Raw genomic sequence first — 72,089 nt, 5'->3', positions numbered from 1 at the left:
ACCTAATACTCTGCCACCATTATTTATAGTCCGTATTTGAGTGGAATAGGGCAGCTAGCACCCTAGTTGTAGTGGATTAGGGTTCCCAATACCTAAGTTCCTCCAAACATGACCCAAATTCAAATGTGTGCAAGTGTCAATTTCTAACATTTGTGATTTGATCCTAATATTTTTATTTGATCATTGGAAGTCGACCTAAATTAGTAAATACCTTGAGAACCCTATTTAAGAAATAATTTATAATTCATTAAAAAAAGAATTCAAGAAGCTATGCTCGCAACTCAAGGGTCCTAATTCCTTCATTCAAGAGCATATCGAGTGCAAGGAGCAACATGCTACAACAACCTATCTTCAAGTATGATTTTATGATGGATTATGTTATTTCTTGTTGTATTATTGCATCAACACTTGGAGGAGTTGTCTAAAAAGTATTGCATCACCACCATTATCAATCCTAAGGTATAATATTGCCAATTCAACATTTCAATTAAATAATCATTACTTGGATTAGTAGCCTTTTTCCTATTCCCTTCTCATATTTGTCTTATATTCTTGTCCTTTTTCTATCCACCCGTACCCCATAGTAGATTAAAAACTTAGCTTATGGGTTAGATTATAAAATTTTCTCACGTTGTATCATTATATCTTGCTAATTAGAGCATGAGTCTATAATCAAGATTCAAGAAATTTCTATATGAGTGTTGACACCTATTGAAAGGGAAATAAATGGTCTTATGATCAATATAGGAAATATCAATCACATTCATTATAGGCCTCTTGTTAAACAAATAGAAATAAAAACTCTGAGGATATCCTTGTATGGCTAAGATATGGCAATCCTAATAATTGGGGAAGACATTTCACTTGGGTCTCCTTTCAAGAAAGAAATTGCTTTTCGATCTCTTAAAATTGGTGACCTCTTTATATTGCAAACATGCTAATGATAAAAGACATCTATTTTCTAACCATGTCATTTGCCACCAACAAAAAATTAACTTAAATCTTTAAAGATGTTTTAAACCAATCCTCAAATCTTCTAAACTCCTTATAAATTAATCTTTACTAATTTTCTATTAATTTGATTGAGTCCTTACTAAAGGCCTTCTTATTTACCCTAATACCCTATCATGCTTTAACTTAGTTCACACATCAGTTTCTCTTACGACAAATTAGGCTTATTCCTCATTAAATACGTTTTTAGTTTGCAATCTAAGAATGTCCTTTTTAACTTATCTGTGGGTGTGCCCATGGAACAAAATTGCGATCGTCTCATTTCCACATCATCATCCTTATTGGAATGCCATATATAATTATTTTTGGTTTTTGGTTTTTGAAGTGAATCTACAAAGAATTTCCATTTCCATTCCTTTAAAAGTCAATGTGCCATTCGTTGAATCTTTTGGCATCATAGACAGCGACGCGTTTAGCAAAATAGAATAAATTTGCAATAAATAAGGTTGGTGGCTTCTTGGAAAGAAGAAACAATGCACATCACACAATGGACTCCGTCAAAACTCTCTACTTATAAAGTCGTTACATAAAGCCAATCAAGAGACAGGGTTGTTCATTCAGTTTTACTTATAAAGTCGAATAGCTCTTAAATCTCAAACACGCCTGTCTTGGTATAAGAATTGTGAAGGAGAGATTGAAACTATTGCAGTGGAGGTATACCAGCATTTATTGGGATTCAGTTGAAAGCTTGTAAGGATTATACAATATAATCAACATTCGAGTTAAGTGTAGAAGGATGAAGAATTGGTGTATCATGTTGGCAACAATATTAGTAATTATATTATCTCTTACATTCCAAACATCCAAAGCAGCAAGGCCTCTAGAGAGGCAAGGTGAAAGTGTAATGGTATTACAATCAATGCCCAGAGGTCCAGTGACAGGATCATGTCCAAGTGGGTGCAGAAATTATAGATCTTCCAAAGGCAGCACGGGATGTTCATGCCCAAATGGTTCAATTAATGCAGCAGGAGTTTCGATGCATGGGCACATTGCACATCCCAACTTTTACACTGTGTCATTTGATGTCGCATCCACCTTCCCAAATAGCAATGAAGCTAGCCAGGAAAAGCAAGAATATCTTGGCCTCAGAAGTAAGAAAGATTGAACATTTTAACTACATTCATTTCAATAGAAGATTCATCAAGGCCATGTTGACTTTAGTTTACCAGAATTGAAGCCCTGTCTGGCAAAATCGCAAAAATCTTGAGTCAATTCAGAACTTTACAATATTCAGACAACTTGAACATGTGGATGCGATGGATAGGTCTTATTGGACTCCTTATACAATTGCAAGAAAATCTATTGCAATTATAGATTGCAGACGTTGAACTCTCTGATATTTATCCATGGATTGATGGAAAACATCTTGTTCATTTCCTATCAAGATTGTAGCTAAATTTAATTCGTGATTCAATGTTATGTTATGACGATTTGAAATCTTTGTTTACATTTATAAATGTAAGATCACGTTTTCATGCATATCAAATGGCGAACCCTTTGAATTGCAAATAAGATGGTGATAAAATAAATCTTTTTCCTAACCATGCCATTTCCTACCACTGAAAAGTTTGTAAATCTCTTGATGATGTTCTACAACCCTCAAATCTTCTCAACTACTTTATGAATTGATTTATAATATTTTTCAATTCACAAATTGAATTCTTATTAAAGGCCTCCATATTGACCCTAATAATCTACCATGCTTTAACTTAATTCACACATTAATTACTCTTATGATAAATTAGGCTCATTCTTCATTAAATACATTCATAGTTTCATATATGCTAATTCTTTCTATTAATGCCTGCTTGCATACATGAGAATCCTACAAAATATTAAATATTTTATTCAAGATAAATTAGAATCCTAAAAAATATTAAATATTTTATTCAAAGTAAACATCTTGATTTAAAAAATTAAGAATTTTAGTCATAAATCCTACCATCAAACATAAAGGAAATCTGAATGTTTTGTAACATCTCGTATCATGGAATTATATGTAAATATAGAATTATTGCCCCTTTTATAGTGACAATGATCTAGGTTGGAGTTGGGTTTATGAACTTGAAAATTTGATTTCTCTTATATAAGTAAATTGCTGGAGGATTTGTTTGTCTAGTTTATCCAAGAATAACCATTGTATCTCAACTAATTTATTCTTTGAAAAAAATATTTATGAACTTTGATATATGTATATCAATGTAGTTTTTGGTCATAACTTATGCATGTAATTTGGAGGTTGTTCCGAGTTCTTTTTTTTTAAGATAATATAATTTTTCATCTTATTTCCTCTAATTCTTGCTTCATGGTGAGCTAAGATTGATATGAGTGAATTATTTCTCTTGTGTGTGTAGATAAGTCATATCAATCTAATAGTTGTCTCTTTAATTAATAGCCTCATTTTCCTATTCTGTTGTCATCATTTTGCCATTTTCTTTTCCATCTTCTCTTTACCCCCCTTTTGCTTTCTATGGATAGATTAGGTGTAGCCTACAATTAGATTAGATTTTTTTCTCATGTTTCATCATCATATCTTGGTAAAGAGGATGTGTCTATAATCAAGATTCAAATTTTTTTATGAGTGTGGATATATCTTGAAAGAGAAAGAAATGGTATTATGTGAAACCAATCTATGAAACAACAATTAAGCACATTCATTATATGCCCTTTGTTAAATAAATACAAATTAAAACTTAGAGGATACTCTTATATAGCCAAGATATGATCCTCATAATTGGGATGGATATTTTTGTTGGATATCCTTTCGAAAAAGAATTGATCTTCTATCTCTTAAAATTGATGAACAAATAAAATGATAATGAAAGACATCTTTCTCCTAGCCATACCATTTGCCACCAATGCAAATATTGAATTAAAACCTTTAACAATGTTCTACACCAAGCCTCAAATCTTCTCAACTACTCTATGAATTAATTTTTATTAATTTTAAATTAATTTGATAATAATTTCATTCTCCCAATTGAATCCCTATAAAGACTTCCTTATTGACCCGAATAATCTACCATACTTTAACTTAATTCACACATCAGTTACTCATTATATACGGTTTTGATTTGCAATCAGAAAATGTGTTTTTTTAACTTATCTATGATCGTACCCATGGAACCAAATTGCGACCGGCTAATTTCCACATTATTCATCCATGTGGAATGCCATATATAATTATTTTTGGTTTTTGGTTTTAGAAGTGAATCCACTCGTAAAGAAATACCGTTCCTTTAAAAGTCAATGTGCCTTTCGTTGAATATCTTCATCTTGACATAATAGACAGCGACGCGTTTAGCAAGATAAAATAATGCAATAAACTGATTTGGTCGTTTCTTGGAAAGAAGAAACAATGCTCATCGCACAGTGGAGTCCGTCAAAACTCTCTACTTTCAATGTTGTTATATAAACTGAATCACGAGACAGGGATGCTCATTCAATTTCCCAGGAGCATTTCACACAGATCGTGTTTTCTCTCCTCGAGAGCTTTCGAATAGCTCTCAAATCAGAAACACGCCTGTGTTGGTAAAAGATTGTGAAGGAGAGACTGAGACTATTGCAGTGGAGGCAAATTAGCATTTAGTGTGATTCAGTGGAAAACTTGTAAGCATTATATGATATAGTCAAGATTCAATTTAAGCATCTAGGAGGATGAGGAATTGGTGTATGCTATTGGCAACAGTATCAGTGATTGTATTATCTATTCCATTGCAAACATCCAAGGCAGCAAGGCCTCTGGAAGAACAAGGTGAAGTTCTAATGGTATTTCAGTCGATGCCCAGAGGTCCAGTGACCGGATCATGTCCAAGTGGGTGCAGAAATTATAAATCTTCAAAAGGCAGCACAGGATGTTCATGCCCAAATGGTTCAATTAATGCAGCAGGAGCTTCGATGCATGGGCATATTGCACATCCCAACTTTCACACTGTGTCATTTGGTGTTGCACAATCATTTTCTGTATATCAATCTTCCCAAATAGAAATGCAGCCAGCCAGAAAAAGAATTAACATCTTGGCCTCAGGAACTAAGAAAGATTAAACTTTTTAACTCTATTCATTTCAATAGAAGATTTGTCATGGCCTTCTTGACTTTACTTTACCAGAATTGAAGCTCTGTATGGTAAAACTTGAGTCAATTCAGAACTTCATTAAAATCAGACAACCTGAACAGGTGGATGCGATGGGTAGGCGTTATTGGACTCTGTAATTGGAGCCTTCTTCAATGGATTTCAAATTCTTCGAGAGGAGATAAAGAAACATAGGAAACATATTACTTCCTCTATACTCTCTTTAGCTGCCCAATCAACAGTAGCATTACGGAAATTGAATTGAAGTTCTGTACCCAATCTAAAGTGCTCCATCTATCTACCTCACCTTTGTCTTCATCATGAATGGTCTACTTTGAATTGCAAAAACCCTTCTAGCTATATAACTTCCTCTTGTATCTGATTTGCTCCACTTGTACGTTCTAACAAATTATGGTCGATGATGCCTCTTAAAGAAAACATCTAGCTCATCATCTGAAATAAAATTTATTTAATTCTTTGTTGATTCAATTGATTAAACAAAATGAGAATATCTACTTTTAAGTTCATTATAAAATGATGTGTAAGTGTACTTAAGTTTTAGGTAGCTGGTGAGTTGAATTTTTTACTTTCGTGAAAATAAAATCAACAAAAAGTCAATAATATTTATATACACTAGTGCAGAGGAGTTGATAAACACTGTTCAAAATCAGAGGTCATGAGTTTTTCTTTTCTTGTTTATTTATGTCAGAAGTTTCTTTTGGCTAAGTCCTGATAATTATCTTCGTCATAGTTCTTTTGATTAAGGTGACATAACTATTCTGTCAAAATCATCTGAAAATCTGACTGGCTTTAACTAAATTACCACACATAAAGGGTTCTATTTGGTCAAAGTTACTAAAAGATCAAACCTTCAATTTTTTTTTTAAGTATTCAGATATTATTGATTTTTTAAGTTTATTGAATGTGGAGTGTAACGCTCACGTAATATTGAGGCTTTTGGATTTAATGCATAATAATTTATGAAGCGTTCGCGCAAATGTCGTCATGTTTTGCAGCAAGATAATTCAAATAAGAAATAAGTTTAATTTCAGTCTATGAATTGGCTGCCCAGATTCTATCGACCGCAACCTTTAAGAAAAATTGAAATACCAGCTTTTCGACCGCTGTGAGAAACCATCGTAATTCGGTCAGCTGTACGTTTTCTTTGGTAGAAACGGACGAAACAAAATAGCACGTCGTTAAGTTTATGGCGTACTTATATTTGGTTTGTTATTAGTACTTTATTTAAGAAAATATTTGTTCAATTTTAGTATATCTATATTTAAAAAATATAGGTAAATTATGCTGAGAGATATCTTATAATAGAAGGAAATCTGATGATTTCAATAATATTAGTAGTATATAATAGTTTCAAAACTATGGATAATAATAGAGTTGTTTAAGTATGGCACTCTTCCACTATCATTTGAATGTAATGGTTTCATATAGTTGGAGACAAGTGGCGAGGGTTCAATTTTATTTGGAGTAATTAAATAACACCTCCACAAAAACCAAAGATGGCATATTTCATCTATTTACTTGTCATTTGCATGTCAACTTGTTTTAAAATTGAATTTTTGTTTACAAACATTTAGTTATTGCTAGTACTTGCATTAGAAGAAGGTGCAATGGTTACATCGATATTAAGATATACATTAATTAATATATTGAAGGGTACAAGGTTAAAAGATAGTGATAATAATTTATAGTATGTCATAGTAAAAATAGATCAACACTAAGATCATCCTCATAAGTCACCGTGGATCCTTCACTTTACAATATAATTTTTTAACAAATAATTAACTTATGAAATAGATTATAATGAATAGATTTGATCTGATCATTCATATGTTTTCCTTGTTAGGGTTAGGGCTGGTATTAAGGTTAAGGTTAATGTTAGGTTAAGGGTTAGAATTAGGTTTGAGAAATTGGGGATAAGGTTAGAGTTAGGATCATAGTTAGACTCCTATCAATGATGCTTTATTAGGAGATGAATAGGGCTCATTAGAATTTTGTTGATGGTGTTTTGATGCACTATCGAACACATAATAAAATACCAATGGTACTCTATCCTCTCTTGATAAAAAGACTCTCAAATGCTGAAGATCCGTGGAGGATCACTTGAGATGACTCCAAGGTTCTTTTATGTTAGGTCTTAACGTGTCAGATAGCTTCAATGGTGTATGATGTGATTTTTTGTACCTGCAAGGGGACTTATGTTGAACACTTGAATGCTTGAATGATGCTAGAACATTGAATTTACTTGATTTTATTAAAAAAAAAGAAAAAAGGATAAGGGTTGAAGAGAGATCTAGTCTAACTCTAAGAATGTAAGAGCAATAGATGATCTTTGATGAAACTCTAACAAAGTCTTGCTTCAACATGCATCGAACATCTCCACAAGGCTAGTGTGATCTTCTAAGGATAGCTTTATGATTTCCAAATCACCGCCGCAAGCATAGACACCATCATTTTGATGCATATCAATGAAGAAGTGATAATTGAAGTTAAGTATGGGCTAATATGAATCCAGTTGACCACGCGAGACACTTTACCATCGAAAAAATGTTAGTAGTATGGATATGCAAATTTCACCATTGATGACACAAAAGTTCTTCCATTCATCTAAATAACATGAAATCAAATTGAGAAGTATAGAGACCATGCAAATTGTTGAATTAACATATAGAATTCACCATATCTTCAATGAAGTTTACATGCTTCTTCCAACAATGTCTTGGCAGCAATCTTTGCCTTCTCTTTCTACTCTACTTTAAAATGCTATCTATCTAATGTCTGTTGACTACTATCTATTGACTATTCACTCTATTGACTATTAACTATTAGCCTTACAAATGAAGAAGTGAGGCTTTATATAGTGCTCTCCTTACATTAAGTGGCTCAGAGCAATTTGAGATCAATGACCAAGATTACAAGATAAAAAACCTAATTAGGGTTTGTTGAACCCATTACAAAGCACTTAATGCTTGACCAATGATATATTTATATTTGATAGCACACATGTCCTTCTTAGAAAATTCAACCAATAGATGATGAGGGTAGGTACTTTGATCTTCATACCCATGTGGTGGTTATCTCCTTTGTTAGGTTCATCGAATCTCGATGCCTTCTCGTGAAATAATGTGATTGGATATAATGACAACTGGGCACCACCTTAGCTTGTTTGATCTTCGTAACTCATCGCAAGTGTGCAACTGCATAAGGCACATCTCTTGATGCTCAACATTTGCGAGTGCTTGAAGTGATGACAACTCCACTCATGTCGATCTTCTAACTTTGATTAACTCTTCTGAAACAATCACGTGTCTTGATCACCTGCATTCACAATCACCTGCATTTGCGAGCTTTCACCTGGCTATACTGGCAATGATTCTTGGATTTCTGAAGGAAATTCAAGATTGTGAAAATTCTTCTTGAGTGCATGATGCTGATGCTTATCTTTTGCTTTGATGTTGATGGTTATTTGTCACGTTGATTGCTTGCATTAGACCCTGTCGTCACCTATACATGATCCTTATCGTGCCTTGAAGTGCATCGATCCTTCTTCTCTTTGCGTGATCTTGCAACTTGACGATCACTTTCTTCAACAATCTGTATCTCTTTCATTTGTTGCTCTTCTCATGGAGGATATGTCACATCTTGCTCATCATCGTCTTCAATGTCCACATATGTGTCGCTACCTGCATTGTCATTGACTGTTTGGGTGATGCTACTTTGTCTTGTGGAACATGTTGTTTCCGCTTATCTGTTATGACTCAATTTGCCTCCATCTGGTGTGATAATCACTCTTATATTGGGATCATGGTGTCTCGTGCATTCAACAGTGAGCTCGTTGCACTGTGCCGCTAAAGGGGAGCTGACTACCTTGATGATACTACTCTCTATCATCACTCTCATGGGTTCTGTTGGTTTGGTGGTGTAAAGCATGCCTTGAAATTTCTTCATGTCGATCCTTCCAAGGATCATGTCACTTGCGCTACCCCAATGTGACATGATCCTTGACTCGACGATGACACTCTTTGAGTCCTCCTTAATAAGTGCCTGCCGCGAACCTACCATTATGCACCTGCGAGAATTGTTTAAGGTAGCATCACGTAATGGTGTTTGTTTGCAAACATGTAATCGATTATCTAGGCATGAAAACTTAACGAAAATCTTGTAATTTTAAAAATCACGCCTTCAACCATTGATCGAACATAATCATCTAAAGTTAACAACTATTCTTCGAAAATTCTAAGATGAAGACGTTACAATCAGGACAATGCAATGATCGAATAAGTCAAAACCAAGTCACCATGAGCCATAATCTGATTTCTGTCAGTAATCAAATAACCAAGTGAATCGATCTCCAACCTGTGAGTGAAACAAAATAATCAAAATAGACGTAAATTGGCTGTCAAAATAGTGTCGTCTCCTTTACATGAACTCGATGTGACAAGTTCACCAACTTTCAAAGTTTCTAGATAATCTCTTTTCGATATGTTGTTTGGATCAAAATCGCTATTGAAATTAATGCCAAGATAACAATGTATTTCGCTGCAATGATTGCGAACTTGGAATGAATGAAAACACAAATCGCTGATGAAAATTCAGAACGGCTACCTCTTAATGTTGAATTCAGTGTGTAAACTTGTATACTCTGATGCCTCTTAGAACTTGAAGATTACTGAATATAGTAGGCTGTCGTTGATCAAAATGTGGTCGCTGTGGGTACCATGTCAACGCAAATTACTTGATCAAAGGCGACTGTTACAATGTGGCTTAGTCGTCTTAGGATGAAATCGCCATCAATTCGCCATACCCTGATAATAATGCGATCATGGACAATTGATCAAAACTGACTGATCACCAAACTTCCGATCATGTCAATTTAGAATGTCGCTATTATCAATTTGGTGATATTGAAATGGAATCGTTTCCTGTGGATTGAAATCGCTGAATGCTTATGTCTGAGATGAGATCGCTAATGTCTGAGATTGATTGGCTTCCACACTTAATCAGATTCCAATCGCTGATGTCCAAGGTGAACTTTCCTATATCAAAAATCAGATTCGCGTTGCTTTGTGACTTTGTTGCTGAGTAAGACAATTCGCTGTTGTTCTTTGTAATTAATCTCAGAATCGCTGATGTATATATTGGCTGTATGCAAGTCAATCATAGCTAATTAAAGGCAAATCGGTCACAAATTGATCAATTTGTAGCTATAACAATCGATAACTCATCACATCTTGGGCGATGTTATTAAATGAGTCACATTTAAAATCATCGCTTTAGTTATTGATTTGCAAATATTGCCTCGTTGGGAGTTGACGGGATCTGATCGCTGCCTCCATTAAATGCATTTGGGGCGTCATTATAAATGTCTTGCAACATACATTGAATAATCGCCTTTAATCTTTGTTAGAAGGACATCGAACTATGCCCGTTGCACTTGTAACTGGTTGGTAAAGGTGGGCACCTTATTAAATTCAATCCCATTGATCTCGAATTTTGCCTTCTTGAATCGAATTGATTAAATGTTTATCATATAGGTTTCGTTGTATATCTCCCATGTGTGCGACTTTCCTCGTAGAATGCTCTCCTTTTGTTTTTCGATTTGCCAAGCGTATCATCGCTACGAAGTTAGCCGTCTTATCAAATGTCTTTCAATTAATCACTGTCGAGCTTCATCGAACTTAAACACAAAATGCGTTCCATTAAATGTCTCTTTTCCAACTCCTTGAGTCATCATGTTGAACGCGACGTGAGGATACGTCGCGCAATGCAAGTGTGGCGGATAGCGCTCATAAAGCGTTCGCATTGATTTCACGACATCATTGCGTGACGTTTCTTGTTCTTTTCTTCATTTTTCGTTCGTCACAACATCATCTTTGTTAATTAATTAAGTTTTCAATGCGTGACATGCGCGAGGCATGACAGGGGCAACGCTATCGAGTAAGTGCAAGGGCTTCATGCTACGTATGTAAAAATCTATGATAAGCGTGAGAGCAATAGCAATGTGCCACGAGTGCATGACAGCAATGCACAAAGGCAATGTGTGACGACTAAGTGCAGTAAGTGCAATGTGATAGCAACGCGACATCGTTGTGCGATAGCAACGCGACATCGATGCACAATGTATTTGAAAGCAAAGCACGACGTATCACCTTGCCTTGGTCAAATTTTTTAACATTTGAATTTTTTTTTAATTTTTTAAATTTTTTTAAATTTTTTATTTTTTTTTGGTATTTTTTGTATTTTTTGAAATTTTTTATTTTTTTTGGATTTATTGAAATTCTAGTTTTTTTTGTATTTATAATTTTTTGATTTTTTTGGTTTTTTGATTTTAAAAGACGCTAACTCTAAACTATACTAAAGTAGGACACCTATATTTACAACTATGCTTAAAAAAAGTGGGGGTCCCCATTTGAAATGGGGCGATGTGTGATTTGGTCACAACAAATTTAAACCCTCATCTTGTGGAGAATACAAAGTCTTTAAATATAAATCTAAAGCCTTGAAGGACCCTTGTGTTTCCTTTGTCCAAGCTACTCCTAAATCCATTCCAACCTCTTCTTTTAGCACACGTGTTGTTGATGATTGGAAATCTTTATTCTTCAACTTGTAAAGTCCAATTAAATCTAAGATTTAAGCCTCTCATCCTGACATATTAACACCCAATAGGGATCCTAGATTTGATTTAGAAAAACATTATGAAGACTATTTTAATATCCTTTATAAACATGGACATAGTTTAGGATGTATGGAACAAAGTAATGAGGTTCATGTGAAACCTATAGCACACTTTTTTTAAAGAGGGTTTAGGTTTCCAACCTCCTCCTTTATTACATACCATCTATTATCTAATATATCTATGTATTCTTCTTATAAAGAGAAAGGATTGATTCTTGCTCCTAACTTTTCATGTATACAAGAGAGAATTTTACTAGTGCTTCTTAAATCCAACTTGCTTACTCTCCCTTTGTCAAAATGAAAGAAAAATCATTAGCATAATCAAGAAAATCTTTCTTTCTATGTGTATCATCAAATGAATGGCCATTCTACTAATGAATGCCAAGCCTTAGAATCTCAAATACAATAACTTATCATATTTGGCATCATTCAAATGACAAGTGACAATGCCTTCTAAATAACACATACTTCTATTATGTTTCTCCTCAATATGTGACATTTTTAGCTCTATATGGGGGATCATTGTCATTCATGGTGGTACAATCTCAAGTGCAACCATTCCTTTTCTAGGGTCAACAACATAATAGTATATAGCTTGGTTGTCCTTGCCTATACATTGGGGGATATAAATAACTTCTTTTGAGGCATTTATTGTTGTCTGATGATATAGTAAAACATGGATTACTAATGTGAGTTGTACATTGACATTCATGGTGATACAATCTCAAGTGCAACCATTCCTTTTCTAGGGTCAACAACATAATAATATATAGCTTGGTTGTCCTTGCCTATACATTGGGGGATATAAATAACTTCTTTTGAGGCAAGTATTGTTGTCTGATGATATAGTATAACATGGATTACTAATGGATTACTATCTTATTTTGCATTTATAGATGGATGATCTCATTTTCATACATATCAATTGGTGAACTCTCTATAATGTGAACGAGATGGTGATAAAAAGAATCTTTTTTCTAACCATAGCATTTCCCACCATTGAAAAGTTTGGATTAAATCCCTTGATGATGTTCTACAAAAACTTTCAAATCTTCTCAACAACTTTATGAATTGATTTATACTATTTTTCAATTAATTTGATGATAATTTTATTCTCCCAAATTGAGTCCTTACTAAAGACCTGCCTCCATATTGACCCTAATAATCTACCATGGTTTAACTTAATTCACACATTAGTTACTCTTATGATAAATTAAGCTCATTCTTGATTAAATACATTTTTGATTTCATACATGCCAATTATTTCTATTAATGTGTGGCTACATACATGAGGATCCTACAAAATGTTAAACATTTTATTCAAAATTGTTCTCTTGATAATTTTTTTTAAAGAATTTTGGTCATAAATCCCACCATCAAACATAGAGGAAATTTTAAATAATGTGTTTGTAACATCTTGTATAATGAAACTGTATTGTAAATATAAAATTATTGCCCATTTTCTAGTGGCAATAATCTACATTGCAGTTGGGCTTGTGAACTTGAAAATTTGACTTTTCTTGTATAAGTAAATTGCTGTAGGATTCGTTTGTGTAGTTTATCTAAGGATAATAATTGCATCTCAACTAATTAATTCTTCATAAAAAATCATTTATGAAATTCAATATATGTATATTAAAGTAGTTTTTGGTCACAACTTATGTATGTAATTTGGAGACTATCGCATGACCTCTTTTATTTTAAGGTAATATCATTTTTCATCTTATTTCGTCTAATTCTTGCACCATTCTTGCTTCATGGTGAGCTAAGATTGATATGAATGAATTAATTCTCTCGTGTTTGTAGGAAAATCATATTAATATAATAGTTGTCTCTTAAATTAGTAGCCTTGTTTTCCTATTCTGTTCTCATTGTTTTGCCATTTTCTTTTCCTTCTTCTCTTTACCCCCCTTTTGCTTTCTATGGATAGATTAAGTGTAGCCAATGGTTAAATTAGAAGTTTTTTCTCATGTTGCATCATCATATCTTGCTAATTAGAGTATGCGTCTACAATCAAGATTCAAGAATTTCTATATGAGTGTAGATATCTCTTGAAAGAGAAAGAAACAATATTATGTACAATCTATCTATGAAACAACAATCAAGCACATTCATTATAGACCCTCTGTTAAATAAATAGAAATCAAAACTTTGAGGATATTCTTGTATAGACAAGATATGATGATCCTCATAATTGAAAAAGATATTTCTCTTGGATATCCTTTTGAGAAAGAAATTGATTTTCCATCTCTTAAAATTGATTAACAAATAAAATATAATAGAAGACATCTTTTTATTCCTAACCATACCATTTGCCACCAATGAAAATATTAAATTAAACCATTACAATATTCTAGACCAAACAACAAATCTTCTCAACTACTCTGATAATTTTATTCTCCTTACAAAACCCTCCTTATTGACCCTAATAATCTACCATGCTTTAACTTAATTCACACATCTTATGACAAAATAGGCTCATTCCTCATTTAATACGTTTTTGATTTGCAATCAAAGAATGTCCTTTTTTACTTATCTATGATCGTGCCCATGGAACAAAATTGCGACCGCCTAATTTCCACGTCATTCATCCATGTGGAATGCCATATATAATTATTTTTGGTTTTTGGTTTTAGAAGTGAATCCACTTGTAAAGAAATAACAGTCCTTTAAAAGTCAATGTGCCTTTCATTGAATATCTTCATCTTGACATAATAGACAGCGACGCGTTTAGCAAGATAAAATAATGCGATAAACTGACTTGGTCGCTTCTTGGAAAGAAGAAACAATGCACATCGCACAATGGAATCCGTCAAAACTCTCTAATTTTAGTTGTTATATAAAGTGAAGCACGAGATAGGGCTGTTCATTCAATTTCAACAGAGATCGTGTTTTCTCTCCTCGAGAGCTTTCGAATAGCTCTCAAATCAGAAACACGCCTGTTGGTAAAAGGATTGTGAAGGAGAGACTGAAACTATTGCAGTGGAGGCAAATTAGCATTTATTGGGATTCAGTTGAAAGCTTGTAAGCATTATATAATATAATCAAGTTTCAATTTAAGCATAGAAGGATGAAGAATTGGTGTATGATATTATCAACAGTATCAGTGATTGTATTATTTATTCCATTGCAAACATCCAAGGCTGGAAGGCCTCTGGAAGAACAAGGTGAAGTAATTCTAACGGTATTTCAGTCGATGCCCAGAGGTCCAGTGACTGGATCATGTCCAAGTGGGTGCAGAAATTATAGATCTTCAAAAGGCAGCAGAGGATGTTCATGGCCAAATGGTTCAATTAATGCCGTAGGAGCTTCGATGCATGGGCATATTGCACATCCCAACTTTCAGACTGTGTCATTTGGTGTTGCACAATCCTCTTCTATATATATCAATCTTCCCAAATAGAAATGGAGCCAGCCAGAAAAAGAAAGAACATCTTGGCCTCAAGAACTAAGAAAGATTGAACTTTTTAGCTCTATTCATTTCAATATGACCGTCTTGACTTTTGTTTACCAGAATTGAAGCTCTGTATGGTAAAACTTGAGTCAATTCAGAACTTCTTAATATTCAGACAACCTGAACAGGTGGATGAGATGGGTAGGCCTTATTGGACTCTGTAATTGTGAATACAGCTGTAAGAAAATCTATTTTCTGTATGGACTGGAGATATTGAGCTATGTGATATTGTCCACAGATTGATGGAAAACATCTACCTCATCATCTGAGATAAAATTTATTTAATTCTTTGTTGATTCAATTGATTAAACAAAATGAGAATATCTACTTTAAAGTTAATTATAAAATCATGAGTAAGTGTACTTAAGTTCTAGGTAGCTGGTGAGTTGTATTTTTCACTTTCGTTAAATTAAAATCAACAAAAAGTCAATAATATTTATATACTCTAGTGCAGAGGAGTTGATAAACACTGTTCAAAATCTTTGAATATTATCTTCGTCACAACTCTTTTGATTAAGGTGACATAACTATTCTGTCAAAATCATCTGAAAATCTAACTGGCTTTAACTAAATTACCACATCTAAAGGTTTCCATTTGGTCAAAGTTACTAAAAGATCTAACCCTCAAATATTTTTTAAGTATTCAGATATAATTGATTTTTTTAGATTATTGAATGTGGACTGTAACGCTCACGTAATATTGAGACTTTTGGATTTCATTCATATTACTTTTATATAATTTTTTCTATAGGAAGCGCTCGTGCAAGCGTCGTCTTTTTTTGCAGCAAGATAATTCAAATAAGAAATAAGTTTAATTTCAGTCTATGAATTGGCTGCCCAGATTCTATCGACCGCAACCTTTAAGAAAAATACAGATACCGGCTTTTCGACCGCTGTGAGAAACCATCGTAATTCGGTCCCCTTACTTAGAAACGGACGAAACAAAATAGCACGTCGTTAAGTTTATGGCGTACTTATATTTGGTTTGTTATTAGTACTTGTACTTCAAAAAATATTTGTTCAATTATCTGTAATTACTGGTACTTCCATTAAAAGAAGGTGAAATGGTTATATTGATAGTAAGATATACATTAACTAATATATTAGAAGGTACAAATTAAAAAGATAGTGATAATAATTTATAATATGTCATAGTAAACATAGATCAACATTGAAATCGTCCTCATAAATCCTTGAATCCTTCATTGTACAATATGGTTTTTTAACAATATAATAAAATAATTAACTTATGAAATAGATTATAATGAATAGATTTGATTTGCCCATAGTGGCATGTTGTGATGGTTAAGTTGTTGTGTTGTTGTTCTTGCCATCAAGGTTCAAATCCCACTGGTTCATAGCTCCGGATTAAAAGCATTTACTCTTGAAAAAAAATAAAAATATTATAGCCAATAGTGGCATGTTGTGTTGTTGTTCTTGCCAGAAAGGTTCAAATCCCACCAGTTCATTGCTCTGAGTAAAAAGCATTTACCCCTTAAAAAAATGAATAGATTTGATTTTATCATTGATATGTCTTCTTTGTTAGGGTTAGGGTTGGCATTAAGGTTAAGGTTAATGTTAGGTTAAGGGTTAGAATTAGGCTCGAGAAATTGGGGGTAAGGTTAGAGTTAGGATCATAGTTAGACTCCTATCAATGTTGCTTTATTAGGAGATGAATAGGGTTCATTAAAATTTAAACCCTCATCTTGTGGAGAATACAAAGTCTTTGAATACAAATCTAAAGCCTTGAAGGAGCCTTGTGTTTCATTTGTCCAAGCTACTCCTAAATCCATTCCAACCTCTTCTTTTGGCACACGTCTTGTTGATGATTGGATATCTTTATACTTCTACTTGTAAAGTCCAATTAAATCTAAGATTTAACCCTCTTATCCTGACATTTTAACACCCTATAAGGATCCTAAATTTGATTTAGAAAAACACTATGGAGTTTAATATCCCGTCTAAACATGGACATGGTTTAGGATGTATGGAACAAAGTATTGAGGTTCATGTGAAACCTATATCACACTTTTTTTAAAGAGGGTTTAGGTTTCCAATCTCCTCCTTTATCTACATACCATCTATTATCTAATATATCTATGTATTCTTCTTATGAAGAGAAAGGATTGATTCTTGCTCCTAACTTTTCATCTATACAAGAGAGAATTTCATTACTGCTTCTTAAATCCAACTTGCTTACTCCCCCTTTGTCAAAATGAAAGAAAAATCATTAGTGCATAATCAATAAAATCTTTCTTTTTGTGTGTATTGTCAAATGCATGGCCATTCTACTAATGAATGTCAAGCCTTAGAATCTCAAATATAATAACTTATCATATTTGGCATCATTCAAATGATAAGTGACAATGAGTTGGATCTTTGACCCGTCCCTTCTAAATAACACATACTTCTATTATGTTTCTCCTCACTATGTGATATTTTTAGCTCTATATGGGGGATCATTGTCATTCATGGTGGTACAATCTCAAGTGCAACCATTCCTTTTCTAGGGTCAACAACATAATAGTATATAGTTTGGCTGTCTTTGCCTATACATTGGGGGGCATGGATAACTTCTTTTGAGGCATGTATTGTTGTTTGAGGATATATTTTCCTTTACTTGAGTGCATCTTTGTTTTAAGATCTCTTTCCCTTTGCAAAAAATGGTGTCCTTAGACAAGGATCCTCCCATTTCTTTGTGGTATAGGGGCACCAATGGCACTCAATGGTTGTTATGCCTCCATTAGGAAAAATTGGAGTGTTCCAGGTTTTGGTTTATGTCTATGGTTTAAATAAGGTCCAATGGATCATTTTTAATGTTTTACATTCATTTGAGTAGTCATGTAATTCAATTAAGTAGTCCTATAGCTCACTAGGTCCTATATGGACAAATATTGTCACATGATGTGGTTAGATTGTGATAAGTTGTGAAATATGATGGGAAATGATTTTGGGTCATTTCATTAAGTTTGGACAAAGTTATCAAAATCTTGCAAAAGTTGCTATGCCACTTTTGTCAAATTGCTATTCATAATGAGCATTTTTGTAACCAAGGTTCACCTTTTTGAAAATTAGTTAGGGACCATTGGGAATTGGTGGATAAATGTTAAAAAAGCCTAATTTTGATTGAGGCATGGTTTTTGATGGTTTTTTTGTTGAAGAGAAGAAGAAAAAAATAAAAATTGAAGCTTTGTTTCTTGCAATTTCTGTGTACGTTGCTGCAAAAATGTTTGGTGCTCCTTTGTATGGTTGAATCATTACCCGATACCAATTGCATTTGAAAGATTATTGAATTAAATTTTTGTTGATACAAATTTTATAAGATTCCAATAAGATTTGAGTATTTTGTAGGCATTTTTCCAAAATTTGTCAAAAAACCCTAGTTTCAAGGGTTTTCTCAGAGAAATGTAAATCTCTCACCATTCTATTGTGAAAAGATCACCAGATTTGGTGGAATGGTAGGAATAGGGATTCTCCAAATGGGTTTTTCAACATTTTTGTAGGGATCCAAGTTTGATGCACTTTTGGAGCAATGAACACCTAACATCTCTATGTGTTAGGCCAAATAAGTGTAGGTAGGTATAACAGTTTGGAATGTAACACCCAAACAGTAGAAAAAAATGCTAAAAATAGTAAAATTTCCTTGTTTTTGATATTAACCCACCAGTAGAAGTGGTGTTTGGAGTGTAGAAGCTTTATTTCTAACATATGCTTTGTAAAATAGGCCTAATTAACCCTAATTGTTAGTCTATTAGTCTAAAACAGAGCTAAACATTATGAAGTAACCCTTGAAACTCTTGAATTATGTTGTAAAGGATCCAAAAGGGTACTCATAAATTCCCTTAGTTTGTGTTGAAATAGTCCGTGCAATAAGCTAGGTGGGAAAATCCCTTTAAGTAGGGCTATTAGGAGTATAGGCCTATTGTGAAGCAACCCACATAGGAAGATGTCATGGGGTTTATAAAAATGCATAATATAGGGGTTCTTAGTGCCAAAAATCCTTTTAGAAGACCGCCCAAGGGTTTTTGAATCATTCGGTAAGTTTAAACCAAGTTTTGTGTAAACTAAGCTAGGAACAAGAAGCCAAGTGAAGGAGTTGGTGAGTTGGAAGAAAGGTCTTCCCTTGGCACTTTGGGAACTTTCATTTAAGGATGTTTTTACTGCATTCCATCAGTTTGGATTCATTTGCATCAAAGCGTTATTAGAGAAAAGGTTCTAATTGGGTAGAAGAAAGTTGGAAATTGTGAAGAGAAGCGGTTGAAATTGTGAAGAGAAGATGCCTCCAAAGGCTAGGTCAGCAGTGACTAGGGAATTGAAATCCCTAAGAGAAGAGGTGGAAGCATTAAAGGCCAGAGAGAGAAGGAATAGGGGAAGTAAAGAAGAGAGTGACCCTGAAGAAGAGGAAGAGGGTGAAGATGGAAACCCTCCTCAAAGTCCTCAAGAAGAAGAGATGGCTCCTGAAGAGAGAAGAATTTTGAATGCTTTGAAGATTGTGAGGGGAGAAATCTCTGATGTGAAAATGAACCTACCTATGTATGGGAGGAAGATGGAAGCTGAAGAAGTGATAGAGTGGGTGGATTCTCTAAACAATTACTTTGAGTACAAAGAGATAGAAAAGGACAAGAAGGTCAAGTTTACCAAGACCAAGTTGAAGGCATCTGCCTTGACACAATGGAATTACACCCAAGGAGAGAGGGCGAAGAATAAAAAATCTATGATAAACTCATGGGACCGGATGGTGTCCAAGTTGAAGGCACAATTCCTACCTCTAGACAATGCAATACAAGTGTTTAGGAAGTTGTAGAACTTGAAGCAAAAAGATTTGGATGTTACAACATATCCTGAGGAATTCTGTAAGCTTAGTATAAGGTCTGGTCATGTGGAGAATGAGAATGAGAAGGTAGTCAGGTACTTGAATGACTTGAGATTCAATATTCAAGATGAGATGAGCCTAACCACTCCTAGGGTACTTGACTGGCTTGTAGAGAAGAGGAGAAGTTGAAGAGGAAGAAAGAACACCATGGAAGAGGAAGAGGAAGGAGTTCTAGCAGCCAAGGTAACTATGGAGCAAGGGGGAAGTCCCAAGGATAGCAAGGTGAGTCAAGTAGTCACCATGAACAAAGAAATGAGGCAAGTGGCAGAGGTAGCTTTAGAGGTAGAAGACCAAATGGAAGGGGGAGATTCAATGGTCAAGGAAGAGGCTCCAATGAATTCTCAGGGAGGTGCTATAGTTGCAACCAATTCGGCCATCCAACCTTCAAGTGCCCAAACAAATAAACCTCAAGCAACTATGGAGGTGAGAGTAGGAATCAAATGGTACAAGAGGAAGATTGCCAATGTGTGAGATTGCCCTCTCAACATGTTGCTCCCAAGATTGGTGAAAATTTTATGATTTTAAGGACCCTCCTCAAATTACCTAGTACCAAGGAACCACCACAAAGGAAGGCTTTGTTCCGGACCACCTGCAAGTCACATGGTAAAGTATGCAAGGTGATTGTAGATTCAGGATCTACTGATAATTTAGTATCTTTAGAAATGGTTGAGAAATTAAAAATGAAAATAATCCCCCATCCCACACCCTATAAGGTGTATTGAATAAGTAAGGGTTAACAAATCTTGATGAATGAGTAGGTTTGGGTGGAGGTCAACATTGGGGGTTATAAGGACAACATCCTTTGTGACATCATCCCTATGGATGCTTGTCATTTTCTACTAGGAAGGCCTTGGAAATATGATAGAAACGATAAGTGTGATGGCCACAAAAATGTGTATGTAATAAAGAAAGATGACACTTCTTTCACTTTGACACCTCTATAGGATGAAGGACTTGATAGGAAGATTGGATCTAGTGTTATGATGGTAAGAGAAAAGGATTTTTTGAAGACCTTTAAGGATGAAGGGGGGGCAAGGATTTTCTCTGATTATTAGACCTAAGTGCAGATCAGTTTTGTCCTCAAACAAGTTAGACGCTATGCCTAGTGATGTCCAACTTTGTTGGAGAGATATAAGGGCATTGTAGTTGATGAATTACCAAATTACTTTCCTCCAATCAAAGATATCAATAACCAAATAGACTTGATCCATGGTGTTACATTACCTAATAAGGATGCTTATAAAATGACGCCTGCCCAATATGAAGAAATTAGAAAACAAGTACAAGAACTATTGAAGAAAGGCCTCATTAGAAAAATCCTAGGCTCATGTGCCATACCTACTGTGTTAGCCCCTAAGAAAAATGGTGATTAGAGAATGTGCACTGGCTCTAGGGATATAAATAAGATCACTATTAGGTATAGATTCCTAATACCTAGATTGGAAGACCTAATGGATTGTCTAGGGGGTGCTTACTAATTTTCCAAGATTGACTTGAAGAGTGGATGAATGGAAGACTTCTTTTAAGACCAATGAGGGTCTATATGAGTGGATGGTGATGCCTTTTGGGCTCTCCAACACCCCTAGCACATTCATTCAAGGTTAATGAATGAGGTATTGAAACCTTTTATTGGAAAGTTTTTTTTTGTCTATTTGGATGATATCCTTGTGTTTAGTAGTTCTAAAGAGGAGCATTTGAAGCATCTTGACATGGTTCTAAGAAGGCTACATGAGGAGCAATTGATGATCAATCTTCAAAAGTGTGAGTTTAAGAAAGAAGAATTGATGTATCTTGGCTTTGTCATAGAAAAAGGTAGTTTGAAGATGGATCCTTCCAAAGTTGAAGCCATCCTTAGTTGGCCAACACCTAGAATATAAAAAAAGGTAAGGAGCTTCCATGATCTTGCAAGATTTTATAGAAAATTCACCAAAAATTTCAGTCATGTTTGTGCACCTATCATTGATACTATTAAAGGAGATAAGAGAGGTAGTTTCCAATGGACTAATGAAGCAAATTAAGGCTTTGAATATTTGAAAAGGAGGGTATCTTAATAGCCAATACTCTACCTAATTTTAACAAAGTGTTTACTATTGAGTGTGATGCAAGTAGTCAAGAAATAGGTGTGGTCTTGAGTCAAGAAGGGAGACAAGTGGCCTTCTTCAGTGATAAGTTGAGTGAGGCCAAGAGAAATTATTGTTCATATGACCTTGAACTCTATGCCATTGTTCAATCCCTCAAGAAATGGAGACACTACTTATTGCCAAAGGAGTTCATAGTGTTCACTAACAATCGTGCACTTAGTTTCTTGAATAGCCAAGACAAGTTGAACCATAGTCATATGAAATGGGTGGAGTATTTGTAGGCTTATACCTTCACCATCAAACACAAGAAGGGACAAGAAAACAAGGTTATAGATGCCCTTAGTAGAAGGTCACTCATGGTGCAAGAGATCCAAATACGAAGTGTTGGAACAGATGCCTTAAAAGGTATGTATGACTTTGCCTCTTTGATAGCTATGTATCTATGATAAGGATCCCTTTACAATTGTTTCCATTTATAATGATACATTTCTTACTTAAATATTTTCATACTTTATAAGGATATTCTTCCTAGCTTTCAGCTCATGCATTTTTAAAAAGGATATCTCCTTGGGGTTTAAGGTGTTTATTCTTGATTTGGATCTCCATCTTCTTTATGATATCAACATAGAAACATTTCAACATTTTAATGAAGGGGAATATGAGGCCTCATTTTTGTTTGTATTCATTCATTGATATACAGCCCCCAAAGTTGTGGTGTTGTATTACATAACCCCCCTTAAAGCATGGTTAAATCAATCTATATCTACCAACTTTCATGGCATATAACCTTTGTTTTGATAATATAGTATATCATGGATTACTAATGGGATCTCTTAGATCATCAATGATCTATGGATCACCTTGTATAACACAACTTGATAGCAAGTCATATATATATGAGTCATCCCGATATTCTAGCATAACACTTTCAAGCTTGATCCTTTATCAAACATGTTGGTCAAGTAGTTTACTGAGCCTTACTAGTCTAATTGTTGTACTCCTTGATAATTTTTCATCTAACATAATACAACTTGTTATCATTATTTTTATTGTTACCATTTGCACTTTTTTAGACAATGATTAAACCTAGTATAGCATTGCTTTCTAGCATGATCATTTTGTTGCACTACATGGATCACCCAACATAATACAAATTGTTGGCTAGTGGAATTAATGCCATCTCCATAGTCTCCTAGCGTATCACAAATTGCTAGTTGGGAGACCATGGTCCCGTGTCTCATCAATTGGTGTATTCAGTTGTGTCTTCCTAAATGTCCACTTGTGCTCTTGCAATAACGTTCTCTTCACCTAGCTAACTTCAAACCTTTTTTTCTTTAGTGCTAGAATTGTTTTCTTTGTAAATGCATATATTTGGTTGTTTTATGTGGATTGATAGGATCCTAATATTTGGGGTTTGCTTCCCTCAAATTAAGGGTTGTGATATCCCTATTTTATCTTTCTCTAAGATATTATATCTCCTCATCTCTACTTTATAGCCAATATGAGCATAATTTCATACTCCTACTAAAGTGGGGGTGAAATGTAGTGTAGTGAATTTATCCCTTTACAATTTTATATTCTATTTGAGTGCTATCTTTACTTTGTATTCCCTTGGGTCATTTCAAGCCTCTATGGGCCTTATCCTATCCTACTATTGTCATATGCTAAGATTGAGAGAAGATTCTATTTTTTGGGTCCTGATACTATTGCACCATTATTTCTAGTCCCCTTTTGAGTGGAATAGGGCAGCTAGCACCCTAGTTGTACTGGATTAAGATTCCCCATACCCAAGTCCCTCCAAACACGACCCAAATTCAAATGTGTACAAGTTTCAAATTCTGCCATTTGTGATTTGATGCTATTATTTTTATTTGATAATTGGAAGTAATCCTAAATTAGTAAATACATTGAGAACCCTATATAGAGAAATCATTTGTAATTCATAAAAAAAAAATGAATTCAAGTAGGTATGATCACAACTCTAGAGTCCTAATTTCTTCATTCAAGAGAATATTGAGTGCAAAGAGAAGCAAGATACAACAACCTATCTTCAAGTATGACTCCATGATGGATTATGTTATTTCTTGTCATGTTATTGAATAAACACTTGGAGGATTTGTCTAAAGAGCATTGCATCACCACCATTATCAATCCTAAGGTATAATATTATCAATTCCACATTTCAATTATATAGTTGTCACTTGGATTAGTAGCCTTTTTCCTATTCCCTTCTCATCTTTTTCTTATATTATTTACCTTTTCTATCCACCCTTTTCTTATATTATTTACCTTTTCTATCCGCCCTTACCCCATAGTAGATTAGGAACTTAGCTTATGGCTTAGATTATAAATTTCCTTACATTTCATCATTATATCTTGCTAATTAGAGCATGTGTCTATAATCAAGATTCAAGACATTTCTATATGAGTGTTGACATCTATTGAAGGGATTAAATGGTCTTATGTGCAATAAATATAGAAAATATCAATTAATCACATTAAATATAGACCTCTTGTTAAATAAATGGAAATCAAAACTCTGAGGATGTCCTTGTATAGCCAAGATATGGTGATTCTAATAATTAGGGAAGACATTTCTCTTGGGTCTCATTTCAAGATAGTAATTTATTTTCGATCTCTTAAATTTGGTGAGCTCTTTGTATTGCAAATAGGATGGTGATAGAAGACATCTATTTCCTAACCATGTCATTTGTCACCAACAAATTTTTTAGTTTAAATCTTCTGATGATGTTCTACACCAACCCTAAAATTTTCTGAACTCCTTTATGAATTAATCTTTACTAATTTTCTATTAATTTGATGATAATTTTAATCTTCCAAATTTAGTTCTTACTAAATGCCTCCTTATTGACCCTAATAGTCTACTATGCTTTAATTTAGTGCACACATCATTTACTTTTATTAAAAATTAGGTTAATTCCTCGTTAAATACGTTTATTGTTTGTAATCTAGGAGTGTCCTTTTTTTAATAGAGTTTTTGTCCACAAATTTGTTTTTGCTACTTGATATGGGAGCACTGGTACCTATTTGTCTAGGAGCCAAGGACTGAGGGGTAACCATTCTACCAAATTTGCCCAGGGCATAATCTCAACCTCATGCCTTTTAGATGTTAGAGTCTTGCACTCAACAAGGCTTGATCCCTCATAGACTCATTAAGATCCTTTCAAGTTCACCATATGTATGAATGTACCGATAGAACAAAATTACGACTGCCTCATTTCAATGATGTTGGAATGCCATATATAGTTATTTTTGGTTTTTGGTTTTATTAGTGAATCCACTCGATAAGGAAATCCCATCCCTTTAAAAGTGAATGTACCATTCGTTGAATATCTTCATCTTGACATAATAGAAAGTGATGCATTTAGCAAGATAAAATAATGCAACAAACTATGTTGGTGGTTTCTAGGAAAGAAAAAAACAATGCACATCGCACAATGGACTTCATCAAAACTCTAATAATCTACCATGAGTTAACTTAATTCACACATTAGTTACTCTTATGACAAATTAGGCTCATTCCTTGTTAAATACATTTTTGATTTCCTGCATGCCAATTCTTTCTATTTATGCCTACCAACATACATGAGGATCCTACGAAATTTTAAATATTTTACTCAAATTAATATCTTGATTAAAAAAATTTAAGAATTTTGATCATAAATCCTACCATCAAACATAGAGGAAATATAAATAATGTGTTTTATAACATCTTGTATCCTGGAATTATATGTAAATATGAAATTATTGCCCATTTTATAGTGGCAATAATCGAGGTTGGAGTTGGGCGTATGAACTTGAAAATTTGACTTTGTATAAGTAAATCGCTTAAGGATTTGTTTATCTTGTTCATCTAAGAGTAACCATTGTATCTCAACTAATTCATTCTTTGCAAAAAAATATTTATGAGCTTTGATATATGCATATTAATGTAGTTTTTGGTCACAACTTATGCATGTAATTTGGAGGTTGTCGCATGACCTCTTTTATTTTAAGGTAATATCATTTTTTCATCTTATGTTTTCTAATTCTTGCTTCATTGTGAGCTAAGATTTATATGAGTGAATTATTTCTCTTGTATTTGTAGGTAAACCATATCAATCCAATAGTTGTCTCTTGAATTTGTAGCCTTGTTATCCCATTCCATTCTCATAATTTTGCCATTTTCTTTTCCTTATCTTTACCCCCTTTTTGCTTTCTATGGATTGATTAGGTGTAGCGCATGGATAGATTAGAATTTTTTTTCATATTTCATCATCATATCTTGCTAAATAGAGGACGTGTCTACAATCAAGATTCAAGAATTTCTATATGTGTGGATATCTCTTGAAAGAGAAATAAATGGTATTATGGGCAATCAATCTATAAAACAATAATTGAGCACATTCATTATAGACCCTTTGATAAATAAATAGAAATCAAAACTTTGAGGATATCGTTGTATAGCCAAGAGACGATGATTCTTATAATTAGAACAAAGATATGATGATCTTCATAATTGGGACAGATATTTCTCTTAAAATATTCTTTTAAAAAAAGAATTGGTTATCCATCTCCTAAAATTGATGAACAAATAAAATGATAATAGAAAGCATATTTTTTTTTTCCTAACCATACCATTTACCACCAATAAAAATATTGAATTAAAACCTTGACAATATTCTATACCAAACCACAAATCTTCTCAACTAATCTACGAGTTAATTTTTAATTTAATGATAATTTTATTCTCCTCGCAAAGACACCCGTATTGACCCTAATAATCTACCATGCTTTAACTTAATTTACACATCTTATGACAAGATAGGCTCATTCCTCATTAAATACGTTTTTGGTTTGCAATCAAAGAATGTCCTTTTTTCAGTTATCTACAAGTGTGCCCATGTAACAAAATCGCGACTGTCTCATTTCCACATCATTCATCCATGTGGAATGCCATATATAATTATTTTTGGTTTATGGTTTTAGAAGTGAATCCACTCGGTATGGAAATACCATTCCTTTAATAGTCAATGTACCATTCGTTGAATATCTTGATATGATAGACAACGACGCATTTAACAAGTTAAAATAATGCAATAAACTTGCATGGTGGCTTCTAGGAAAGAAGAATCAATGCACATCGCACAATGGAATCTGTCAAAACTCTCTACCTTCAGTTGTTATATAAAGTGAAGCACGAGAGAGGGCTGTTCATTCAATTTCCCAGAAGCATTTCACACAGATCGTGTTTTCTCTCCTCGAGAGCTTTCGAATAGCTTGTAAGCATTGTGAAGGTAAAAGGATTGTGAAGGAGAGACTGAAACTATTGCAGTGGAGGCAAATTAGCATTTATTGGGATTCAGTTGAGAGCTTGTAAGCATTATATAATGTAATCAAGTTTCAATTTAAGCATCTAGGAGGATGAAGAATTGGTGTATGATATTGGCAACAGTATCAGTGATTGTATTATTTATTCCATTGCAAACATCCAAGGTTGGAAGGCCTCTGGAAGAACAAGGTGAAGTAATTCTAACGGTATTCCAGTCGATGCCCAGAGGTCCAGTGACTGCATCATGTCCAAGTGGGTGTAGAAATTATAGATCTTCAAAAGGCAGCACAAGATGTTCATGCCCAAATGGTTCAATTAATGCAGCAGGAGCTTCGATGCATGGGCATATTGCACATCCCAACTTTCAGACTGTGTCATTTGGTGTTGCACAATCATCTTCTATACATCAATCTTCCCAAATAGAAATGGAGCGAGCCAGAAAAAGAAGTAAGAAAGGTTGTTAACTTTTTAACTGTATTCATTCCAGTAGAAGATTCATCATCCATGTTGACTTTAGTTTACCAGAATTGGAGACCTGCCTTGCAAAATCTTGAGTCAATTCAGAACTTTATAAAATTCAGTCAATTTGGACGGCTAGATACGATGGATAGGCCGTATTGGACTTTGTAATTGTGAATACAATTGTAAGAAAATCTATTATCTGTATTTATTGGAGACATTGAGCTCTATCATATTGTTCATGGATTGATGAAAACATTTAGCTCATCACCTCAAATAAAATTGATTATTTTATTTATTCTTTTAATTTTTCAAACGCGTATTAATGGATTCAACTTGGTTACACAATTGTGGGAATAACTACTTTTAAGTTGACTATAAAATGATAAGCAAGTGTACACTTACATGGTTAAGTCTAAGTCGCTGGTGAGTTTTAATTTTTACTTTTGTCAAAATAAAATCAATGAAAAGTCAATAATATTGATATACACAAGTGCAGAGGAGTTGATAACATTGCTCAAAATCAACGGTCACAGATTTGACTTTTCTTTTGGTAACTTTTGCACAGCAGACGCTATAACATACGAGCTGTTTGTGCTAGGTTATTTATATCAAAAGCTTCTTTTGGTTAAGTTTTGACAATTAACAAGATTCATTTCTTCAATTTTTTTGACAATTTCTTTTTGAATATAGTCTTCATCATATTTGTTTCAATCGAGTTGGTGTAATTATCCAAAGATCTAATTTGATTTTTATTATATTTCTTTCATGACTGTTTTTTCTAATTTGGCTAATAGGAATTGATTGTTTGATAGAGGGCCCTACTTTTATAATCACGTTGGCTTATTCATAAAATCTTGGCATGCGGATTTTAACTCAGCTAAGGAATTGCTTTCAAGGGTTCCTATTTGGGTTCATTCGCCACGGCTTCCGTTGGAATTTTGGAGAGAGGATATCTTGCAGTGCATTATTGGGAAAACCAACTGCTATTGCTAAAAAAATCCTCAATAAAAAGGTAATTACTTTTTATCGTATTTGTGTGGAGATTGATTTAAATATCTCCTTGCCAAACTCTTTGGAAATTTGTCTTGGCTCTTTTTCTTAGATTCAGCTGTTAGATTATGAGTCCCTTCCTTTTTGTTGTCACTTTTGTCATGAGTATGGTCACCTTTAGTGACATTGTCTTAGGATTCATAAAGATTTTGGTTCTTTTCCAACATAAAATATGGATAAAGAGGATAAGGGAAAAGCCCCTGAGATGGGAGGAGGTCTAGTTAAGGATAAGGATGGGTTTGTGCCTATTAAGCCTCAAGCTAAGGGACAAGGTCAAAAAATACCTTTTTGGGATAGGCAACTGGAGGAAGGTTTCAACCGGTTCGAGATGTTGGACACTTTGGCTTTGGAGGAGGGGAATCCTGTGGATGTGGCTTTTGGGGCTACTAGTATGGGTATGGATGTTGTGTAGGAGCATGAGGTTGTCCTAGATTTTCATTCTTCGAATGGCTTGCACCACGTGTCTCCTACTGGCCTTGTTTTGAAAGATCCAAGTGATTCTAGCACTTTTCTACAAGATGATATGGTTTTGGAAGACTTGTCTAAGGAGGTGCTAGTATCTAGTTAAAGTAAAGGGTCCTCTCATGCATTGGGCTTGCAACAACAACCCCTTAAAAAAGGTCCTTTTGAGAATTATTCTAAATTTGGCTGTGAGAAGGATCAGGAGAAGGTTAAATTGGTTAAGGAATTGTTGGTGGAATCTGGGTTAGTTAATCCCATTGATGCTCATTTTTCGCAATCTCTTCCATGATTTTTCTTTCCTAGAATGTTAGGGGGTTGAATAGAATCCCTCGACAAAAGGCTATTCATGATTCGATGGAAGCTCATTCTCTAGATAGTTTTTGTAGCCAGGATACTAAGCTTTCAGTTGATTCCATTCTTTAGTGCGCTTCTCGTATTTAGTATTTTTGTCAATGTTAGAGTATCAGTTCTCAGGGTTGTTTTGGTGGTCTAGCTTTTTTTTGGGACCCGTGTAAAATTGCTCCACTTTGGTGGATATCTAGTCACTCTACTCTTTCTATGGTGACCTTTGTTTCATAATCTGGGGGGATCATTTTGGTCACTAATGTGTATGCTCCTATTGATATTCATGGGAAAATTAAGTTGTGGTTTCATAGTAGGAATGTTAGATCCTGTTCTCCTTACCTTGGATTTTAGCTGGTGATTTCAACTCAGTGGTATGTTTGGAGGATAAAAAATGAGGGTTGGCTTGGCTAGGCCTTGCTTCCGATCTCTTTCAAGTGAATGTTGATTCCATTGCTTTAATTGAGGTTAAACCATTTAATGGGGCCTTTACTTAGAATAATAGACGGTGTGGAGAGAATGCTATCTTAAAACGGTTGGATAGATTTATTGTTTCCTATTTTTCGATGGGTGGGACCTTGTATACAAGTTCTAAGATTCTTGATTGGTGGGGCTTAGATCATTGGCTAATTAAATTTTTAGCAGTTTCTCCTGGAGTTCCTAAGAATCTCCATGTCAAGTTTCAACTTATGTGGCTTCATGATGCATCCCTCCATGATTTGATGGCTCAATGGTGGAAAGATTGTGGACTTGCCTATGGTACTGCTATGTTTTCCTCTATTAAAAAATTATAGTTTGTGAAATTTTAGCTTAAACAATGGAATAGGACTTGTTTTGGTAACCTCCATTCCAGGGAAATGAATGTTCGGGAATGCATTGATGTTATCACTCGCTAAATTTGAGATTTTGGTTTCTCAGAAACTTTAGGCAGGGTTGAATCCTAAGCTATGAGAGAGTTAGAGGAGCGGGAACATCATGAGGAGATTTTTTGGAAACAAAAGGCTCAGATTGATTGGCTTTAGGAAGGTGATAAGAACATAGCTTTTATTCATAATTTTATTTAGGCTCATCGAAATAAGAGTTATATTTCCTCTTTGGTTAATTATTAAGGAATTCATCTATCTTCATTGTAAACTTTATCCTGTGAGACTACTCAGTACTATTCATCTCTTTTTTTTTTTTTTTTTTTTTCTGAGGATTCACCTCCTACTGAAGTTGAGGAGAATATGATCCTTGCTTGTATTCCCTCTCTTGTCATTAATTTGACAAATGATTGTCTCATTCCATTGATCTCTCTACCTAAAGTGGAAGAGATTGTTTTCGGGATGCGTAAGGGCAAAGCGCCTGGTCCTGATGGATTTCTTATAATTTTTTTCAGGAGTTTTGGGATATTATTAATCATCATTCAGAGTTATCTATGCTGCATAATAACTTCTGACCAAAACCACAACATCTGAACTACACATACACACTACATATAATATTATAACATCTATAATAACCATAATATCCCAACTAATATCCGAGCCTCAAAAACAATTCGATCTAAAACTATGAGCATATGAGATCCAAAATCCCCTTGGATCTAGTGTCACTGCTTGGAAAATTAGTTTTGGCATATTTCCCAAGAGCACAACCCTTGCACACCTCATGCTTTTTGACCTTCATCTCAGGCAGCCCCGTCACTATTTCCTTGAGCACATTAAGTGCTCCATGGTGAATATGAGCCATCCGCATGTGCTACATTTCTCTAAGCCTTCTACAAATGCTCACCAATGCATGTGTTGGTTCAAACAATAACTGAAACAAGTTGTCGTGCCTAACTCCAATAACTTTTGATACCTTAGAATTCTTAGGACAGATATAGAATTTGCCCTCTTCAAAGTTCATAATGTAACCCTTGTCCTCAAAAGTAGAAACAAAAATTAAATTCTTTATCATGCTAGGGACATACAACACATCCACCAATAGAGGTTTGCTAGATTCCTTATGAAACTTAGTTGTTCCTACACCGATTGCATGGAATTTGGTATTGTTTCCAAGCTTAATATAGAAATACAACTTCTCCTCCAACTTGGTGAAATATTCTTTGACTCCCGTCATGTGGTAAGAAGCCTCGCTGTCAATATACCATACACTTTTGGCAATTGAACTTGAGAGACAAAAAATGAGTGAAAAGTCATTCTCAAATCATGTTGCAAACTTGTCCACCTCTACTATAGCTGCAACTTGCTTCTTTGACTTACCCTTTCTTTTCTTATTTGGGCACTTATTGGCATAGTGACCCATCTGATGACAACAAAAACACTTTATCTTGCTCATATCTTTCTTCTTCCCATCCTTGGAAGATGACTCTTTAGTTTTCTCTTTATCGAACTTTTGTTTACCCTTGCTTGCAAGAGCAATATTTTCTTTATCATCAACCTTCTTTGCTTGACCCCCCCAATGAGAATTTTCACTTATCTCTTCCTAGACAAAATCATCCCAAACTCTCACCTAGAAGGTACGCGATCTTTGTAGACACCACACTTGACAAACACTTCCCAGTGTTTCGAGAAACCATTCAGAGCTATCTGCATGAGCTCATCATCAAACAATCATATCTCCGATAGTATCCAACTCGTTCTTGACTTGTATCAGTCTAGATAAGTAATAGGTCATGCTCTCACCCTTGGACATCTTGGTGTTATGCAACTTGTCCTTAAGCATCATCTTATGACTCTGATAGTCGCTTTGATAAAGTTTCATGAGCGTATCCCACATTTATTCTGCAGTGTCTTTCCTAGATAGATGAGGAATCAAATGATCTTTTACCCCATCAAGGATAATCCTTTGAGTCTTTGCTTCCTTGATTTCATGTGCATCTAGGGAAATATGATCATTTACTAGTGGAGTCACTTTTGTACTAGCATAGACCCAAGACATGTCCATTGTAAGAAGTTGTCAAGATTGTCCTCATATTGAACATGGGTTGCCATTGCAAAATAAAATCCTTGAAGAAATTGAAAAATGAAATCTGAAGAAATCTGTGATATAAAACTTGGCTTTGAATTTAGAGTTTAGAGCTAAGATACCGTGTTAATTTATATAACCCAAAAATAGATTAATTGTTGAACAAATACCATAGGATATAAATAAGAATAATGTTTAATTATCTGATTTGTAACAATTAATACACTATGTTAATTAACAATAATGAATAGTGGAGGCAAATTTACATGTGGTGCAGAGGCACTTAGCAATTTTGTTGAGTTTGTTTCCAGGATGTTGGAATCATGTTTTAAGTTTTGTAATAAGGAAAAGAGGCCATTAAGAGTGTGCTCAAATGATTGTAAGGGCCCCAAGAGTCTTTGTTTGACCAATTTTGGCTTGTGAGCTCTTAAGGGTGCCATGTAGAGCACTTAATAGGATAAGTTATTTTTGGGTTAATGTAGGCTGGTTAATATTGTTTTGAGATTGTTAAGGTCATATGAGTCATTTGAGAGTGACCAAGTTTGGGTTTGGGCAAAGTTTCTCACCTATGCAACAAATTACAAAAGTTGCAAAAGTTGCTCACAACAACTTTGTAACATTTTTTATAGACTAATAGTTAGTTGGTTGTCACAGTTGGTTGTGAGCATTTGTAACTACTACAAGGCCAATATAAGGCTTGGGATGACTGATAAAAAATAGTTGTTGAAGGCTGTTGAAGATCTAAAGTAAATTAATAGCTTTGGTTTCCCATTTGTATGTGTTCTTCCGAGGTTTTGTTGTTCTTTGCAAGTTCGTAAGACCTATATGGATCAAGCATCCAAAAACAGGGACATGGATTATTAGTATGGTATCTTACTTTCATTTGATGTTTGATTTGGATTCTCAAAGTGTTCTAGTTTGTGAATAAACTCCGTTTTGTTGCAGGCGAGTCCAAGAGCCCTAAAAACTAGGGTTTTGAGAGTAAAATGGCTCCAACCTAACATTCCAAGATGGATTTCCTCTTTGAAACCTTGAGGAATGTTAGGTTGCAATGTATTCTATGTTTTATTTTTTGATTTGAGACAGGCGAAGCCAAATCAAATATTTTCCACCATACCCTAAGCTTGGCACGTTGAGTTGGCAAGTGTTAGGAATCATGGATAATAAGACCTAATTGGGTGAGTCTGGTGGGTGAAGGAGAAGAATGATTGGTTTGGAATTCCATATGGAAGAACACACCCCAACTATCATCCATTCACTCAGGAAATCATATTGGTGAAGGAGTTTTGATCAATCCCTATTTTTAAGGCTTGGAAAGGGGCAATTAGGCCTAGTTAACTGGCAAGGGTTAGATATGTTAGTGACCAAACCCACCTCTAGTTTTGAGATAATATATGTAAAATCCAAAAGGGTGTCTAGAATGACAAAGAGTTCATAGGGTTGTTTAGGAAGTTTAACTGATGAATGCAAAATACCTAGCTGTCAGGGATACTAGAATCGGTTAGGCCTAAAAGTGCAGTTTGTTTGTAAAACACCAAACCGGTAAAGTGTCAAAGTTATTGAGAAAGGAGTAGGGTTGGGAATCCATCCAAAATCATCCATCCTAATGTGTGTAGTGTGGGGAATGAAGATCCTATGGTAGAGGGGTTGAACTCTCAGGTTGAGTGTGAAAGGGAGTGGGAAAACAAGGTCTCTAAAGCAAGAAAATGGAACTCACAAAACAACAAGAGCCTATCCTAGCCTTAGGACCTTTGGAAGGTTAGAGAGGGTAATTCTTGTAGAACCTTGGAGGGTGTGAGGTGTAAAATCATTGGATGGTTCTTGTGTAGCTTGGAGGAGATACCTAGACAAGGTAGCACAAACCAGTGAGAGACAACCCACTCTATATCAGATTAGTAACAGAGCCAATTGATTGAACGAAGTGGTGTATGTCAGACCCAGAGGTAGAGTCAAAATATAACAACATGCCACCAAAGACAATCAGCCAAGAGGCCATTAGGAAGTTGGTCCAAGACATGCTTAGTGAATTCTAGGAGCAAGAAACCAAGAAAGGCAAGGGCAAGGTCACTAAATGGGGTGATGAAACTGATGATGAAGATGCAAATGTGATAAGAGTCATAATAGAAAAGAAGGAGTTGGACAAAGATCAGCATATCTTCTTGGATGCCCTTAAGTCACTCAATAAAGACAACATAGAAGGTTTACCTATCTACAATGGAAGCCTAAATGGCAAAGATTTATTGGATTGGATAGAAGACTTGAACAATTACTTAGAATACAAGGAAGTTGTAGAAGAAAAGAGGGTCAATTTGGCCAAGTCAAGACTGAAGGGATCAATTCTAGTATGGTGGAACATGATGCAAGAAGAAAGAGAACAAACCAAGAGAAAGAAGATCATATCTTGGGAGAGAATGAAGATTAGGATTAAATCTCAATTCTTACTTGTAGATTATGAGGTGCAGATGCACAAGAAGTTACAGAATTTGAAACCAAGAGAAATGGATGTGAGTACTTATATAGAGGAGTTCAACAAACTTACCTCAAGAGATAGGAAGCTAAAGGAAGAAGTGGAGAAGGTTTCAAGGTACTTAAATGGACTTAGAAAAAACATTCAAGATGAGATCAACATGATAGCACCTGAAAGAGTCCATAAATGCTTTCAGTTAGCCTCAAGAGCATAAGAGAATATCAGAAGGAAAGGTGAACATAATCAAAGGGGCAGAGATGGCTGAGGTTACAGAGGAAGAGGCACCTTTGGAAGGGGCTATAATCCCAACAAGAATAATGAAGGCAGTCAATCAGAGAATGGTGGTGATAATCCTAACAAAGGAGGACAATTTAGATGCAACTCTAGAGAGAGAAATAACTACAGAGGCAGATTTGACAATTCGGGAAGAGGAACCACAGTCTTCACTGGAAAATGCTACCATTGTCATCAAGTGGGGCATACCATGAGCAGGTGTTCTGAAATGAATTCAGAATCTTACATGGGAGACAAGAGAACTCAGTTGGTGCAAGAAGAGGATTGTCAGAGTGTTACCTCACCAATCAGCAAGGTAGGACCAATCCTAGAAGGAGAGAACCTGATGCTAAGGACTTTGTTGAAGTTACCACAGTCCAAAAAACATACACAAAGGAAGATACTTTTCAAAACCACATGCAGACCTTATGGTAATATTTCTAAAGTTATAGTAGATTCAGGGTCTATTGAGAACATTGTAGCAATTGAGATGGTAGACAAACTAAGATTGAAAAGGTTACCACATACCACCCCCTATAAGGTATCTTGGTTGAGTAAGGGTCAACATGTGCTTGTAGATGATGTGCAAGCTTGGGTAGATTTTGAAATAGGAGATTACAAGGATAGTGTGCTATGTGACATATTACCCATGGATACATGTCACTTACTATTAGGATGCCCTTGGTAGTATGATGTCAAAGCCATACATGATGGGGAGAAGAATTCCTATGTTATCACCAAGGAGGGTAGAAAGTTTCAAATGGATCCCTTGATTGATTAGGGTGAAGAAAGACATGTTGGATCAAGTGTTATTTTTCTTGGTGGGAAAGAGTTCTTGCACTTATTGAAGCATGAAGGGAACCAAGGATGTGCTCTCGTAGTGAAATCTAAATAAGAGACAAAGATTGAAACCAAACTGGTGATACTGTAAGAGGTGTAGTCTTTACTAGACTAGTACAAAGACATAGTTGTCAATGAGATTTCATATGCCTTACCCCCTATGAGGAATGTTAACCATCAGATAGACCTCATACCTTGTTCAACTTTTCCAAAAAAAAGCCGCTTACAAAATGACACCTACTCAAAATGAGGAAATAAAAAAGAAAGTGTAGGAATTGCTAGATAAGGGGTTGATAAAGAAGAGTTTAAGTCCATGTGCAACGCCTACTATTTTGACACCTAAGAAAGATGGTAAGTGGAGGATGCATACTGATTCAGGGGCCATAAATAAAATAACAATTAGATATCAGTTTCCAATGCTGAGGATTGAGGATCTAATGGAATACCTAGGTGGAGCTTGCTACTTTTCTAAGGTGGATTTGAAATCAGGCTATCATCAAATTAGGATCAGAACTGGTGATGAATGGAAGAAAACCTTTAAAAAAAATGAGGGGCTATATGAATGGTTGGTGATTCCCTTTGGGCTCAGAAATGCACCTAGCACCTTCATGAGACTCATGAATGAGGTTCTTGTAGAGTTCATTGGTAAGTTTGTCATTGTTTATCTTGATGACATTTTAATTTTAAGCAGGTCAAAGGAGGAGCATATCAAACATCTTAATCAAGTTTTGGGGAAGATACATCAAGAAAATTTGATGATCAACTTGGATAAATGTGAGTTTTTCAAAAATGAATTGGTGTATCTTGGTTTTGTAGTTTCTCAAGTTTGTTTAAAAATGGATCCATCAAAAGTGGAAGAAATAGTTAATTGGCCTACTCCTAAGTAATTAGGAGATGTTAGAAGTTTCCATGGTTTAGATTCTTTTTATAGGAAATTCATTAGAGGTTTTAGCCATGTGTGTGCACCTATCTTGAACACCATCAAAGGTGGGATAAAATATCAATTTAAGTGGACTAATGCAACAGATAAAGGGTTTGAGTTGTTAAAACAAAAGGTAGAAAAAATTCATTATCTTAGGCTCCTTGATTTCAATCATCTCTTCACTATGCAGTGTGATGCCAACAAATTGGCTATAGAGGCCGTTTTGAGCCAAGAAGGTCACCCAGTTGCATTTTTCTCTGAAAAGTTCACTGAGGCAAAAGAAAAGTATTCTACCTATGATCTAGAGTTAGATGCCATGGTGCACTCAAGAAGTGGCAACATTATTTTTTACCTAAAGAGTTCATAGTCTACACTAATAATCATGAACTTAGTTTTTTGAATGGGTAGGAGAAATTGAATCAAAGACACCTCAAGTGGGTTGAGTATTTGCAGGCCTACACCTTTTCCATCAAACACAAGAAAGGAGTCACTAACAAGGTAGCAGATGCCTTAAGTATAAGGGTTCTAACCATTCAAGAAGTACAACTACAAAGTGTGGGGTTAAATTAACTCAAAGATCTATACCAAGGTGACAAATATTTTGGTGAAGCATATGATGTTTGCTCAAAGTTTGCTAATGCTTGCCATGTTGCCTATTCTATTTGTATACTACAGGAAGGCTTATTGTTTAAAGGACACCTACTTTGCATACCATGGTTCTCTATGAGAGACAATATCATCAAGGAGAAGCATCAAGGTAGTCTAAGTGGACATTTTGGTCTTGACAAGACCTTAGAGTAGGTTGGTAGGTTCTTCCTGTGTATGGTGAAAATGGATAGCAATAAACAACAATATTGAAAGACTAAAATGGATTCAACCACCAAACCCTAGCCTAACAATGAACAAAGATCCACCATAACATATGAAGATAACCTAAGACAATGCAAATAACTCAAAATCACAAAGATTATACCATCACATGTCCACTAGGGTTTTGATCTCCATTCTTCCTATCGCCATTGATCTTGTTTGATATGCTTGCTCTCAGATTTTTGTATGCACAAGAGCTCAACAAAGAACAAAATGTGGTTGTAAGTGGAATTGTAGTGTAGCCAAGTCCTCCAAAATCTCATTAGGTATTAGCATTAGGCTGAGTGATTAGCATTAGGGTTTGACAATGAAGAGAGCATCTCCTTAAATAGAAGACACAATAAGAAATGGAGGGTTAAGATTGAGAGGTGTAAAAATAGAGGTCGGCTAGGATTAGAGGGTAGGTAAAAGAAATAATAAAATAATGAAAGAGGTAGGTAGTGTAGGAAATAAGAGATGAATGACATGTGTCATGTGTAGAAAAAGATAATGAATTAATTAAATAAATAAAGATTTATTTAATTAATAGAAGAAGTAGGACAATTAAATAAATAAAATATTTATTTAATTTAGGAAAGGGATAATTTAAATAAATAAATGTATTTATTTAAATGAGAAATAAGGCTAGAAGAAGATAAATGAATTAATTAAATAAATAAAAATTTATTTAATTAATAGAAGAATTAGGCTTAGATAATTAAATAAATAAAATATTTATTTAATTAGACATGACAATTTTAGGTGTCTACATTTTGCCCCTCTTTGAGACAATGCGGCTTGTCGCGTTGTTTCAAAGAAGATAAGATGAACTGATACAAAGTTGCCCCAGGATGGGAATTATATGCCCCCTCGAGAGATTGGATGAAAATGTCTGAAAAGATTGCAGACAATCTCTCGATAAGAAAGACGGGATAGAATGGGTTGAGTGGATAGAGTGACAGAGTCACGGGATGAAGAATACTGACTCGGGAAAATGCAGGCGAGGGCTAGGGTAGGCTATAAGATAGGCCACGGGCAAAAGACATCCTCATTGTCATCCACACCCTTAGAAGATCACAGTGCAGAGCGAGAAAAGAGCAGCAGCAGTCAGCAGCGATGGCATTCGTTCATAGATTCGACCGTGTCCGCCGATTCCAGCAACCAGCCGATGCAGGAGAGCCGGTAAGTACCCGAAAACATCCTCGTACTTTCACGCATTTCGAGTTTTGTCATTAATGCATGCTAGGTAGCAATAAATGCGCTAGGAATAGGATAGTTTAAAAAGTGCAAAAACGCGCAACCGCGTCTGTGTCAGCGCCAGGCGCGTCTGTGTCCAACAGGCGCGTCTGTGTCGGATCCAGGCGCGTCTGTGCCTGGAACCGCGTTTGTGTTGAATGCGGACGCGTTTGTGAAATGCAGAAGCGTCTGTGATTTTTAGCAGCGTTTATGTCATGTAGGGACGTCTGTGTCCCATGATCGCGTTTGTGTCTGGCATAGGCACGTTTGTGTTCAGAAAGCGCGTCTGTGTTGCAGAGGCGCGTTTAAGCAGTCTAGAAGCGCGTTTATGAGTTAAAAGCGCGTGTGTGTTGTAAAAGTGCGTTTGTGTGTTTAAATGCATGGTTTTAGTCTTTTAGGTCAAATCGGCAGTTCTGTGATGAACATACGCTGTCGATTGGATAAGCTGCTGAGAGGATACACTCAAGCAGGTCCTCTAGGAAGAGTAGAATAGATCAAGGCACTTTGTGATGAACAGTGAGCACCAAGATAGGCAGCACTTTGTGATGAATAGGGAGTGCGAATGTGAGTGACACTTTGTGATGAACAGGGAATGTCACACACGTAGTACTTTGTGATGAACAGGGAGCACTACTAGGGTAGAGAGCAACACTTTGTGATAAACAGTGAGTGTCACTAGGAGAGATAACCAGATGCATTTAGGTAGCAAGTAGCATTTTGTGATAAACAGTGAATGCCACGATAACTGACAAGATTGAGTTGCTTGACTGCAGGAGTATTTGCCGATGTTGGAGTCACGGGAGAGATTCCCATCGACTCAGAGGTTGCGACCTGAGTTGACACTTGAAGACTGAGCCACAATTGAGGCTATGGGATTGAGATACATTCTGTATGTGCCTGAGTTTCGGGCGAACATGGGATTGCTGACTGCACTAGCTAAGAGATGGCACTCAGAGACTTGTACGTTTCATCTGCCGATGGGTGAGATGACAGTCACCTTGGAGGATGTATATAGGATTCTACGGATACCGATCGATGGGGAGTTAGTACCCTATGATCGAGACGGAGATAGGGATGCACTGAGACGAGTGTTCTAGGATCCAGGACTAGAGATGAGGGTGGGACATGTGGCATGGGATACCATGACATGGACAGGATTAGCACTACCAATAGTGTTGGCAGGAGTGATCAGTGAGTTCCTCTGTATCAGTTTTGTACCATTTTGTATAATGATGTAGACACCTACGGGTGATTGTAGCCATATGATTTTGACATCATTGTATCATGACACTTTATATATATATGAGATGATGCATCTTTGCGGTAGCTATATGCATGTGTACCTATGTGATGAGATGTTCTTATGTGATGCTTATGATATGGATGCAAATATGTATATGATGCAATGCAATATTTTGTTTTTTTTGTTTTTTTATGTTGTATATGTGATGCATGATGCAAATGTGAATGTATGTAATGCAAATGAATATGATAATGCAAATTATTATTTACTTAATGAAAATGTGAAATGTGCTAACATGTGTTGTATGCAGGGTGTGATGCAATTGCGATATCTATATGTATGTATGAAATGCTTATATGTGGTGATACAGGTGTAACCATATGAAATGCAAATGTTTTTGGTGTGTCATTGTACTCAGTCATGTGATAGCGGGCTACGCGGACTCGAGAAGGATGATGGAAGTCAATCAAGAAAGGGGGATGGAAGACAGAAGATATGAATGTGAAAGAGCTTCTTGTGCGTTATCATCATTGAGCTTTATTATGGCAGAATAGGTTATGACAATTGAGGCATTTGTTCGGCCCAGAAAGTCATTGTACCTGTTTGCATGGAGATAAGACAGTCACAAACAAGGAATGCCCCAGTTCATACTAGACTCACAGTGTCCTCATATCTTTGGACAAGTCATAGCATTACTAAAAGACAATCCACAGACAGCAAATGCAAATAAGTGACGATACCCCATCCTCGCCTTTCTAGTCAAAGACATCCTGGAGATAGAATCTCTAGTCAAAGACATCCTGGAAAAGCTAAAAGACATGTCACCAAAAAGATAAAATCAAAAGAAAACCAAGACTCGACACCAACATCCACTGTAGTCCTCAAGTTTAGTGTCTCTTGTCACTTGTATAAGTCGAATTTTGATTGTGGTCACAATGTTCACTTTCACAAAAAAGATAGATAGCACTGAACCATATGTTGTCTGAGTCTGTTGAAAGACTTGATTTGTTGAAGCCCATTGTTGCTGCTGTGTCTCATCTGAAACTGACTGAATCCATGAAACTGATACTTTATTATGGAGAAGACGAAACTTTATTGCGGATTGGCGATGCAAATGTTGCTTTATTGCGGATTTTGCGCGGATAGACTGAAGAAAGCTGAAAGAAACTGTACTCCTCGAAACATGTGATGTTCTCAGTTCCACCCCCATTACTAGACGTAGGAATTGGCCGTAGTCACAGATAGGATCTGATTTATTATGGATGGAAAAGGGAGTGAAAGGGAAGGGTTATGAATGGTTAACCAATCTTTAGGTAGATCAATAACAAGCCATGATGGGAATAGGTAAGTTTATTGTGAGCGAATAAGTTGTGAGTGTGTGCAAAGTGAAAGGATGAAAGTGAATCCTGAAGGAGGGAGGAGCAAAGTCCCTACGCATGGCGCTGGTGACCCAGTTTTCACCATGGTACTTGCCCAGGGCGCCACCGAAGTGGTTTTCACCGTTGGACGAAATTATTTCTCTTTACTTTTTTTGATTTTTCAATTTTTTTGTTGTCACAAGGCGCCTGTTTGCCAGGTTTTCACCAAATAACGATTTTTTTGTTTTATAATTTTTTTTTTTGTATTTTTGAAATTTTTGATTTTTTTTGTATTTTTGAATTAGGATATTCTGAAAATTATGTGTAGAACCTGCGAAGGTGCATGCTGTTGATAGGATCCTCCAAGGATTCACCTTCTGTAGTTGAGAGCTGATATGCCCCAGATCCATATACTGCTGTGATGATGTAAGGACCAAGCCAGTTGGGTTCAAATTTGCCCTTCTTTTCTCTATCTTGCTGATTCTTGGGGTTCTCTCTGAGGACCAAGTCACCTACCTCAAATGTGCGAGGCTTGACTTTGTGATTGTAACTGCGACTCATTCGTTGTTGGTAAGCCTTGAGATAATTAAAAGCAGTGTGCCGTCGTTCCTCCAGCAGTTTTAGTTCTTGTAAGCGAGAGACCCTGTAGTCTTCATCGTTGATTATGTTTCTCAAGGAGACCCGTAAAGAAGGTAACTCGACCTCAATAGGCAAGATGGCTTCAGCACCGTAGACAAGTGAGTAGGGTGTAGCTCCTGTAGGTGTGCGGACACTGGTACGATAGGCCCAAAGTGCGGGATTGAGTTGAACATGCCAGTTACGGCCAGCGTCGTCGACTGTCTTTTTAAGGATTTTGAGAATTGTTTTGTTAGACGCCTCAGCTTGGCCATTACCTTGGGGGTAATATGGTGTAGAGAAACGATGAGAGATGTGGAAGCGCTCACAGAGTTCATGAACATCCTGGTTCTTGAAAGGACGCCCGTTGTCAGTGATAATGGAAGTAGGAATCCCGTATCGGCAAATGATGTAGTTCAGGATGAAAGTAGCGATTTGTTTCCCAGTAACTTGTGTGAGAGGCACGGCTTCAATCCACTTTGTGAAATACTCTGTGGCTGTGATAATGAATTTATGTCCATTGGAAGAAGGAGGGTGAATCTTGCCTATGAGATCGAGTCCCCACTGACAAAAGGGCGAAGGAGATGCAAGTGGTTGTAGTTCTTGTGCTGGTGCATGTATAAGGTCTCCATGAATTTGACACTGCTTACACCTCTTGACAAACTGATATGCATCTTTTTCCATAGTAGGCCAGTAGTATCCAGTCCTGATGAGTTTCTTGGCCAAGGTAGGACCACTAGTATGCGGACCACATATCCCTTCATGCACTTCTCGTAACGCAATCTGAGCTTCGTCACTCTCTAAACATCTAACGAGGGTGCCATCTAGACCTCGTCGGTATAGGATATCAGCTAGGATAACGTATCGGGAGGATTGGCGGATGAAAGTGCAGCGTTGGTTGTTTGATAAATCGGGAGGTAAGATGTTGTCGCGAAGGTATGTGAATATGGAACCATATAACTGGGATTCAGGACCAACAACACATATCATTTCCGTAGGAGTGATCTCATATGACAGAATCAGCAGGTTGTCCACCAGGAACTCATAGCAGGTCTCATTTTGCGGTAGGTTGATAAGCGAAGCAATTGTAGCCATGGCATCAGCAGCACGATTCTGTTCTCTTGGTATCTGCTCAAACTCTATCTTTGCAAAGTGCTGTTTCAGATCATCTACCAGTTGTTTGTAAGGCATTAGCTTTTCATCTTTTGTTTGATAATCATCGGTTGCTTGACGGATGACAAGTTGAGAATCGCCAAAAACACGAAGTTCCTGGATCTTCCACTGAACTGCAATTCTTAGCCCCGTTGTTAATGCCTCGTATTCCGCTATATTGTTGGTGCAAGGAAATGATAAGCGGTATGACTTTGGTATAGAATCACCTTGGGGAGTTATAAAGAGTATACCCGCTCCTGCCCCATGCTGTGTGTATGAGCCATCAAAGTATAGTTGCCATGGCTTTGCAGGTGATATTGTTAGAATGGACTCATCTGGAAATTCTGACTGTAGAGGAACATCATCTATCATGGGAGCATCTGCCAGTTGATCTGCGATGGCTTGTCCTTTTATGGCTTTTCTGTCCACGTATTCAATGTCGAATTCACTCAAAATCATTACCCACTTGGCCAGTAGCCCAGTAAGTGTAGCTTTGTTGAGCAGATATTTTAGTGGATCAATTCTGGCAATCAACTTGGTCTTGTGAGTAAGCATGTAATGTCGTAATTTTTGTGAAGCGAAGACCATAGCGAGACATGCACGCTCAATTGGTGTGTAGTTTAGCTCATATCCCACCAATGTGCGACTGATATAGTAGACTGCTTTTTCCTTGCCGTCAGGTATTTGTTGTGCTAGTAGTGCCCCCAGCGTTGTTGGAGTAGCTGATATGTAAAGTAGCAATGGTTGATCCGGAATTGGTGGCATCAAAACTGGCAGGTTCAAAAGATAGTCTTTGAGTGCCTGAAAAGCCTGTTGACAGTTCTCATCCCATTTGAATTTGATGTTTTTGTGTAGCAGGTGCTGGAAAGGGTTGCACTTATCTGCAAGTTGTGCTATGAATCTTCGTATGGACTGGAGTCTCCCTTGTAAAGACCGAAGTTGACTGATATTCTTGGGTGGGGGCATGTCCAAGATAGCCTTGACCTTTGCTGGATCAGCTTCTATTCCTCTTTTAGACACAATAAATCCTAGGAGCTTCCCGGAGGTTACTCCAAAGACACATTTCTTTGGATTTAATCTTACCTTGTATTTTTCCAGCCTATCAAAAGTAACTGAAAGTATATCCAAGTGTGTATTTCTGTCTATTGATTTAACCAAAAGGTCATCAACATAATCCTCCACCTTTACATGCATGAGATCATGGAAGATAGTTGTCATGGCTCGTTGATACGTGGCACCTGCATTTTTCAGCCCAAAGGGCATGACATTCCAGCAGAAGGTTCCCCATGGACAAGTGAATGACGTTTTATGTTGATCTTCAGGTGCAATCCTGATCTGATTATATCCAGAAAATCCGTCCATTAAAGATAACATCTCATGGCCTGCTGTGAGATCAACAATTAAATCAATGTTTGGTAATGGGAAATCGTCCTTCGGACAAGCCTTGTTGATATCCCTGAAGTCTGTACATATTCGGATGCTGCGATCTGGTTTGCTAACAGGTACTAAGTTGGAAATCCATTCAGGATAATCAATTGGGCGTATGAATCCGACATCTAGTAATTTCTCCAGCTCTGCCTTGACTAATAATGCCACTTGTGGATGCATTTTCCTCAATTTCTGTTTTACTGGTTTTGCCCCCGGTTTGACTGTTAAATGATGCATTACTAAGTCGGGGTCTAGTCCAGGCATATCAGCATAAGACCATGCGAAGTTGACTTGTCGTTCCTTAAAGAAGCTTATGAACCTTGCTTTCTCGGCCTCTGTCAATGATTGAGCCAAAAATATGTTGTGTGGAACCTCTGCTGTACCAATGTTTGTCTTTATAGTCTCCTCTACCAACATGGATGATTTTTCCTCGTACGATGCTGGGAGAATGTCAAGCCTTCCATCTTCGGGCGCCTCAGAGAGGTTTTCACCCTCAGATACGTCCTTTCTTTTTACTTTTTTAGAGTCAGAGAGCGCCACAGTGTGGTTTTCGCCATAAGACCCTTGTTTTGTTTTTATTTTCACATTTTTGCGACTAGAAGGCCCGACACCCTCGCCAAAGTATGCCATGTTATTTAGCTCTATGGCGTATCCTGCTTTATGGTCTCCAAGAGGAAGATCATCGCGAATGCCCAGATAATCAACAATAGCTTCGTCATTTTGAAATGTATCAAACTGTGGTGGTCCATCCTGATCCCAGTCAATGAGTTGGGGGTGAACGAGGGGAAGGTCTTTAGTGTTTTCAGAGTCCGCAAGACTAATAGTGAAGATGTGGTTATATTCAGGTATGTCAAGGTAGTCATCGAGGTCATCAATGGCACTCTCCTCATCAGTGTCGATCGTGAGTGAGTCCAAATTATCATCACTAGTAGCACCCTCAGGGACAGGCATCCTCATCCTATGTGATCCTGACCTAGGGCCTTGAAATGAAGCTTGTGCGGGATCCTTATGGGTCGGTTCTTGACCAACTCTGAATTTCTTGTAAAACTCCTCCTCCTCTGTAGGTTCATCTGGCTCTCTAAATGTCTCGTTGAGTTCATAGTCGCTGGAGGATTTGTCTGAACCCCATTCCCACTCATTGGAGTCTGTGGAATAATTATCCTCTTGTTGAACTTCAGCCACTTTGACTCGCCATGTCTGTTTTGTTCTCTTGTTTTGAATCTTGGGATTTAGAAAACCAAGCCCCTTAGAGCGTTCCCTTCTTGTAGTTAGCTCAGGTTGTAGAGGCTCCATGACACCTTCTTTGCGTAGTCCGAGAGGGCTTTTTCCATCATACCCGAATCTCTGCAGAATTTTGAAACCTTTACCATAGTTTTCACAGGGTATTATAATTTGATCATGTGTATCATTTTCAGCGTCCTTATATAGCATTTTATATAAATTTTCTTCCTCTAGTTTGCCCCATTTTTGAAAGACGGTAGGATCCCATTTGAGGAGCATGATGGAGATTTGCTTATTAGGCTGTGGCCTCCCATATTCCTTGGGAGAGTTCATGACTTGTCGTAAGAACATTGTTTGGTTCAGAGTGTATTCTCCCATGCCTTTGTCTTGAAACTTGACTCTAAGTTCACCTTGTTTGGATGTCGAGGGCTTTAATGACTCAGGATCAATATAGGCTAAAGAAGGAGTAGCCTCACGATTGCTAGGAATGATAGTCTCAGTATGTGATCTCAAGTTATTGCAATATATGAATGGATTTGGATCACCATTGACCATTACCTCGACTCCATTATGAGGAAACTTTATGCACTGATGGTACGTTGATGGGACTGCCCTCATTTCATGAATCCATGGACGTCCTAGCAATATGTTATACGTGAGGTCTAGATCCAGGACTTGACAGATCACGTCCTTTGTGACTGGCCCTATTCTGAGTGGTAAGATGACCGTGCCCTTGGACGAACGCTCTTCATCATCATAAGCCTTAATGGTGATTTGGTTCATAGAATTCACAGCTTTGTCAGAATATCCCAATTGTCTGATGGTGCTCAATGTACAAATATTAAGACCTGCTCCTCCATCTATCAGGACTCGTTTTATTCGGTGTTTATGTATGAAGGCTTCAATATGTAGAGGTGCGTTATGAGGCTGACTTATGGAGGCGTCATCGGCTTCTGTGAATGTGAGGGAGTGTGGAACAGATAGGTATCCCACCATGGCTTGAAACTGGTCCACGTTTAGATCAGTAGGGACAGCAGTATCTCTCAAGGTTTTGTCAAGGACAGCTTTATGTGCAGGAGATATACGTAAGAGCTCAAGAATAGAGATAAGTGCGGGTGTTTTCCCTAATTGCTCTACAAGATCGTACTCAGGCTTAGTTGACGGAAGATTGGTATTCTTAGTAGAGGTGCCTGGCAATGTGATCTTACCTCGACGGGTTGTAACATGACATTCAGAGGTAGATGTGGATGAAGATCCCACACCTTTTAGGACAATTTTGGGTCGCTGAGGAGGATTCTCAGGATTTTTATTTTTGATAGTAATGGTAGAAATATGATTGTCCATTGAGATGTGATTAATAGTGGAATCATAATTGTAAGATGTTCTGGTGTAATTGGCTTGATCATCTGTGACTTTGCCTTTTCCCTTGTCATGTTTTGGGAATGGTTCCTTAAACACCTCATGCTCTTGGTTAGATGAATGTCCCTCAATCTCAATATCTCCTCTGTCAATGAGATCTTGTACTATGTTTTTCAATCGATGGCAATTACTTGTCTTGTGACCCTTGCTCTTATGAAATTCGCAATATTCATCATCATTCCACCAATTCGGTTTTACCTTTGGTTCATATGGAGGAAAATCTGGGACCGTGATCACTTTGTTTGCTACAAGCTTTTTGAATACTGATTCAAGTGGTTCTCCCAATGGAGTGTACTTCCTTCATGGTTTAGCAGCCGTTTGATTGTTCACTTGGTTGTTAGTAGAACTTGATCCAGAAAAGACGAACTTTGGTCTCACTGTGTTGGCATCCACAACACCATCATTAACTGTATTCTTGTTCTTGTTCCAAAATTTTGGTTTGTCCTTTCCTTTGAAGTCCTCTTTGTTTTCTTTGAATAGTTTGATAACTCCTTGTTCAATTAAGACTTTTTCTGTTGCTAGGCCCTTTTCAATGACATCCTTAAATGTAGACAAACAAGCTTTTCTGAGATCATAGCCAATAGCCTTGTTAACATTTTGTGTGAACATCTCCACCATTTGTTTTTGCGGGATTTCACAAGAGCATCTGCTAGCTAAGTTTCTCCATCTCTGTAAAAATGTTGCGAAAGATTCTCCTTCCTTTTGTTTCGTGTTACACAAGGTAGTAACTGAGACATCTGTTTCAATGTTGTAAGAAAAATGCTGAATGAATGCTTCTGCTAAGTCGCCCCATGACTTAATACCAGGAGGTAATTGAGAAAACCATTCCATAGCTTGATCTCCTAAGCTCTGTGGGAACAACCTCATCAAGTATGTTTCTTCTGCCGCTACCTCAATGCAAGCTGTGAAGAATTGTCTTATGTGTGCCTTGGGGTCTCCTCTCCCTCTATATTTGTCGAATTTTGGTGTTACAAAGTGCGGAGGAAATGGAGGCATTGGAATGCTCTTATCAAATGGATAAGGGCATATATCTCTCATAGTATATGTGGGTTTGGATGTGCCCATGTCTTCCACTTTCTTTTGTAGATCTCTAATTTGTTGCTCCAAATTATTTTTGGGAGGAGATTGATTTCTTGTAGCATATCCCATGTTTGAAACACCCATTTGAGGAGGAACTTGTTGCATATATGGATGATACTGATCGTAGACATGTCCATATGGAGGTCTATATTGTTGCGACATGTATGGAGCACTTGGCATAACTTCTTGTTGAGGGACCCCATATCTGTTTGGTGTATATAAACCATATTCAATAGGCCTTTCATTTTCCATTGTGTTGCCCCCAATTTTGGCATGAGGTCTTCTTGTGTCAAAATTTTGAGGAAGTCCTTGAGCATCCATTTGTCTTGGTTGACCCATATCTTGAGCATGTATTTGAGCATAGGGCCTCCATGATGGTCTTTGAATGTAAGTATCATGCATTTGAGCTTGTGTATGTGGGATTGCTAGTTTCTGAAGCAAAACTGATGGTGACTCCGGCATCATATTATTTGGTCCTCCATTATGAGGTTGAATTTGTTGTGAAGGTCTATTTTCCATAAGTTGAGATAAGTCAAAATCATGTGGTATCTTGGTTCCACTTTGTGCCATCATGTTTAGGAAATATTGACGATCTCTCTTCATTATCTCTTCAACCAATCTATTGAATTGAGGATCCATTATAGATTCTTGTATGTCTGCTGAAAGTATTGAAGAATTGTCCACATTATCATTGTGTGTAGCATTGTGTATAGCGTTTGCGCTTTCCACATTTGGATTGTGTCTATAAACATTCATGTCTGGTAATGTAGTGTGCTCAGGATTGTAGAAGACATCATTGTCATACTCATAAGAACTCATGTTTGCGGATTCTTGAGCTTCTTTAGTTATTCTCCTAGATTTTTGAAGGCGGGTTTCAACCATGAACAATATGTGAGAAACTAGATGAAAAATGACAAGAGTATGGAAGATCAAGAGTTGTATGGAATGTAAATGAATCTGAAGTTGTACTTGCAATGTCCAAGTGTAAGACCAAGTATGTATGTAGTAGAGTAGGTGTGACTTCCAAAGAGAGGATAGTTTCTCTTGATGAGGTAAGCTGACCTTGACTCTAAGTAAGACCAAATGAGACCCAAAGGTAAGAAACCTTGATGAGGGACCACTTAGCAAAGTGTTGTTGTATGTAGTGTGTTGACAAAGTATGATGAGGACAAGCAAGTGACCTTTTGACTCAAGTTTAGACAAGTATGAATGTAAGATGAGGTATGAAGCAATGATGGACTGTGTAAGACCTTAGAACAGGCTGAATGCTAGATGAAACCTGAAGAGACAACCTAGGAAGCTCAAGTATGCCGAAACTGATTTCTTTGTTTGCTTGACTGTTAAACTTTTCAAGTCCTGACACAGACGCCTCTGTATACTTCACAGACGCGGTTTTAAGACACAGACGCTATTCTGTTGGACGCAGACGTGCTTCTGAGATTTTCCTGTTGATGTTTGCTGGGACTGTAACAGTTTTTTTGCAATTGTGGACACAGACGCGCCTGTATACTTCACAGACGCGATTCCCAGACACAGACGTGTCTCTGTTCGACACAGACACTGATAAAAACACAAACGCTATTCTGTACTTCACAGACGCGTTTATCCGACACAGACGCGGTTTTAACAGACACAAACGCGTTTCTGTAACCTTAGTGCAATCTTTCCTATCTGTGAATTTGTTTTGCTGTGACCAAATCTGATTTTTCGACTGTTTTTCGTGACAAGAGGACACAGTGTTGATGACCCAATGTTTGCAGACTGTTTAGACTCCAAAAAGTGTGTTGTTTGATGTAAAAAGTTTTTGCATACACTTGAAGACACAAAAGACACAATGTTTTGCTGTTTTGTCTTGATTGTTTGAATGTTTATCATAAGTCAAGCACAATTCTTATGGCTGGCCAGGACAATAATTGTTGATCCCACATGGGGTTTTACCCCCGAGGCTACGCTATTCAGAGCGGATACTTAGATGCTTGACCTCACTGGCTCCACCCTCGGCACTCACTTCTCGGGTCAGCCAAGCATCAGTCCCCATGAAAACTCCCCATGGCGAACTTTGTATCTCTACTAAGAACCGTATGTGTGTGGGCCGCTACCAGAGGTCCGACCTCCTGCCTCAACAACTAGAAGGATTTGGGCATCTAAAACAAAATGGTGCTAGTAAGGGCATCCGCTCGTGTGGCCATACATGCGGCACTTTCAGCTCTGTAAATACAGAAGGCTCCCAGCCGGTAGGGGTTACGCCCTACAAATGATCAAATAAATTTGATCAAACGGGTTTATGGGGAGACATAGTGTCGGTATGAACTAATCAGCACACGTTATTCATAGTTTTCACCATGAATACATTTGATTATAGTGGCTTGGAAGAAGATGGCTTTTCTTTTGCTACCACTTGGGTCGTTCTCTTCTCACTAGTAGTCCTAATGACCACACGGGAAGACAGGCCCTCTAAAGAGTAAACAAAAAGAGCCTATTGCTCAAGACACAAAAGACAATGGTTCAATTTTAGTGCACCAATTGAAGTGTTTGCTAAGATATGAAGACAAGGCACACAAATAAAATTACAAAACCCTAGCTAAGGCCCTGCAACAAAATTGTTAGTAGTTTGGGTTGTTTCAAATGATAACCCCTTCCTGCAAGCACACAAGTTAGGTAAATTTTAAGAAAACCCAAAAAGACTTTGTGAAAAGGGGCCTTCAACAAAACGTATTTGCTTCCAAAGCAAGCTGCACAAATCAGGTTAGCTAGATCTGCAAAGGTTAGCTGAAAATAAACCAGATCTGAAACCCTAAGTAGAAAATCCGAAAACCCAAATTGAAAAACTTGAAAAATTTGCAAAAACAGAATGCACAGACGCGGTTATACCAGACACAGACGCGTCTGTCGGATACAGACGCGGTTCTGTTATTCACAGACGCGATCTCAGAACACAGACGCCTCTTTATTCTGCAGACGCGATCAGATGGTTCACAGATGCGATTCGGGATCACAGACGCGATTTTCGGAAACCTGCAAAAATAAAAATAAAACAGAAACACAGACGCGATCCAAGATATCACAGATGCCTCTGAAATACAAAAACGCGATCCGAACACTCGCAGACGCAGAAAAAACCTAAAATGTCGTCGAAATCGTCCGATCTGCAACTTCAAAAATGCCAAATTTGCAACAAAATGTTAAATGCAAAGGGACAAGAGTCCCACCGGGCGTGCCAAAATGTGTATGGTGAAAATGGATAGCAATAAACAACAATATTGAAAGACTAAAATGGATTCAACCACCAAACCCTAGCCTAACAATGAACAAAGATCCACCATAACATATGAAGATAACCTAAGACAATGCAAATAACTCAAAATCACAAAGATTATACCATCACATGTCCACTAGGGTTTTGATCTCCATTCTTCCTATCACCATTGATCTTGTTTGATATGCTTGCTCTCAGATTTTTGTATGCACAAGAGCTCAACAAAGAACGGAATGTGGTTGTAAGTGGAATTGTAGTGTAGCCAAGTCCTCCAAAATCTCATTAGGTATTAGCATTAGGCTGAGTGATTAGCATTAGGGTTTGACAATGAAGAGAGCATCTCCTTAAATAGAAGACACAATAAGAAATGGAGGGTTAAGATTGAGAGGTGTAAAAATAGAGGTCGGCTAGGATTAGAGGGTAGGTAAAAGAAATAATAAAATAATGAAAGAGGTAGGTAGTGTAGGAAATAAGAGATGAATGACATGTGTCATGTGTAGAAAAAGATAATGAATTAATTAAATAAATAAAGATTTATTTAATTAATAGAAGAAGTAGGACAATTAAATAAATAAAATATTTATTTAATTTAGGAAAGGGATAATTTAAATAAATAAATGTATTTATTTAAATGAGAAATAAGGCTAGAAGAAGATAAATGAATTAATTAAATAAATAAAAATTTATTTAATTAATAGAAGAATTAGGCTTAGATAATTAAATAAATAAAATATTTATTTAATTAGACATGACAATTTTAGGTGTCTACACTTCCATTGGCCTAAATTATAGTTAGATGTTAGGAATTTTTTGGAGCAATGTGCTATTTTTCAAAGGGATAAGGGTATTTCCAACAATGTAGGTTTATATCAGCCTCTAGCCATACCAACAAGGCCACGAAAGTGTGTGAGTATGGACTTTGTTCTTGGTTTACCTAGAACTCCAAGAGGATATGACAGTGTCTATGTCATAGTGGATAGATTAAAAAAGATGGCACACTTTGTGCCTTGAAAATGCACCGATGATGCCTCCTACATAGCAGGTTTGTTCTTCAAAGAAATTTTGAGGATCCATGGTTTGCCTCTTAGCATTGTGAGTGATAGAGATACAAAATTTGTGAGCCACTTTTTGCGAACCTTGTGGAAGAAACTTGGTACTAACCTTTCTTTTTCATCTGCACACCATCCACAATCAGATGGTCAAAATGAAGTACTAAATAGGTCCTTGGGTAATTTAATGAGATGTCTCACCAAACAACATGGTCAAGGTTGGGATCTAGAATTGGGACAAGCAGAGTATGCCTACAATGACACTGTCAATAGAAGCACAGGCTGAAGTCCATTTGAGATTGTATATGGATGCCATCCAAGGGGTATCTTAGAAATCAAAGACCTCAGTTATATGGGCCAATAGGAGTTCTCAAGGTGAAAAATTTGCCAAGAATATGAAGGAGATCCATGAACAAGCCAAGAAAATATTGCAACAGAACAATAAGAAATACAAGACACAAGCAAACAAATAGAGAAGAGAAGTACACTAAAAGGAAGGTAATTTGGTTATGGCCTATCTGAGAAAGGAAAGACTTCCTAAGGGACAACCTAGCAAACTGTGCATGAAAAAGATTGGACCTCTTAAGGTTGTGCATAAGTTTGGCAACAATGCCTATGAGGTGGAACTACCACCAAACTTGGGAATATCACCAATCTTTAATGTATGTGATTTGTTCTAGTATAAAGGAACTTAGTCAATTGCAAACCAAGAAAATACTACTACTACTAAAGAAGTATATTGGATACAAGACCTACCTCCAAGCCAACTAGTGACATTGGACTGTATTTTGGACTCTAAGATTGTGAAAAGGACTAGGAAAGGAGTCTATATAGAATAATTGGTTAAATGGATAGGTATCCTTGAATCTAAAGCTACATGGATGTCTAAAAGAGATATACTATAGCATGGAACCACTGTTCAAGCCCTATCCACTCAAGGGACTTGAGTTTTTCCCACCCCAGGAGTATGGTGCAGGGGCACTTAGCAATTTTTGTTGAGTTTGTTTCCAAGATGTTAGAATCATGTTTTTAGTTTTGAAATAAGGCCAAGAGGCCATTAAGAGTGTTCTCAAATGATTGTAAGGGACCCAAGAGTCTTTGTTTGGCCAATCTTGGCTTGTGAGCTCTTAAGGGTGCCGGGTAGAGCACTTAATAAGATAAGTTGTTTTTGGGTTAATGTAGGTTGGTTTATGTTGTTTTAAGATTTTTAAGGTCATATGAGTCATTTGAGAGTGACCAAGTTTGGGTTTGAGAAAATTTTCTCACCTATGCAACAAATTGCAAAAGTTACAAAAGTTGCTCACAACAACTTTGTAATATTTTTCATACACCAATGGTTAGCTGGTTGTCACAGTTGGTTGTGAGCATTTGTAACTAACCCAAGGCTAGTATAAGGATTGGAAAGACTGATGAAAAATAGTTGTTGAAGATCTGAAGCAAATAAATAGCTTTGGTTTCCCATCTGTGTGTGTTCTTCTGAGTTTTTGCTATTATTTGCATGCTTGTACAACCTGTACGGATCAAGAATCCCAAAACTGGCACATGGATTATTATTCTGGTGTCTTACTTTCATTTTATTTTTGATTTGGAGTTTTGAAGTGTTGTAGTTTGTGAATAAACTCCATTTTGTTGTAGGTGAGTCAAAGAGCTCTAAAAACCAGGATTTTGAGAGAAAAATGGCTCCAACATAACTTTCCAAGGTGGATTTCCTCTCCAAAACCATGTGGAATGTTAAGTTGCAATGTATTTTATGTTTTCTTTTTGGCTTTGAGACAGGGGAAGCCAAATCAGAGATTTGCCACCATACTCTAATCTTGGCATGTTGAGTTGGCAAGTGTTAGGAATCATGGATAACAAGCCCTAATTGAGTGTGTCTGGTGGGTGATGGAGAAGAATGATTGGTTTGGAATTCCATATGGAAGCACATAACTCAAACTATCATCCATTCACTTAGGCAATCAAACCGGTGAAGGAGTTTTGATCAATCCCTATTTTTAAGGCCTAGAAAGGGGAAATGAGGCCTAGTTCACCGGTAGGGGTTAGATATGTTAGTGATCAGACCCACCTCCGGTTTTGAGATATTGGATGTAAAATACAAAAGGGTGTCTAGAATGAAAAAGAGTTCATAGGGTTGTTCAAGAAATTTAACCGATGAATGTAGAATACCTCGCTGACATGGCTACTAGAACCGGTTAGGCCTGAAAGTGTAGTTTGTTTGTAAAACACCAAACTGTTAAAGTGTCAAAGTTCTTGAGCAAGGATTAGGGTTGGGAATCCATCCAAAATCATCCATCCTAATGTGTGTAGTGTGGGGAATGAAGATCCTGTGGTAGAGAGGTTGAACTCTCAGGTTGAGTCTGAAAGGAAGTCGGAAAACAATGTCTCTGAAGCAAGAAAATAGAACTCACAAAACAACAAGAGCCTGTCCTAGCCTAAGGACCTTGGGAAGGTTAGAGAGGGTAACTCTTGCAGACCCTTGGGGGGTGTGAGGTGTAGAATAATTGGATGGTTCTTATGTATCTTGGAGGAGATACCTAGACAAGGTAGCACAAACCAGTGAGAGACAATCCACTCTACATCAACATGACACCAATCATACTTGAACAAAATAATACAGATAACACCGATATACCCTTGAAACTCCAATGTGGGGAAAAACCTACAAATGTTGAATTTTCTATCCAGCTTCAAGAGAAAACTTTCTTTCCAAACACAATCTTAGTTGTTACAACAATCTTACATATATAGTCTTCTTGATGAAGCATCAATTATGCAAGAGAAGTGAAACTTTCCTCACATGATACATCCTAAGAGAAAAATTCCTTACATGAATCGAGAAAGGAACTTTCTTACATGATGCAAGAGAAATGAAACTTGTCTCACATAAATCAGGCTATCTCACACATAAACAACTCTTGGTGTTAACCTCACAACTCTAGGAAATATTCTATTTATAGAATAGAAAATATCCTTTTGCTGAACATCCAACATGAGTTGCACTTAAGCAACTTCCACAATCCACATCTTGCAAACTATAGAAAACTCAATATATATATATATATGAGTGTGCCCATAAAAAAAATTGTGACTGCCTCATTTCCACATCTTTCATCCATGTTGGAATGCCATATATAATTATTTTTGTTTTATGGTTTTATTAGTGAATCCACTCGGTAAAGAAATCCCATTCCTTTAAAAATCAATGTACCATTTGTTGAATATCTTCATCTTGACATAATAGACAATGACGTGTTTAGCAAGATAAAATAATGTAGTACAAACTATACTAGTCACTTCTTAGAAAGTAGGAACAATGCACATCCCACAATGAACTTCATCAAAACTCTCTACTTTAAAAGTTGTTATATAATGTGAAGCACAAGACAGGGCTATTCATTCAATTTCCACACAAATCATGTTTTGTCTCCCTGAGAGCTTTTGAATAGCTCTTAAATAAAAAACATGCATATCTTGGTAAAAATATTGTAAAGGAGAGACTAAAAGTATTGTAGTGAAGGCAAATTAGTATTTATTGGGACTTAGTTGAAATCTTGTAAGGATTATATAATATAATCAAGATTCAAGTGAAGTGTAGAAGGATGATGAATTGGTGTACGATGTAGGCAACAATATCAGTGATTATATTATCTCTTACATTCCAAACATCCAAAGCAGCAAGGCCTCTGAAGAAACAAGGTGAAAGTGTAATGGTATTACAATCAGTGCCCAAAGGTCAAGTGAGTCCATCATGCCCAACTGGGTGTAAAAATTCTAAATCTTCAAAAGGCAACACAAGATGTAAATACCCAAATACTTCAACTAATACAACAAAAGATTCGATGCATGGGCATATTGCACATCCCAACTTTCACACTGTGTCATTTGGTGTCACATCCACCTTTCCAAATAGCAATAAAGCCAGCCAGAGAAAGCATGAATGTTAAGGAAGAAAGAAATTGTGTAGGGGAAAAAGCAAGACTAGGTTAACATGCCCTAATCCTACCTTTTGACACACATTATGGAATATGAAAGAGCCTAGAGATATCGCACAATTGGTTACTTCTTTTTGTGAAAGAGAGAGCCATGGGATATCTATTAGGATTTCTATTCCCTTGTTGAAATTGTAAGATCAAGTAATGCAAGTTCAAACCCTAATCCCAAAATGCAAGTATGAACTAATAACAGGATTGCAGAATTGAGATTAAACAATGAACAGCTGTAAATACAAGGATGAAATAAGAATGCAAATGTGTACCCGGAGTCAAAATCGGACTGAAAATGTTCGGGACGGGGGCGCGGGCGCCACTGTCCTGAAAACTGCACCGAAAACCGCTGTTTTGCACTCTAAAACACTGTCAGGAAGCTGTTTGAGAGCTGTCTGTCTGGAGGACCAGGGCGCCCAGCGCCTCTGTCCCAGGGGCTAGGGCACCCAGCGCCCCTGTCCTAGCAGGACCAGGGCACCCAGCGCCCCTGTCCCAGTCTTCTGCTCTGCAATTTGATACAGAGTGCTGTCTCGACCTTCTCTCTCCAGATCTGTATCCTGCGACGTCGTCCGAATCCCGAAACCTACAATGATATCTGAAAAAAGGGTGTATGGGCGGCTATATAGGGTTTTGCCTTAGTCAAACCCCCACTTCGGTGATTTCCACCTCCATGAATAGCCAAGTTGTTTTGTAAAATGTATTGTGTGTGCAGACCTAGTGTGTGTGCAAGGTCCTAAAATGCAAGAAAGCAAACTAGAGCAACCTAGAAAGTAAACCCTAATTGCTTGTAAATGATAACATAAATGCTCTAAATCAAGATGCAATGTGATCTAAAGCATGACTAAATGATGTATTGAAGCTTATGCAAAGACATGAAAACAACATGAAATCATACCCAACCCTCAAGGGAGGAGTACAAGCCAATCTTCAGTCGGTAATCTCCTATTGTTCTTCAATGTCTTCCAAGCCCTAAGTGAAGGAATGAAATTGATAGATGCTTGATAGAAGGATGTTGAATGTTGTTGAAGTCTTTGAAGATCTGCTCTTTTGTTGCATATGAAGTTCCTGAAAACAAAAATTGGATCCCTTCAAATGAAGAAAGAGAGCTCTTATGTAGGAAACCCTAGGTCATAAATTCATCTTTTGGCCGACCTAGAGATTGAATATCCCACCAATTTCTTGGGGTTAAGCTTTATTTTATGATTGGATCGTGCTCCCAAAATTTCGGGAAAAATGTCCGGGACCATGTGCACTCCGGGCGCCACGGTCCCGACAACTTTTCACCAAATTTTCAGGGCCGTCGGATATGATGATTTTAGAGAGAATCCCGAAGTTACAGGTGATTTCGAGATGTTTTGACCCTGAAACCAAGCCCCCAAGTTCGAAATAGGACTTAATTAGGGTTTTTGATTAAGTGGTGTATTGGAGGAATAAAATGCGAAGGGCACACTTTAGTGAAAGGGCCCAACTTTATGATGTAGAGAATGATGAAATAGGACCTTAGACCTAATTAATTTGATTAATTAAGTGCTAAAGGAGAAATGCAATGCAAAATGCAAAATGTACTAAGGCGGGTGCTAAACTAGGTGTGAAATTGTACCACCCTAGCAAGTGCGTACAATTTACGACGCTATAGAAATATTGTTAGCTTTTTAACTACATTCATTTCAATAGAAGATTCATCATGGTCATGATGACTATAGTTTACTAGAATTGAAGCCCCATCTTGCAAAATCTCAAAATCTTGAGTCAATTCAGAACTTACAATATTCAGACAACTTCAATAGGTGGATGTGATGGATAGGTCTTACTGGACTCCTTATACAATTGTAATAAAATATATTATATGTATAGATTGCATACATTGAGCTCTATGATAGTTATCCATGGATTGATGGAAAACATCTAGCGCGTCTCCTATCAAGATTGTAGCTAAATTTAATTCATGTTTTAGTGCTGAAGATTTGAGATCTTTGTTTGCATACATAGATGTAAGATCTTATTTTCATATATACCAATTGGTGAACCCTTTGTTTTACAAATAAGATGGTGATAAAAGGAATCTTTTTCCTAACCATGTCATTTTCTACCACTGAAAAGTTTGGATTAAATCCTTTGATGATGTTCTACAAAAAAATCCTCAAATCTTCTCAACTATGTTATGAATTGATTTATACTATTTTTCAATTAATTTGATAATAATTTTATTCTCCCAAGTTGTGTTCTTACTAAAGGCCTTCATACTGATCCTAATAATCTATCACGCTTTAACTTAATTCACACATTAGTTACTCTTATGATAAATCAGACACATTACTTATTAAATACATTTATGGTTTCATATATGCCAATTCTTTCTATTAATACCCACCTACATACATGAGGATCTTACAAAATATTAAATATTTTATTCAAAATAAGCATCTTGATTTAAAAAAATCAAGAATTTTGGTCATAAATCTTACCATTAAAAATAGAGAAAATCTAAATAATGTTTTTTATAACATCTTGTATCATGGAATTGTATGTAAATATGAAATTATTGCTATTTTCTAGTGACAATTATATAGATTGGTGTTGGGCTTGTGAACTTGAAGACTCGACTTCTCTTATTTAAGCAAATTGCTGGAGGATTTGTTTGTCTAGTTTATCTTAGGATAACCATTATATCTCAACTAATTTATTCTTTGCAAAAAAATAATTATGAGCTTCAATATATGTATTTTAATATAGTTTTTGGTCACAACTTATGCATGTAGTTTGGAGTTTGCCACATGAACTCTTTTATTTTAAGATAATATCCTTTTTTCATCTTATTTCCTCTAATTCTTGCACCATTCTTGCTTCATGGTGAGCTAAGATTTCTATAAGTGAATTATTTCTCTTGTGTTTGTAGGTAAATCATGTCAGTCTAATAGTTGTCTCTTGAATTATTAGCCGTGTTTTCCTATTCTGTTCTCATCATTTTGCCATTTTATTTTCCTTCTTCTCTTTACCCCCTTTTGCTTTCCATGGATAGATTAGGTGTAGCTTATGACTAGATTAGAATTTTTCCTCATGTTCCATCATTATATCTTGCTGATTATGGGATGTGTCTACAATCAAGATTCAAAAATATATGAGCATGGATATCTCTTGGAAGAGAAAGAAATGGTATTTTGTGCAATTAATCTATGAAACAATAGTCAAACATATTAATTAGAGGCCCTTTGTTAAATAAATAGAAATTAACACTTTGAGGATATTCTTGTATAGCCAAGAAATGATAATCCTCATAATTGGAGCAGATATTTCTCTTGGATGTCTTTTCAAATAAAGAATTGATTTTTATCTCTTAAAGTTGGTAAACAAATAAAATAATAATGAAAGGCATCTTTTTACTACCATACCATTTGCCACCAATAAAAATATTGAATTAAAATCTTTAACAATGTTCTACACCAAACCTCAAATCTTCTCAACTACTCTATGAATTAAATTTTACTAATTCTAAATTAATTTGATGATAATTTTATTCTCCGAATTGAATCATTATAAAGACTTCCTTATTGACCCTAATAATCTACTATGCTTTAACTTAATTCACATATCAGTTAGGCTCATTCCTCATTATATACGTTTTTGGTTTGCAATCAAAGAATGTCCTCCTTTTACTTATCTCCATGTAACAAAATCGCGACTGCCTCATTTCCACATCATTCATCCATGTGGAATGCCATATATAATTATTTCTGGTTTATGGTTTTAGAAGGGAATCCACTCGGTATGGAAATACCATTCCTTTAAAAGTCAATGTACCATTAGTTGAATATCTTGATATGATAGACAATGACGCGTTTAACAAGTTAAAATAATGCAATAAACTTGCATGGTGGCTTCTAGGAAAGAAGAATCAATGCACATCGCACAATGGAATCCGTCAAAACTCTCTACCTTCAGTTGTTATATAAAGTGAAGCACGAGAGAGGGCTGTTCATTCAATTTCCCACGAGCATTTCACACAGATCTGTTTTCTCTCCTCGAGAGCTTTCAGATAGCTCTCCAACTAGAAACACGCCTGTGTTGGTAAAAGGATTGAGAAGGAGAGACTGGAACTATTGTAGAGGAGGCAAATTAGCATTTATTGGGATTCAGTTGAAAGCTTGTAAGCAGTATATAATATAGTCAAGATTCAATTTAAGAATCTAGGAGGATGAGGAACTGTTGTATGATATTGGCAACAGTTTCAGTGATTGTATTATCTATTCCATTGCAAACATCCAAGGCAGCAAGGCCTCTGGAAGAACAAGGTGAAGTTCTAATGGTATTTCAGTCGATGCCTAGAGGTCTAGTGACTAGATCATGTCCAAGTGGGTGCAGAAATTATAGATCTTCAAAAGGTAGCACAGGATGTTCATGCCCAAATGGTTCAATTAATGCAGCAGGAGCTTCGATGCATGGGCATATTGCACATCCCAACTTTCACACTGTGTCATTTGGTGTTGCACAGTCCTCTTCTATAAGTATACATCAATCTTCCCAAATAGAAATGGAGCGAGCCAGATAAAGAAGTAAGAAAGGTTGTTTACTTTTTAACTGTATTCATTCCAGTGGAAGATTCATCATGGCCGTGTTGACTTTAGCTTACTAAAATTGAAGTCCTGTCTGGCAAAATCTTGAGTCAATTTAGAACTTTATAATATTCAGACAACTTGAACAGCTTGATGCGGTGGATAGGCCTTATTGGACTCTGTAATTGTGAATACAATTGTAAAAATTTTTTTTGTCTGTATTTATTGGAGACATTGAACTCTATCATATTGTGCATGGATTGATGAAAACATTTAGCTCATCGCCTCAAATAAAATTGATTATATTATATATTCTTTTAATTTTTTAAACACGTATTTATGGATTCAATTTGGTTAAACAATTGTGGGAATATCTACTATTATTTAGTGAAAATCACCCAAAGATCTAACTTGACTTTTGCAATATTTCCTTAATCTAAATTACCACAGATATCAATATCTATAGCAAGACCCATTTCATCGTAATCATCCAAAATTAAACTTTAATTTTCTCATCTATTCAAAAATAAAATTCACATCTACCAAATTTGATAGCCTGATCATGAATACATCATTATCCTCAATAATTAATTTCGGGCCCTTCGATATTCTTTATATATTCAGATATGATTGATTTTTTAAGCCTATTGAATGTGGACGGTAAAGCTCAGGTAATTTTTAGGCTTTTGGATTTAACACATTGCTTTATATAATTTGTCCTGTTGGAAGTGCTCGTGCAAGTGTTGTCTTTTTACGCAGGAAAAGAACTCAAATAAGATTAAGTTGAAATTCAGGCTAAAAATTCCTACAAAAAAATAATAAATTGCTGCATTTTCCTCACTTTGCTCTACATTTGCTTGCAAAATGTTCCTTTCCATCAAGGTAATGGCGTACTTAGGTTTGGTTTGCAATAGTAGTTTGTCATTTTCCAAAATATTTGTCTAATTATCTATTATTAGGGGAAGCGTATCAATAGTGGATACAATTAAATTCATGCATCTAGAGATCCTAAACGATTTCTTTTTGTTATCAAGTGATCATTTTAAAGTGTCACCTGATATATAATTATAATTGTGTCAATAGTGGTTTGGGAGATCACCAAGAGTTTAAAAAAAAATATCCAATTATAAAATTAAATATCACCTAATTTAAAATTAAATAACACTTAATTCTAAGTGTTTATACGTATGGGTCTGCTCACATTTTTCACTTTAATGTTAGGAGTGTGTGGCCATTTAATTTTCTGACCACTCCTTTATGTCCACCTCAACCACCTACATAGCTTGGCTAGCATGCATTGCTGATTATCATTGAGACCTAAAACATCTTTTTTTGTCAATTTTGGGGATTATTTTCTCCACTTGTTTCTTTTCGCAATGGGCTATGCAACGGACGTTGGCTTCCTCACCACCTCTACTAGAAATCTTCACCGCGTCTGCCTAGGTAACACCCATGTATCCTCGATCCTTGCAATTTGGATGTTTAATGATGGATTTCAGCTCCTTTGTACATGCATTTTTCTTTGTTATTTCATTATTTCTCTAGGGCGTTAGGAGTTTCATTTTAATGATATCTCTCTCTTTAAAATGCTAAAAAATTACATAGAATGCAAAAACGATAGATTATTGTCTACTTTTATTCGAAACCCCTGATTTTTAATCATGAAATTTAATGGGTATGCTGTTATTGTCTCCATTTCTGATTTAGCATGTACATCTATTATTGTCTCCATTTCTGATTTAGCATGTATATCTATTATTGTCTCCATTTATAATGCGAAATTCATCATGCCTATTTTGTCAAATTTGTAGTAATGATATAATTTCATGTAGGGTTTAAATATACAGAGTTACTATCACAATATTTTGACCAATTTTTCATCATTTCACTCTATGGTGTTGAGGGTTTCATTTCAATGATCTCTCACTTTATAATGCAAAAATCGTTACACTGGATGCAAAAAAGATAGATTATTATCTGCTTATTCGAAACCCCTAGTTTTAAATCATGAAATTTAATGGGTATACTATTATTGCCTCCATTTCTGACTTAGCATGTACACATATTATTTTCTCCATTTATAATGCAAAATTCATTACACCTATTTTGTCAAATTCAGATTTGATGATATGATTTCATGTAGGGTTACAAGTGTACGTATACATAGGTATACATATGTGTACATATACATACACTAAAATAATTATTTGAATGGCATCAAGTGTTTCATTATCTGTACGACATTGAATGTTTAATTATACTTCAATTACACTAAAATAATTATCTATATGACATAGAGAGTTTCATTTAAATGATTTTTTACTGATTTCATTTTATATATGAATATGTACATATGTATATGTATATATATGTATATGTATATGTACACACATGTACATAACATATTTATATATGTATATGTACGCACATGTACATCACATACATATACATATACACATACATATACATATACATATACATATACATATACATATACATATATATATATGTGTGTGTGTGTGTGTGTGTGTGTGTGTGTGTGTGTGTGTGTGTGTGTGTACATACATACACTGAAATAACTAACAGAATGACATCGAGTGTTTTATTATATGTATGACATCAAGTGTTTCATTATACATCAATTACATTGGAATAATTATTTGTATGACATGAAGGGTTTCATTTAAATATGTGTGTGTGTGTGTGTATACACATATATGCAGATATATATATATATATATATATACATGTGTACATATGTGTGTGTGTACATATACTGAAGAAGTCACCAACTAGGAGGGACCTCAAAGAGATCAATCCAGACCGGTCAGCAAAAGCAAACACAATGGAAACACAAAGATATGATGGAGGCAATGCAAAACAAATTATATTATAACATGAAAATTGATTACAATCAACCGGTAACAATCGAGTTACAGCATAACTGACTCACAAGCCTGCTAAAACATGCTCAAAGTACATAATAGGTCACCACCAGGACCTTCAATCTTAAGATCTATCTTCTATGCTCAGTCTGGCTATCTGATTATTCGATTCTTACATTCAAATGCTAAATTACAATTATATATACGATCCAAGGGGATCAAGTCAATCCAAAAAGGGATAAAAACCCACGTAAAATCAACAAGGTTGACCTTCACCAAGAGATTCCTTCAGAAAATCCAAAGGATGAAGTGTAGATCGCGAGAAAAGGTTGACCACATGACAAGGAACATCGGAATCAACACCCAAGGCTCCACAAGCTTCATAAGGGGTTTCGGTAGATCACCAAAATAGGTCTAAGCAACTGGTAACAATAAACTGTCAACCGATAACAGGAAACTGTCATGGAAACCGATAGTGATAACTTGCTGAAAAATGATCCAAATGCGATGCAGGTGGGAAATAAGAGAGATGATCAAGTATTCAAGTAGAATCTAATTCCACATGATTCGGTGAGCCAAAACTGAGACACATAGAAAGAAATGCTAAAACTACAAATAGAAAGAAAAACAAAAAGGAAAATATTTTGGTTGATGCAAGATTGCTATGAACTGGGGATGCTCTTGCATCAAACATCCAAGGCGATTGAAAAAGTGAGCCTCTCACTTTGTTGGGGTCAGAGGAAAACCAAGGCGGTCTACCTCTTCCTGAGAAATCCAAGATGAATCTTCAACTCGTATGTCCTTCCACTTCACAAGATACTCCTTATGCTGACTACTCTAGGTACTACGCCCAATCCTACTATCCAAAATGTCTTCAATCTGATCTGGTTCCTTCTGGGGCAACTGTTTCTCCAAGTTTGCAATGTTGTCCTCACTAAATTCTGGTTTATGATAGTCATAAAGATTTGCAATGTTGAACACATGTGAAATACTCAAACTATCTAGTAACTCCATTTCATATGCATTCCTAGAACTGAAATTCCTCAAAATCTTGCATGGTCCAATCCTTTTCATTTGCAATTTGTTATAAGTTCCAACTAAAAATCTCTCTTTTCTTAGATATACCATCACTTCATCACCAACTTCAAAATCCTTATGTCTCCTCTTCCCATCTTCCTTCTCCTTATACTTGCCGTTCATATCCTCCAAATGCTGTTTAACCTGAATATGCAAGGATGTGATTTGCAAAGTCTTTTTCTTCTGAACTTCTCTGGTTTTCACTACTAATATCTCTCAATTCTGATATACCTCTAGGACGCACTCCAGTAACAATCTCAAAAGGTGTTCTTCCTGTACTCCTATTTACTGAATTATTGTAGGCAAACTCTGCTTGTGCAAGGATCAAATCCCAACTTCCATTTTTATCTCCAATTAAACATCTCAAAAAATTTCCCAAGGTTTGGTTAATTACTTCTTTTTATCCATCTGTCTATGGATGAAAAATAGAATTGAACTTCAAATCTCTCTTCATCTTCTTCCAAAGTGTTCTCCAAAAATAGCCAAAAAACTTAGTGTCTTTGTCTAAAACTATGCTCTTAGGTAACCCATGCAATCTCATTACTTCCTTGAAAAATAGGTCTGCTACATGTAATGCATCTGAAGTCTTCTTACAAGGTATGAAATGAGCCATCTTCAAGAATCTATCCACTATCAAAAATATAAAATCATTTCCTCTCGATGTTTTAGGTAATCCAAGTATAAAATCCATGCTTATATCCTCCCAAGGTCTTATCGATACTGTCAAAAGTTTATACAATCCCACATTCTGACTACTACTCTTTGCAACTTAACAAACTCTACAAATTTGCACATATTTCTTAACATCCTTATGAATCTAGGGCCAAAATTACCACTACTCACCAATGCTACTATTTTGTCAATACCAAAATGTCCAACTAATCCTCCATTGTGTTTCTCCTTTATCAGGTTCTCCCTCATAGAACTCTTAGGTATGCACAACTGAACTCCTCTTAATAACATCCCATCTTGAATGAAGTAATCCAACCACTTGCTTCTATCTACTATGACTGGTTCTCTACATTCTCTCCAAGGTTCTGCAAAAGCTAGGTCATCATCATACAAGGTCTTCAATTCTTCAAATCCTAATACTGTCACTCTCATCTCTGTCACCAAATTCCTTCTCCTAATCAATGCAAAAAAAATTATTATATTTACCACTTCTATGCTTCAACACAAAGGTATAACTCTACAAAAACTCTACCCATCTCATATGTATCTGATTCAACTTACTCTAACTGTTCAAATACAACAAAGCTTGATGATCTGCATACAATACAAACTCCTTAGGAAACAAGTAATGTCTCCACTACTTCAAGGCTTGAACTACGACATAAAACTCTTGATCATACACTGAATATTTCTTCCGGGCATTATTCAATTTCTCATTGAAATAAGTTACTTCTCTCCCTTCCTAACTCAAGACTGCTCCTATTGTTGTTCCACTTATATCACAATCCACTTGAAATACTTTATCAAAATCCAGTAAAGCTAACATGGGCTTCTTAGTCACTTTCTCCTTCAATAGTTCAAAACTTTTGTTTGCTCTAGTGGTCCACTTGAATTCCTTCCAATCACCTCTCATGGTCTTAGTCATAGGGTTACAAACTAAACTGAAATTTCTATTGAACTTACGATAAAAACTAGCCAATCCATGAAATGATCTTACCTCTCCAATGCTTTCCGGTGTAGGCCATTCAACAATTGCTTTTACTTTCTCAAGGTCCATCTTTAAACCATCCTTAGATATCACAAATCCCAAATAGACTAACTCATCCTTCATGAAAGTACACTTCTTAATATTTATCAACAACTTTTCTTCTCTCAACCTTTGCAAAACTTGTCTCAATTGAAAAAAATGTTCCTCTTTTGTCTTACTAAAAATTAGAATGTCGTCCAAATATACAATAACAAACTTACCCAGGAATTTCTTCAATACCTCATTCATCATCCTCATGAAAGTAATTGATGCATTAGTTAACCCAAAAGGCATCACCAACCATTCATACAGTCCTTCATTTTTATTGAATGTTGTCTTCCACTCATCTCCTTCTCTGATTTTGATCTGATGATATCCACTCTTCAAATCTATCTTTTTAAAGTGTTTGACTCCACTCAAACAGTCCATTATGTCATCCATCCTAGGAAAAGGAAACTGGTATTTCATTTTAATTTTATTTATTACCTTGGAATTAGTACACATTCTCCACTCTCCATTCTTCTTAGACCTGCTAATACTGCATAAGGGCTCAGACTTTCCCTAATCAAACCTTTCTTCAACAACTCCTGCACTTGTTTATTCAGCTCCCCATTCTCTACTGGTGTCATCTGATGTGCAACTTTGTTAGGAAAACTAGCTCCGAGAACCAAGTCCATGCAATGACTGATACTTCTCATAGGTGGCAATCCATCAGGTGCATTATCTAAAATGATGTCTTCATATTCTAGCAGTAAATCTTTTCTCTTTTGGTTGTTCCTCTTCATGCTCTGGATTCTCATTCTTCTTAGGAATTAAGACAAAACAAACATTCTCATGTCTCAATCCATCCAGGAATTTCCTCCCATCTACCAAAAAAATTATAGCATTTGTATAGACTTCACTCTTCAAAGGTTCCTCCAAGGGAAACAAGGTTTTCTTCACCCCATTGGCCACAATAGTGTATGTATTCTTCCTCCCATCACGTACTACCTGTCTATCAAACTACCAAGGTCTACCCAACAAAAGATGACAAATATCCATCCAGGCATAATATTACACAAGACTTCATCATGATAATTCTCAATTTTCAATTTCACCAAACATTGCTCACTTACTAACAACTTATGTTCATCCTGAATCCATTCTATTTGATAAGGTTTAGGGTGTTTCAATCTCTCCAAATTCAACTTATTCACCATCTCTTCTGAAACAAGATTATCTAAACTACCACTATCAATAACAACTTTACAACACTTAGCAGATACCTTACATTTGGTATTGAACAAATTATTCCTCTACAAGGGCTCTTCATCTCCTCTAGTATGACACAAATCTCTCCTCATCATCAACAATTCTCCATCATCTAGTTTATTTTCTGATCCGGTGCGGTTTTCTTCCACCACTGCTGTTCTTCTATTATTCTTTGTCTTCCTACACTCGAAAGAACTATGTACTTCTCCTCCATACTTATAGAAAGTTCCTCTAAAGTTTCTCTTTTCTGGTCTTCCAAAATTCTCATTCCGGTAGCCATCCGGTTCTCTCCTTCGATAGAAATTTCTATCATCTTTCCGGTATGAATTACCTTCTTTGTTTAATTCCTTGTCCTTGTTCTGGTTTGTACAGGTTCCTTTACCTTTGGTATATCCTCTTCCTCCTTGAAATATTCCTCTAGTGAACCTTCTACCTCTGCCTCTTCTCATGTCCTTTGTTTAGCTTCTCTTCTGCCTGGTGCAGGAGCACCTAGTGAAGCTCATGGAGCAATTCATCAAATTTTGGTTTGAAATGGCCTATGTTGGTTCCAATTGAATAATGGACTTTTTTTATTTCCAAAGGGTGTGTTTTGTGTGTTTAAGTGTCCTTTTTGTCTTATTTTTGTTGTTTTTTGAGTTTTTGGTCAATTTTTGACCTTTTATGCTTTGTAAGCCTGGAATGGGCAAAATGTGGAAAAATGGTCACAATGCCTTATAAATCCTTGTTAGGAATTGAAATATGTTTGTGTGGTTATATTAAACCATTTCAAATGGTAGAGTTAAATCTATTTGTCTCACAAGTCAAAAATGCTTATTATACCAAAAATTGTCAAAGTTGTCAAGCAACATTTTGACAATTTTTGGAAAATTTATAAAAATAAGGTAAAAAGTGGTTATTAGTCCATAATTTGGCATTATTCAGGTTTTGAGTGACTATTTAAAGCCTCACACAACTTTGTATCAGGTTGGCATTCAAAAACAAGAATAATTCAATACAAAAACTAAGAATTTTGTCACTTTTCTTGCATTTTTGCTCCATATGCTATAGCAGTCCGTACTTCCTAAGTATTTGGCTATATTGTTTAAATTTAGGCAGTTGTACCATGTTGTGTTAAATATTTCTCACCTAGGTTTTTGTGCTGGTGTGAAGTTTTAACATTGTATCAAAATTATTTTGTTTTAGCCCTGTTCTCAGTTGAGTAAGGGTTTGGCTTCAACAATGGAAACATCTTGATTTTCTTTGGATCTTTCGCCATGGCCTCTGAAAGTCAAGTTGATGTACATATCCTTCTTGTTTATATAAGTTTTTTTTTGATTTCAATGACAAATAAAATGATTTTTGTTGCTTATGAGGTGAGCTCCTATAGCCCGGCTAGTGAATTTTCATGGTGTAAAACAAAGTTTCTTTGCAAACCCCCACCAAGTGGACCTAATTTTTGGTTTCCTAAGGTGGAATGAAGTTTGGAAAGTGATTTTAGACCAGATGGGAGGATGTTTCAATGAATAGTTTGTTGGAATGCATTTTGAGTAGCCAAAGTGTTGAATACAATGGTTTTTGAGCACTTTTCTTCTTGAAACTTGGTTGCACATCAAGTGTTTGTCTTTATGCTTGTAGGGTAGGAAGTAGGAAGTATTTATAATGGTGGTACAGACCTTATAAAAATATTTGTTGGTCTAAAGAAGAGTTTGGAATGGTGATAAGGTGTTTGAAGACTCAAAACCCTCGAAAACCCTTGTTTTTAGGCACATTTATAGGACAGCAATTATACAGTCTTTTCAGACCCCCTCATAACACAAAATTGAAAGATCTCCATAAAGGGTATCCAGATATTCAAGGTTTTCATGAAGTGTTTTGGCAGTTTGTGGAGTCATAAGTGTTTTAGCAGTTTTGGAGGGTTAATTGGGGCTCTTTCCTTGTAGCCTTGTTTTGAGTTTTTCTTCAAATCGGGTAAGAAGACAATTGAATAGATCACCAAAACAAGTTGAAATAAGCCTAATAGGATGCTAGACAATGTACTAGACCTCCTGCAACTCTTGGTGAGAGATTTTGGTGTTTGGAGTTAGGAAGCAAAGTTGCACTTTTGTGAGTCTTGAGAACAAGTATGAATGAAAATAAGAACTAACATGGTAGGAAGATCTTAGGGTTGGTATGAAGTATAGAGAAGGAAAGACATCAAATAAAAAGTACCTAAACAAGTGGCAAAACCTTCAACAATCACCTTTGAGGGAACTCACAAGCTAAATTGATTACAAACACACAACTTGAGCCAATTTTTTAGTATCTCCCTATCATAGTGGTATTTGAGAAAGAAGTAAGTGCTGGGTAGAAGTGGGTAGTTTCAAGATGGTGACCAATGATGAGTTATCCAAGAAGGTAGAAGACCAAGAAGAGGAAAATAGAGCACTAAGGGAGACATTGGAGTAACTAGAGACAAAACTAGTTTCAGTAGAGGTCAGAACTAAAGAAGTGAGTGATAAGGTAGGAGATAGGGGAAAATTGGTAGAAATTGAAGATGAGATCCATATACCTGACCCTGTTCTTGAAGGCCTTGAAGGCTTTGAGTGGAAAAACCTTAGAAGGTGTAGCTCTTTTTAGTGATAAGATGGGTCCAGATTTAGTCATGGAGTGGATTGAAGGCATGGAGAATCACTTTGAATGTGATGGGGTGATAGAGGCCTAGAAGGTGAAGGTATCTAAGTCTAGGTTGAGAGGGGCTTCCTTAACATGGTGGAAGTTCATTCAAGCCGAGAGAGAAAAAGAGGAGAAACAACCTATAGCAACATAGAAAGGAATGGTGTCTAAGGTCAAGGAAACCTACATACCAGATGATTATGAAATCCAACTACATAAGAAGAGGTAGAATTTGAGGCAAGGGGAGTTAGATGTGAGTAGCTATACAGAGGAGTTTCAAAGACTATGTTTGAGGTCAAAGGTTGTGGAAGGTGAGAACATAAAAGTTGCAAGATATCTCAATGGCTTGAGATGGAATATACAAGAAGAGTTGAGTTTATTGTGTCCCAATATAATGCATAAGTGTTACCAATTGGAACTCAAAGTGGAAGAGAAAAGTAGGAAGAAGAAAGAACAAAGTAATAGAGGCAGAGGTAGGGGAAGAGATGGTAGAGGCCATAGAGGCAATTTTGGTGGAAGAGGAGCTGATCAAAGGTCCCAAGGAGAGTCCAAACTTATAGATCAAAGTGGGGATTCTAATAGCAAGAGCAAATATAGAGGAAGGGGATCTAGCAACCCAAAAAGAGGTAGATCTAGTGGACTAGGAAGAGGGTCCTACTTCTCCACCATGAAGTGTTACAATTGCCAAAAGTTGGGTCATCTCACTTATAGATGCCCTGAGAAATCTTCTTCATCTCAAGGAGGTGAAAGAAGAGTGACATATGTACGAGAAGATGCAGTAAGCATTAAGACACAAGAAGTGAGTTTAGCTTAGAAGATGG

The sequence above is a fragment of the Cryptomeria japonica genome, chromosome 4 (assembly GCF_030272615.1).
Source record: "Cryptomeria japonica chromosome 4, Sugi_1.0, whole genome shotgun sequence".
Classification (NCBI taxonomy): domain Eukaryota; kingdom Viridiplantae; phylum Streptophyta; class Pinopsida; order Cupressales; family Cupressaceae; genus Cryptomeria; species Cryptomeria japonica.
Note: the sequence above shows the minus strand (reverse complement) of the source record.